The sequence below is a fragment of the Saccopteryx leptura genome, chromosome 2 (assembly GCF_036850995.1).
Source record: "Saccopteryx leptura isolate mSacLep1 chromosome 2, mSacLep1_pri_phased_curated, whole genome shotgun sequence".
Taxonomy (NCBI): Eukaryota; Metazoa; Chordata; class Mammalia; order Chiroptera; family Emballonuridae; genus Saccopteryx; species Saccopteryx leptura.
Window position 1 is genome coordinate 337,005,235 of NC_089504.1, and position 72,089 is coordinate 337,077,323.

Here is a 72,089-nt window from a genome sequence, read left to right on the forward strand (position 1 = left end):
CTCTGTCAGGGCACATACAGGAACAGATTTGTGTTTTGGTAGCTCTCTCTCTCCCTTCCTCTTTCTCTAAAATCAATTTAAAAAACAAACAAAAAACAAAACAAAAAAACCAACCCCTCAAAACAAAGAAGTCAGCACACTCTCCCACCTTTCTCTTCCCTCTCCTCCTCTGTCTCCCCTTCCCTTCCCCCTTTCTGCCCCACCCACCCCACACACAGGAGTACATCTCCTAAACTCCAAGGGTCCTCAGGAGACTGGCAACCAGGGCAGTGGCAGTTAGTCCGGGCTAACCCCCTGAACCTGTCCCCAAGGCCCCCTTTTCTCTACTCATTTTTTTTTTTTTTATTCATTTTAGAAAGGAGAGGGGGGGGGGGAGAAAGAGAGAGAAGGAGGGGAGGAGCAGGAAGCATCAACTCCCATATATGCCTTGACCAGGCAAGCCCAGGGTTTCGAACCAGCAACCTCAGCGTTTCCAGGTCGGTGTTTTATCCACTGCGCCACCACAGGTCAGGCTCTCTACTCATTTCTTTCCCGTAAGGTTTCCAGAGAGCCAAAGCAGCCCTGCCTAGGCCTGCCTATTGCTTCTTCTATCCTAGGCCCTCCCTTGTCTCACTGTCCCCAGCTCTAATAAATTTACTCTCCACATCACCTGGACTTGTGAAGTTTTTCCTGCATGAAGTCAAGAACCCACACAATGCTGACTGGCCCTAGGCAGACCAGAAGGGCCAAATCCCTTGTCTGGTAACAGTTCCACCAGGTGGTCCAAACTCTGACCCCCACCCCCACCCCAGCCCATTTCCTGCTCATATTGGCCTAGGACTGGTCTTTGCATCCCAGCTGATGATAGCCACCTGCCTGCCAAGCCTACCCAATCTTCTCTCCGCTTCTGACTTGGCCCTAGGATATCTAAACACCATTTTCTTTTTCTCTCCAAAATCATCACTTCTCGCTAATAAAAAGGACACTTTTGTCACCTGGTCCAAAGGTGTGAGCTGCTGGACTTCAGCGAAGCCAGAAGCAGCCTGCACAGATCTATACCGCTGACGCTGGACAGGAGGGCAGAAGATGGCTGGGGAGACCAGGAAAGAAGGGCCTTTCCAGAGAAGGAGGAGGAAGCACCAGGAAGGGAGGCCATGGGCCCAAGGGGCACGAAGACCTTGGCCAAGAGGGAGGTCAGCAAGAGTCAGCAGGAGGAGCCTGACCTGTGGTGGCGCAGTGGATAAAACGTCGACCTGGAAATGCTGAGGTTGCCGGTTCGAAACCCTGGGCTTGCCTGGTCAAGGCACATATGGGAGTTGATGCTTCCAGCTCCTCCCCCCTTCTCTCTCTCTCTCTCTGTCTCTCTCCCTCTCTCTCCTTTCTAAAAAATAAATAAATAAATAAATAAATAAAATATTTGATTACAATAAAGATTTCTTAAAAAAAAAAAAAAAGAACAGGAGGAGGGACTAAATCCAGAAGGAGCTGGCTCTTCCTCTCCTTCTCTGGCTCCTTCCTCCTCCCCTCCCCCACTCCTTGAGGTAGGATCTGACGCTGAACCCACGTGGTGGGGCCCTGGACTTGGACTGCTGCAGGGCCTCTCTTAGGCTGAGTTTTGCTAACACAGTGTCATTCGATCTACCCCGCCACTGGCCCGCCCTGCTTCACAGTGGCTCCTGGGCATCAGAGCTGCTCTGCCTGCCTTACAGGTGAACTCTCTGAGGCTCAGAGGGCTGAATGACTGTGGGAAACACGGCAGAGAAGCGGAGGGGGTCTACTCTGGCGGGGAGACGGCCGGAATGAATGGGAAAGCAGTGCACTGTGCCTTTGCTGATGACTTATTCCTAGATCTGAAGGTGTCAATGTAGCTTTAGCATTCTTTATTTATTCATTTTTTTTAGAGAGGAGAGGGAGAGAGAGAGAGAGACAGAGAGGAGAGACAGAGAAAGAGAAGGAGGGAGGAGCTGGAAGCATCAACTCCCATATGTGCCTTGACCAGGCAAGCCCAGGGTTTCAAACCGGCAACCTCAGCGTTTCCAGGTCAACACTTTATCCACTGCGCCACCACAGGTCAGGCTCTTTAGCATTCTTTAAAAAAAAAATTTTTTTTTCATGTTTGCTGCAGAATGTCCAAACAATGCAGACGTGTATAAAATAGAATCCAGCCTGACCAGGCAGTGGCGCAATGGATCGAGTGTTGGACTGGGATGCAGAGAACCCAGGTTCGAGACCCCAAGGTTGCCAGCTTGAGCGTGGGCTCATCTGGTTTCAGCAAAAGCTCACCAGCTTGGACCCAAGGTCACTGTCTTGAGCAAGAGGTTACTCGGTCTGCTGAAGGCCCGTGGTCAAGGCACATATGAGAAAGCAATCAATGAACAACTAAGGTGTCGCAACGAAAAACTGATGATTGATGCTTCTCATCTCTCTCCGTTCCTGTCTGTCTGTCTCTATCTATCCCTCTCTCTGACTGTCTCTGTAAAAAAAAAAAAAAAAAAAAAAAAAACCAAATGAAAATGCAATTCTCCCCACTTCACACCCTCACATGTCACTGTTAACAGATTGGTTTAAATCCTTGCAAGTTGTTTCAGCTCTCTCTATGTATTTGAGCATACCATTCTAGAACTTGCTCTGTTCTCTTCTGACAGTCTTATCCCCGTATACAGGCACCTAAAGTCCCACCATATGGTTTACCCGGCCCTCTCAGATTACACTGAGGGACTTTCCTAGTTTTACCTTTCCAGGTACCCTTCCTTGGTGCACTGTGGGAACAACTCTGGGAATAACTTTCTAAAAGGAATTGTTAGAGCAAAAGAAGTGCATGCTTCTGCTGGTCTCTTGTAAAGCTTGTCACTGCAGGGGCAGACAGGCGCAGGACAGGCTGCGTCGAGCCGTCACACAGAGCAGTTCCAAATGTCAGCCTCCGGTGATCCCTCCTGGCCCCCTGCTCCCGGCTCCCTGGCCGGCCCCTCACCCCCCAGCCTGAAGCTCCTGTCTTTGTGCACAGCCTCTGGGGTCCTCCTGGCACCACCGCCACCGCCACCACCACAACCACGGCCACCTCCTTATTTGCCATCAGACACCTCCACCACCTTCTGGCTATCACCATAGCAAACCACCCACTCAACCATGAACTTGCCAAATCTCCCCCTTGCATCCTAGCAGCTCTGCCCACTAGCTTTGATAACACACCCTCTTTTCCCTCCTTCTAAGGCAGCGACAAAGATAGAGACCCAGTTTGTCTCCAAATGCAGAATAGGCCACCTCCACTGCCCCAAAACCCGGCCTAGCTCTGCGTGGAGTGTGAGTGCTCACTGTTTAACGCAGGTTCTGGGGGCCGCTCCTGAGTGAGTGGTGCGGGCCAGGCAAGCGGCAGGCTTTCATGGAGCCTGGCTGCACGCAGCCCCGAGCCAGGCACTAGGGGTGAGAAAAGAGAAAAGGACACAAACCTTCACCCATCCTCCCCCACCCCCAGCATGGCCTTAAAGACTTTTGCCTCCCTCTTGCCCAACCCCACCTTCCAAAAAATGAGTCCATGTGATACTTCTTCCACGGAATTCCTCTGCAACATGAGTGTCGGTGACCGGCATCAGGTATTAGTGGGAGATATTCAGACAGGTTCAATGGGAATTCTCAGAGAACTTCTGTGGTCCATCGAGCCATGCGCTGTAGGTCACTGACTCCTCTGGGAAGCTACATGGGAAAATGACCCTACACTTAGTTCTAGCCTCCCAATCTGGTCACCAAGACAGATGAGGGAGCAGTGACAACATAATGAGACGTGTGCAGGAGGCAGGGTCGGTAGAGGGCGGGAGGGTTGGCAACACTAAGTGGTGATGCAGACTATTTATTATCTGTGAAGTGTTTGGGGGGATGTGACATCTGCCTAGGTCACCTTTTCTTTATCGCTTGTACATTTTTACTCATTTAACTCAAGGCTATATGTTTTCTGCCTGTACCTTTTGTTCTTGAAATCTCACTGACTCAGGAAACATTTTTACTTCTGTTAAAGAAAAGACAGTAGTAACCTTCCCAATCAAAATGCAAAAACGCCATGATTCTGGCCCCCTTCACAGGCCTGTAGGAGTCCTTTGTCCTCTCTGCAACCTAGTATTTCATTCACCTTTTGTTCCTTCATGGACTAGTTTGGGGTATGAACCCAAAGAAGGAAAAAGCCGCCTGTTGAACAACCGATATAGCAGACGTTTTGGGGGCAAGATAATAAATACCCAGTGCTGGTGAGATTGTAGCGAAATTGTCACACCCATGAATACTGCTGCTTATGATTTAAATGAAGTCCATACTTCCCTCCCCCAGGTGCTTTTTTTAAATTGATTGATTTTAGAGAGACAGACTAAGGAAGAGGGAGAGAGAGAGAAGCATTCATTTGTTGTTTCACTTAGTTGTGCATTCATTGGTTGGTTCTCCTGTGTGCCTTGCCCAGGAATTGAACCCCCAACATTCTCATTTCAGGACAACTCTCTAACTGACTGAGCTAACCAGCCAGGGCCCCTGCATTCTACACTGGCAACATGCACAAAAGTAGCAAAGTATAACTTCTGACCCACCTTCTTCTTTTTTTTTTTCTTTTTCTTTTTTTATATTAAGTGGGAGGCAGGAGGCAGAGACAGACTCCCACATGTGCCCTGACCCAGGATCCACCCAGCAAGCCCACTACCAGGCAATGCTTTGTCTGTCTGGGCAAATGCTCTGTTGCTCAGCAACTAAGCTATTTTAGCACCTGAGGTGAGGTCATGGAGCCATCCTCAGTGCTCGGGCCAACTTTGCTCAAACCATTCGAGCCATGGCTATGAGAGGGGGAGAGAGAGAAGGAGATAAAAAGAGAGGGAGGAGTGGAGAAGCATATGGTCGCTTCTCCTGTGTGCTCTGACTGCGGATTGAACCCGGGACTTCCACATGCCAGGCCAATGCTCTACCACTGATCCAACTGGCTTGGGCCTACATCTTCGGGATTATAAAAGCTTTGTTCCTCGGGGGGCTTTTCATAGTAGAGAAGAGGAGCAACCCTGAGTGACTAACCAGAGGGAAATTGTGCATTAGACTGAAAGCTCCTTTTTGATACAGGGACTTTTTCCTGTGTACAAAGCCTAGCAGAGGCTATGGCACATAGCAGGCCCTCAGTAAGTGCTGGAGAGCCGGCAGGGCCATGGGATGCAGTGTAGTCATTAGAGTACAGCTCCAAGAGCCAGCCTACCTGACTCAGGTCTCCGCTCTGCCACCAACCAGCCGTGGGGACTGGAGACAGTTCCATTGCCTCTCCGTGCCGCACTTTCCTCTTCTGTAAAATGAGGGTGATGATTCGAGTAGGACCAACTGCATGAGATTATTATGAGATGTAAGGAAGGTAAAATATTCATGCAGTATAAGTAACTCTTAACTCTTATTATGATCACTGAATGAACCAAAACCTTCTGACATGTCATGTGGTGATTATAAATGATCATATGTAGCAAAGCGGAAAAAATATTAATGATAATATGTAGCAAAGCGGAAAAAATGTTAATGATGTCATAGTCTCAGCCCATTCTTCCTGCCTCTCTGCCTCGCCGTCTCTGGAACATTCCTTCTCAGTTGTCACGTAGCTGACAAGCAAAACTTACCCTGTGACTACACTGCATGGCCTTCACTGCTTCAAGTCCCCTAAAATGCTTAGAAGCTGCTTCACACCTCTATACCTTTGCTGCCCCCCTCACCCAACTTGACAAACGACTCATCCTCCAGACCTAGCATTGCTTCTAGAACATTCCTTCCTGCACATGCTTGAGCACTGCTGCTCATTCTTTCTGAGTCATAAGTCCTGGACCAGGAGATGAACGAGCTCCTGGCCGTGCCTGCCTCCGGGGTCGGAGCCAGACAGCCATGCGTATGAATACTACCCACACCTTTCTGGTCCCTTGGCCTCTCCCTTTCATCTTTCAGCCATTGAAAGGCCTGTGCGGTAGCCCCCTTTTTCCTTACGGCCTTGCTTTGCCCACAGGGAAGGCCCCATTGCTATCTAAGGCAGGAGCCTCGAACTGCAAAAGAGGGCTGGCCATAAAGTGTGCCTTGTATCGCAAGAGAGCCAAGTAGGGAGGCCGTTAGGTAGGGAGGCCAGGTAGGAAGGCTAGCACCGCTGCCCCAGGTGGCATTTCCCTGCATCCTCCCTGATTTCCGGGGCTCGCCCCCCACGGCCTCCTTCTTCTGAGGGTCCCATGGGGTCTGTTGGGGCCGTGGTTTCAACAATAGGAGCAAAAGGAAACAGCACCTCAGTATCCCAGTCCAGGCTCCGCTACTAACTTCACCTTGTCTTGATCAAGTCGATTGACTTCAGTAAAATTAAGGGGTTTGAACGAGACCAATGGTTTCCAGTGTGGCGTGGGTTGTGGTTCAGACTTCGAATCTCCAGGAAAGGGGCCTGGTGGGTGTGTTTTCAGAAATTCCACAGGTAACTAATTGTTAACGCTGACCTTAGCTCATCTCCGAGGCCCTTTGTCGCCCCTCCATTCTCTGGGGAGGGCCATGGGGCACACTCGCGGTGGGCATGGGGCAGGGTGGATATAGAACCCCAGTGCTATACCAAGTGTTATACCAATGTTAACCAGGAACTTGCAGCATAGTAAAAAAACAAAACAGCTTAACTTTTATTGTGCTATATCCCAGGCTCTATTCCAATCTTGTAACTATTAAGTCCTTTAATCCTTCTGACAATTTTATAAGGACGTTAATTATATATTATTATCCTCATTTTACAGCCGAGGAAACAGACGCAGAGAAACTCAGTCCCTGATCAAGCGCTCGCAGCTAGGAAGGAGTTTGGCTGCAGACTCTGCTGTCAACCAACGCTGTTGCTATTGTACTGAGCTCAGCAAATAGGGCTGTGCCAGGGATCCTGCGTGTGGCTCAGTATAGCAGTATGAGGCTGTCTTTTCCTTAGGCATTTCATCGTTTGCCCCCTACAGTGGAACTCCTTGAGAGCAGGAACTATGTCTTGGTATCCCCAGCACCCAGCATTGTCTGGCATATAGCAAGTCCTCAAGTGCAGCTGGGTAAATGAATGAATGCATGAATGATGGGAGGAAAGGAAGAAGGCACACATGCATGAATGACAAGTGCTGGCATAGAGGGGGAGGCGCCGGTGCAGAGGAAGCAAGGGTAAGACAGCTACGGCCTGGGCACAGGAGCGAATCGGGTCTGAAGATTGGTTTTGTGCCCTGATAGGCCCATATCCGAGGAGCTGCTAAACAGTGTACTCTGGACAGTACGTGCACAGAATCTGCCTCAAGGAAGTGCTCAAGTACTTGTTCCAGGAAAAACCTCAGCTTGGAGAGGCTGCCTCCTTCCCTGGCCCTGCATGCTCTCTGCCTTCCCCTCCAGGGAGAAGAGGCTCCTCCCAGGCCTCCAGCGCTTGTGTCTTGGGGGCAGGACGCTAAGAAGCTGGTTTCCATCCACTTCTCCACCTCCCCTCCCAGCCCTCCCGGATCATCTGACTGCTCACTAGGCCCAGAGCGGAGTGTGGCTGCTTTTAAGGGCTTTGGCATTTATGTCAGGAAGAAAAGAAACTTAAACAAAACAACTGCTTAACACAGTTAAAAATATTCTACGGCTTGCATGAATTTTGTATGAGGGAAAGGGCCCTGTTGTAGTGGTGTTGCAACCTTTTAGGCATAATAGTAACAGCTCCCTACCTTAGGCTAGGCCCTATGCTAAGTGCTTTGGGACTTGATTTCACTTAAATCTGATAACCACAAGCCTAAAGCACTATGATGATGTACTATTTCACCTGGTGAGGAAAAGCTCCAGAGGTTAAGTTACCTGCCCAAGGTCACACAGCTACAAAGTAGTTAGAGCAGGGGTCGGGAACCTATGGCTCGTGAGCCAGATGTGGCTCTTTTGATGGCTGCACCTGGCTCGCAGACAAATCTTTAATAAAAAATAATAATAATGTTAAAAAGATAAAACTTGCCTGACCAGGCGGTGGCGCAGTGGATAGAGCGTTGGACTGGGATGTGGAGGACCCAGGTTCGAGACCCCGAGGTCGCCAGCTTGAACGCGGGCTTATCTGGTTTGAGCAAGGCTCACCAGCTTGAGCCCAAGGTCGCTGGCTCGAGCAAGGGGTCACTCGGTCTGCTGTAGCCCCCCATGGTCAAGGCACATATGAGAAATCAGTCAATGAACAACTAAGGAACCGCAACGAAGAATTGATGTTTCTCATCTCTCTCCCTTCCTGTCTGTCCCTATCCGTCTCTCTCTCTGTCTCTGCCAAAAATAAAAAATAAAATAAAAATTAAAAATAAATAAATAAATAAAACTTTCTCATGTATTACAATCCATTCATTTCCTACCGCTCATGTTCATGGTTGCGGGTGGCTGTAGCCAATCACAGCTGTTCTCCGGGACAACACCAAATTTTTATTGGATAATGCGTAAGGTACACGGGTCATTGTATGGCTTTCACAGAATTACATTTTAAAATATGTGGCATTCATGGCTCTCTCAGCCAAAAAGGTTCCCGACCCCTGAGTTAGAGTAAGATTTTTTTTTTTTTTTTAAATATGGAACGCTTCACGAATTTGCGTGTCATCCTTGCGCAGGGGCCATGCTAATCTTCTCTGTATCGTTCCAATTTTAGTATATGTGCTGCTGAAGCGAGCACTAGAGTAAGATTTTAAAGGAAGTAGTAATTGACTCTGAAGCTGATGGTCTTACAGGTATGTAAAACCAGAGTCTGTCTTGGCCTCATCCCAGAATGTGTCAATGGCCTTTCAGTATTTATTTTGTGCCTAGAAAACAGGCAAAAGTGACACCCACTATGGTATAATTTTATTAATCAATGTCACCCTAATAAATTCAATAAAATTTTTTTAAATTAAATTTTTTTTTAAAGTAACCCACCTGATGCAGTGGACAGAGCATCAGCCTGGGATGCTGAGGTCCCAGGTTCAAAACCCCGGGGTCACTGGCTTGAGCATGGGCTCACCAGCTTGAGCACGGCGTCGCTGGCTTGAGCATGGGATCATGGATGTGGTCCCGTGGTCGCTGGCTTGAGCACAAAGGTCGCTGGCTTGAAGCTCAAGGTTGCTGGCTTGGGCCTAAGGTTGCTGGCTTTGTGCAAGGGGTCACTGGCACGGCTGGCGCCCCTGGTCTAGGTATGTCTGGGAAGCAATCAGTGCACAACTAAAGTGACACAACTACAAGTTGATGCTTCTCATCTCTCTCCCTCTCTCTCTGCCTCTGTTTCTATCACTAAAAAAAAAAAGAAAAAAAAAGTGACCCACTTTGCACAGAAAAGCTACATATGGGCACTCTACCTGTTTCCTTCTCTCTCTTTCTTTCTCCTCTTTCCTTCCTTCTATCCCTCCCTCTCTACCTCTCTCTCTCTCTCTCTCTCATTTGCAAAGTGAGATACCAGGGATGGGATCTCCGGTGTTGTTTCTGGGAGAAGGATGAGTGTGGATTTTTTGGTTATCTTTGGACTTTTCCTTATGGCTTGACCTTACAAAACCATGAACAATGATCTTTAAAAACTATAATGTCATGAAAACATTACTTAAAAAATACATGGAACATTTATATTTATGAGAATGTATTTACTTTTAGACCCTAGTTTGCTCTGCCTGCCAGGAAGCTCAACGTTGAACTTGGTGCTCAGTTGCACATTGAGGGTTTTACTGTCTTTAGTCCAGAACCTGGAGTCAGAAGACCTGGGTGTGAATCCTGACTCCACATTTTACTATTGGGTGGCTTTTTGGCAAGTTGGTTAACCTCCCTATGCCTCAGCTTCCCTATTTATAAAATGGGATAACAGTGTGTGCTTCATGAGAGTTGTTATGAGGATTAAATTATACAGGTTAGCCTGACCAGACAGTGGCGCAATGGATAGAGCGTCGGACTGGGATGCGGAAGACCCAGGTTCGAGACCCCGAGGTTGCCAGCTTGAGCGCAGGCTCATCTGGTTTGAGCAAAAGTTCACCAGCTTGGACCCAAGGTCGCTGGCTCGAGCAAGGGATTACTTGGTCTGCTGAAGGCCCACGGTCAAGGCACATATGAGAAAGCAATCAATGAACAACTAAGGTGTCACAACAAAAAACTGATGATTGATGCTTCTCATCTCTCTCTGTTCCTGTCTGTCCCTGTCTATCCCTTTCTCTCTGTCTCTGTAAAAAAATTTAAATTAAAAAAAAATTATACAGGTTAAGTACTTAAACCTGTGCGTGGATCATAGCAAATGTTAGATATTTTATTTTAATAGATATACATTGGCTGGATTTCATCATCAAGCCATATTTCAGGGAGAGCTCACGGATATTATGTGCTTTTGCTTGCCTCATCTTACGTCATGCTTCACTTACTACCTGTTTCTGTTGTCTTACACTCCTGACATTATCTGTAACATCCCATGTACTTTTACTTATCAATTCCATTGGTTCTGTATTTCATCAAATCCTAGACGCCACTGCTTATATCCTGTACCATTATACTGTGAATCACTTAAGAAAAAAATATCAAGACACCATCAATTCTAAAATACATCCCAGTTCAGAAATGTTCAAAAGTGTAGGGATAAAAGTGTAACTTTTAATCCATGAATATGATAAGAACGATCTAATCTTTTATTCCTGGATTGGGCCCTTTGCAGCTAGGAGCTGTTCCTGCTCTTCTGATGCCTCGGTTGACCTGGAAAACTCTTCCTCCCAGTCCAGTCTGGCCTCCAGCACTCTGGCCCAGTGCCACTCTAGTGGCTGCTTTCCTGCTGGGTCAGCTCCAGACAAGTGAGTCTAACCTTGTCTGCACAGCTGGTGCAAGGGGCTCAGGTTTCCCCGGATCTGGCAGCTGGTAACCCAACTGAGTGTTGATCTTTAAAGCCAGCGTCCGCAGGCTCACCTGACTTGCTCACCTCCGGTGACTGTTTTGCTGTTTCCCATTTCAGCCTGTCTGAAGTGGGTTGTTCAGATGGGCAATGAAAGTGACTTGTCTGAGGTAAGTTCCTAGGGAGTGTAGTGTGGAAGAAAAACTAACCAATGTCCAGTGTTATTTCCCCACGCCGAGAGCAAAGGCCAGAGCTCAATAGTAATTTTCTTGTCTGCATGGGTTTTGATCACCAGATTATATTTGAAATTATTCCTTCTTTGTTTCCCCCCACACACACAATTTAGTGAAGGTGGGGTGCGTTGGGAAAGGTTAAGCCTGACATCATACATGGCCCCTGGGAATTAGCAAAGACACAGGCAGGGACAAATTTAGGAGTCTAATGTTGACTGGGCACCCTTCCTAAATTAAAGTGCCCATCTATGGCCCTTAAGGAGAAAAAGAGGGCTCTGGAGACAGAAAACCCAGAATTATATCCTGAATGTCATTTCTCAGTCAGATGACCTGGAGGAGTGAGTGGGTCGGTCTCTCTGAAACCCCACACTATAAAGCGCGGATGGGAATACCTCAGAGCTGCTGAGAAACACCAGGACACCAGGAATAGCGATGAGCACACGGCCAGTGCTCAACAAATGGTAGTAGTAACAAATGTCAAATGCCTACCAGGTACCAACACGATGCAAACATGAAGTAAAAGCTAAACGCTATTCATGCAGGGGAGGCATTATTACAGCATTTATTATAGCAAAGCTCCCAAAGTTACAAGCTGTTAGGCAGCCAAGCCAGCAATCACCCCAGTGTTTCTTGGGAGTGCAGCCTCAGCCAGCACTTCTGCAAAGTCCTCTGGGCGGCAGGCCCTGGGGTGGGAAACCAGGCCAACCTGCTATATGAACATCCGCCTGATCTGAGGCCAGATGGGGCCAAGCCTAGAAGGCTGGGTCTTTGCCAGCTGTTGAGCAGCATGACCCAGTCTGAGAGCTGCTTTCTCTGCCCAGCACAAGCTGGATGGGCTGGCATTGGGCCTCTCATCCAGACTCTCCAACCCAGGGATACTTCCACGCCTGCTGACCAGGGGCCGGTCTCTCATCTTTCCATGGCTCCAACTACCAGTCACTGTGACCCAAATGACAGCCAAGCCCCGAGAAAGAAGGCTGAGAGAAGCAACCCCTACTCGGGCATGACATATTTGTCTTCTAAATGAGGCATCAATCCTAAGGAGTCACTAGCAACAGAGCATATCTAAAAGGTCAGGTGGCGTGGAAATGAACTAAGACTGGTAGAATTTAAGAAAGGGGCAAGACCATTCAAGTTTTTTTTTTTCTTCTTGGTTCTTCAATTGTTAAAATAAACCTATATATAAATACCAAGTCACAATCACATAAAGCTACCCAACCACCTGTAAAAAAACAGGTCACTTTATACCAGATTCAGACCAAATGTTTTGCTTTTGGTTATAAAGGCAAATTTTACAAAGCAAAGGGCAGGTTGAGATCACCCACTAATCTTCATTCCTTCCAAACACCTTATCATAAACACAAGCCACAGTCACGATGACCGTTTCTACAGGCTGCACTTTGCTATCAAAAGTTCTTTCTTCTAAGGGAAAAGGATTTAAAATACCAGTATACTTCAACTGATGCTTTCTGTATGATTCTGAAACTGACATACAAGAGTAAACCCACATATAACTCTACAATTGACACGGTTTTTAAAATCTATAAATTCTGTAGTTGAAATGCACGGTCATAGGCCAAAACCTGGCCACAATTACTTGGACAAAATGTTTATCACCCATAAACTTTCATTCTGATTAATCTGGAGGTTGGATTTGCGGTCTTAATGGTTTCTGGCCTGTGAAACAATTTTGTGAAAGAACTGTATTTTCTTATCCCTGTGCTGGCTGGCTGACAGCCAGGTCCTCTGTCTCCATCAGCTGCTGCCTCAACTCACAGGCGTGCTCCAGCCTAGTCCAGCCTTTTTCCATCTTGTTGCCCTAGGGCAGTGCAGACCAGTTGAATCCAACTTCGCCTACATCACAAGCAGGCAGGATACTTCAGGGAGCATACAGTTAAGATTTGCCAACCTAACCTCTAGTTATAGGGCTTTGCTTGGCTGCTGAAGGAAATTAAATCTGGACAGAAATGATTATTTTGCCGGTTCTCCAAATGACATGTTTGTGGCAGCTAGGAGAGATAAAGAAGCAGGATCATTTTTTAAATCATGTAGCTGGACTCTGAACCACTTTAAGAATCCAACCACGTCTTCCCTGCTTTCCTTGCTTTGGCCAGTCTAATACGTGAATAAATACATTAAGGTATTACCATCCTGTTATTACCTTCCTCCCAACAGTTGGAAACATAAGCATGTTTCTACTTGATTCATGTTCTGCAATCGTCCATTCATCTTGGCACCATGGTTTTCATGGGAAAAGGAAGCAAGCAATTCCGGCCTTTTCAGAGAATGATTTACCTCAAAATGCTATTTTTAGTTGGTTGACTAAATTGGTTGGAGAGTAAATAATTTAATGGTGTGAAGAATAAGTAATGCATCTTATTTTTAAAAATTATGATGCATATATATTACAAAATAAAATGCAAAAAAAAATCACAACAGGTTTCAAGATAGATACTTTTGTGCTTTTTGTAAATATAAGTGATTCACAAGAAGTAACCTCAGCAAATTTGCCACTGGCTTTCAAATTGATAACCCACACCCATACCCTTAACAAAGCCAACTATAAGAACTTCCAAATGTTTTTTTCTTCTTTTCCAAGTGAGGGGAGATAGAGTCCTGCATGCACCCCGACTGGGATCCACCCTGACAATCCCCGTCTGGGGCCGATGCTCTGCCTATCTGGGGCCATGCTTGCAACTGAGCTATTATTAGCACCTGAGGTAGACTCCACTAAGCCACTCAGGGCCAATGTGCTTGAACCAATCAAGCCATGGCTGAGGGAGGGGAAGAGAGAAGGGTGAAGGAGTGGGGTGGAGAAGCAGATTGTCACTTCTCCTGTGTGTCCTGACCAAGAATTGAACCCAGGACATCCACACTCTGGGCCAACACTCTACCACTGAGCCAACTGGCCAGGGCCCCAAATGATTTCTTAGTGGAAACAATCAAGTCTTCAAGAGTACACATAGATAATAAAGTTTTGCTTTTTTTTTTTTGCCTCCTCAAAGGGCTAAAATCACTAGATTTTTCTTATGGCTATTTTTTTTTTTTTTTTTTTTTTTTTTTACAGAGACAGAGAGAAAGGTACAGACAGGAACGCAGAGAGATGAGAAGCATTAATCATCAGTTTTTCGTTGCGACACCTTAGTTGTTCATTGATTGCTTTCTCATATGTGCCTTGACCATGGCCTTCAGCAGACCGAGTAACCCTTTGCTCGAGCCAGTGACCTTGGGTCCAAGCTAGTGAGCTTTTTACTCAAGCCAGATGAGCCTGCACTCAAGCTGGCGACCTCAGGGTCTCGAACCTGGGTTCTCCGCATCCCAGTCCGACGCTCTATCCACTGTGCCACCACCTGGTCAGGCATGGCTATTTTTTTTTAAAGCTATTATTTATTAATTTTAGAGGGGGGGGGAGAAAGAATGAGAGAGAGAGAAGACAGGAGCAGGAAGCATCAACTTCCATGCTTGACCAGGTAAGCTCAGGGTTTTGAATCGGTGACCTCAGTTTTTCAGGTTGATGGTTTATGCACTGCACCACCACAGGTCAGGCTTCTTATGGCTATTTTAAAGAGATAGATTCACTATAAACCTGTTAGTTCCCCTAAAAGATCTTATTTCTTTGCTCAGTAGTTATTTTCCTTTGTTCTAGAGTTTGTGTTGTAAGCATTACTGCAATAGTCCTTCCAGCAGAAACCAATGTAGAAGTTGGATGCATTCATCAAGAGTTCTAGCCTGTGCTTGTGCTGTTTCTTCACCACCTTTCTTGCTTAATGTGCTAGTGGTGTTCCAAGTGTACAATGGAGACAGACAAACATATTTAAGAAACATTTGTAGAAGTTAGTGGCTTTTTATGTCTTTAATTAAAAAACTCAACAAAATATATAATCAAGCATTTTACATGATCCATCCATTCTTAGTGTCTGCAGGTATGATACATAATAGAAGGCAAAAGCAGGTACACTGTATTGTTTCTCTTTGGTAAGTCACCAATATTACCCCCTGCAGAAACAGGCTACATGTAAAAACAAACAAAACAACAAAAAGCATAAAACCATGGTCTTAAAATAATTGTCCCTTAATACAAACAACAAAATATTTAGCAATAAAATAATACAGTAGATGGATTTTCAAACTGACTGAAATTTATAATACTTTATATCACAGGGGTTAAAGTAACAAGCTGCTTTCCAAAATTAAGGCTCGCAGCAGTAGTTTGGGGAGGGGCACCCTTTTCTAGTTATATCCTGGCTGTTTTTAGTTGAATAACGTCACATTCGAACCCTGCCTCTCCCGTGCTGTTGTTAAGGAAAACAAAAATCCTTTCCCTAAGTCTCGTCTGCCCCCCCCCCCCACCAAATGCACCTTTAATATGAGGCAAATCAGTTTCCTTAAGTCAAAATTTACCATCTAAATTCAGTGTTCCAGAATAAAAAATATTCCTCCCACTTTATAGCAAAGAGACATACTGTGGGGTTCTGCTGAAGCAATATATACATGTTGGAACTAAAGATCAGAGAAGCAGAAGTCCATTCAACACATAGCAGCTTACATCTAAATATGTACAGGTATGTATGTTTTCACAGTTACATTTTAGAAAAAAAATTACATTTTACATGTTCAGAAATATTTCTCCTATAGTCTATATTTTAAAAACTCAACTCATGAAAATGCAGTACAAGAACATATGAAATTAAATAAATCTTCTAAACCTTGAAAAACAGATACTTGAACTCAGTAAAGCTTGAGGTTTGTGTAAAGTGAGCTCTGTCAGTTCCAACTACTAGGAAAGGCAGAGTTCCCTAAATGCGATAGGAGAGAAACTCCAACACTTTAGAAGGAATCGGCAGCTCCTGAACTTGTTGAGTGGGCATCACTCTCCGGATTGACATGCGACATAAATGTTGAAGGCTAGGGATCTGCCTTGGAGTAGCCCAAAAATACACACTTCCATCATGTGTCCTAAACAGAAACAAACAAAAAAAGCACAAGCTCAGTCTTCCAAATATATGTGTTTCAACATCCTACAGCTACAACTATCATTCAGGGCTGTGTATCGGAGTCTCAAACTGCACATTAAAACCTAATTCATTAGATCTATCCAATGATCATGATCTCCTCTATGCCAAAACAGTAATGTTATAAAGAGTCCCTTATGGAAGATTTACTGACAATATTGGCTGCTTTGACTAAAAACCACCTGAAATTGTCTCTTAAAAACAAACAAAGGCCTTGGCCAGTTGGCTCAGTGGTAGAGCGTCGGCCTGGCGTGCAGGAGTCCCGGGTTCGATTCCTGGCCAGGGCACACAGGAGAAGCGCCCATCTGCTTCTCCACCCTTCCCCCTCTCCTTCTTCTCTGTCTCTCTTTTCCCCTCCCACAGCCAAGGCTCCATTGGAGCTAAGTTGGCCCGGGTGCTGAGGATGGCCCCATGGCCTCTGCCTCAGGTGCTAGAATGGCTCTGGTTGCAACAGAGCGATGCCCCAGATGGGCAGAGCATCGCCCCCTGGTAGGCATGCCGGGTGGATCCCAGTCAGGTGCATGTGGGAGTCTGTCTTGACTGCCTCCCCGTTTCCAACTTCAGAAAAATACAAAAAAAAAAAAAAAACAAAAAAAAAAACCCATAAAAAACAAACAAAAATGATTTACCCAGCAGCTAAAACACTGCCATCAGTAGAAAAGGCACAGCAAAGACCATTGCTCAACGGTGCAACTTGTACTGGATAATCCTCATCAATTCTCCAGAACCTCACCATTCTGGAAGGGAAATAAATTGTGCAGTGAGTATACAGGAGGAAATTTAAGGTAAAAGCAACTTTCAACCTGACCAGATGGAGGCACAGTGGATAGAGCATAGGACTAGGATGCTGAGGACCCAGGTTTGAAACCCCGACGTTGCTGGCTTAATCATGGGCTCATCCAACTCGGGTGTGGGGTCGTTGGCTTGAACATGGGATCATAGACATAATGCCAAGGTTGCTGGCTTGAAGCGCAAGGTCACTGGCTTGAGTGAGGGGTCATTGGCTTGACTGTAGCCCCCTGGTCAAGGCACAATGAGAAAGCAATCAGTGAACAACTATGATGCCTCTCATCTTTCTAACTTCCTGATTATCTCTCTCTCTCTCACTTAAAAAAAAAAAAAAAAAAAGCAATATTTAAAACTGAGAAAGAAATGCCAGTGTCCTGAATCACGAAATAGTACAATCACACACAAATCACTGCAGCAATTACTGTGATTAGCTTTATAAAGTATTTTACAGTCTATACCAATTGACAATCTAGATCAACTCACATGTAAGAAACTATAATACATGTCTGTCTTCTATTCCCAGTTCAGATCCATGACGCTCACAGCCAAAAGCTTTCTTCTTTTCCTTACACTTAAAATCCAATATCTGATCTGGTTTACTCTCATTCCAAGAAATTTATAAAGCCTTTTCACCTAGGTCGAATATGGCTAGGAATGCCAGAGAACTGACATTCAGAATTTATCTGAGCAAACAGGAACACAATACTGGCAAATAATAAAGAACTCTGCCTGTACATTTGCTAACATTCTAGAAAGATGAGAATGAGTTGCTTTCTGAATTAATGTGACCAATTTTCTTAATGCTATATCCATGCACACTGTATGATAAAAGCTTGAGAAAATGGAATGGCTACATTAGTTTCTGCTTCTTACCAATAAGCAACACATTTCAGTCATGAGACATTTCATTTTGTAGTCTCAATTGCAGTGGATACAAATTACTCTTTTTTATCTTTTATTTTACTTTGACTATGTTCTTCTGCTTCAACCTTTGTAAGACTATTACTGAAAAGAATCTGTGGGCTAGGCTAAAAGGTAGTTAAAAATCTACCCAGTTTGCTTAACTAGCTAACAGGGAGCACAGGGAAAGGCATGCATTATCTTCCGTTTACACGGCTACTGTTCAGGTCAGCATTCTTTAAGATACACGACATCTCCCAAGATCTTGTCTAGAGAAAAGAGACACTAAATAACAAACTGCAGAAAGGCATTTTTTTTTTAAATATAGCCTTAAGAATGTTTTCATTAAGTAAAAGGATGAAAGGAAATCTTTAAAAGACAATAATAAATGGGTCAAGCTATAGTTCACACACTTACTTATCATCAGCAAGGCTTGCAATATGCAGTCCATCATGACTAAAAGATACAGATCGTACCCATCTGTCATTAGCTCCTCCAGCAAAAATTGGAGTAGGTGGGGGAAACAGGTGCCTGAGGTCAAAATACACGTGTTCAGTGGAAATGAGGGTCACAGTCACTTCAAGAAACATAACTACCCAAGTACAGAGTACATCTGTCTTTGAGTAATGGTTAAAGTGGCTTTAACGAACACAACTAAGAAGACTTGAGAAGAGCTGATATATCCAAATTAAATAAAAGGAACCTGAACAGAATTACTAATCTCCTTTTAAGAATGTGGTTTCAGGCATTTAGGATTAAGTCCAATTTTAGTTTTAACTATTTTTTCCAACATGAAACTCTAAATTAATTACTACTTGTACAAGTAATGTCCTATTAACAAGATTTGTATCAAGAGAGCCAAGTTTATTTTAGCGTTTATATTCAAAGCTTTGCGTTACTCAAGGGCTTAAATAATGAAATTATAAGTTACCATACACTGCAATTTTAGGTTTCACATGTTAGTGATTCTAATCATTCATGAATTTCTTAAAAGTTATACTGATGGCCAGAGATAAATTACAGACTAAAATAATTCATGCTACACTCACTCACTCACCCAAATTCCATCAGAATGTCTCCGGTATGTGGATCCCAGATATATACTCGAGTATCATAAGATGCAGTAGCCAGTAATGCTCCATCGGGAGAAAAGTCACAAGCTACAACATCGTGGTGATGTCCTTCTAGTTTCCGTATCATGGTATATTTATCCATATTCCAAAGAAAAACCTGCAATAAAAAGGCAAATGTTATAGCTTCATTCAGACGCACAAGGACAAAATGGCACATCTTAAACTAAAACTCCCATATTTAATTCAGATTATATTAAACATTATAAATTAAGGATAATTAAAAGAATATGCTCAGTGTCATAGATTTTTTAAAAATCAGTCTTTAAGTTAATTAAAGTAGACATGCACATTCTATTTCAAATGTTTCTGTTAAATGTTAATTTAAAAATAAGCCTAAACATAAAAATAGCAGTGCAATTTAACCACAAAGTTATACTGAAATTCATTTATTTCAAAAACTAATTAACTAAAATATATAGAAATAAATACATAGGGTTAAGTACTACAAACCCCCTTCTTTTTCTTCCAGAAACTACCAAATTTTAAAAAAATATACAGACAGAAAATGTAAGGTTAACAAATTGTTACTCCATTGGCATCTCCCTTTGAGATAATCACTTGTTTACAAAAGGCTTGGGTCACCAACGTGAGCCTAGGAAGAGAAACAGATACTGCAAGCAAAGAGAATTTTCACAGCCAAATGAAATTTCTTTGGCAAAAACAAGGATGTTAAACCACATTACAAAATGAAAATGCTAATTTATGAAAATAATACAATTAACAACATTTCTGTGAATCAAGATTTGCTAAACTTATTTTTACCAAACTGACCACACAATCATTAGTCATTTTAATTATAAAACATTTAAATTGCTTTAGTACAGATTAACATATAGTTTTACTGTAAAATCAGTAGCTGGACTGTGCAGAATAGCTCCAAGTAGGATTCTAACGATTACTGTAGTCTATTATACTGAACATGAGCTTGAAAGTTCAACAATCATAGTAAGACAATCTCTTCTCCTCTTGGGATAAAGCAATCCTTTTGGCTACATTTTTTCTGCACAGACACAATATATTACTTCCAAAGAAAAAACCACAAATTTTAAATGGATCAGACTTAAGGTTATCTCTACCATCTCAAAGAATTCCAAAAAACAGTACTGAGAAACCATCTGAAAGCCAGTTACATTACATTAAATTGGTTTCTCATGTCAGACTCCCAACTCCAACAGACTGGAAGATAAATTAACATGGAGGAGTCAGTGGGTTTTACTGGGGGAAAATTATTTTAAAAAAGAAAAAAAGAAAGAAAGAAAAGCAGAAAGTGGACATCGACCAGCACCTGCGTACGTACAGTACACCTTGCAGCCGAATGCAAGGTTACTTCATCCTATGGTAAAGGTCGCCCCCAGCCCGGCAGCCAGAGATGCCACTCTTTCTGCCCAGCTAACACCATTGTGCGCCTGTGTGCGAGTGGTGCCAGCATAACCTCAATCACACCAATATTGCTGCCACCACCTGTGACAGGGAAAGCAAGAAGCATATGGAAAACACACAGCCTAAAATAGCAATGTCAACATCTAGCTTTGTTGTTCTTATGATTTTTAAAGAACTAAACTAATAAACTAAATACGGTATATTGTTCTAAACCTCCAACATTTGCAACTATCATTTTAACAAACTAATTGGCTAAATAAAATACATTTTAACCAGCCCCCCCACCCCCATTATTTCAAAGTTTATTGTGATCATCAAATGTATTTGGACTTAAACTATTTTCATAAATATCTAAAGCTATAAAGATTTCTTTAACAATACTAACTCGGAGCTGGAAGACAACTACAGAGTTCATGAATAAGCACAACACTCTTAAGAGTCACTTTATACTTAATCTGTCTACAGGTACGCTATACCTGTTAGCATAAGACAGATCATATCAAATTTCTTCTATAATTCACTCTAGGACATACATGAGTGCTATTTTCATTTTTATTATATTTTTAAGTTACTTTTGTTCAGTTAAATGTCCAGGACCAGCTGGGACTCAAACTTTTTAAACAGCAAACTGGACAAAAAAATAGAACAACAGAGAAGAAAATTATTAGCAAGGGAATGTCTTAACATTTGGACTATATCTCTTCTATAGCACAGAAACCTTCCTACATCTTAGTAAAAATAAATTTGACAAACCCCTTAATTTTATGAATAATATATCTAACTAAAAGCAATCCAATTTCTCACTTAACAATCGATAACTGTATTTAATTTCCCTCATGCAAATTCTCCCCATCACGATATAAAACATTTAAGATATTCATGACACAGAGCACAGACTTAATAGGTTACTTAGATTTATAATGATTATGCCAATTATAATCCAATTAACAATAAATGTATAAGAACTTTGATACATACTGCTTTGCTGGCTCCCACTGAGCACAGCATGGAAGAGTCCGGAGAGAATGCACAGCTGTACACCCAGTTCTGATGGCCCCTCAATACTTTCATCATGTTTCCTGAAACAAAAGAAATACCTGCATTAACCCTAGAATCCACTTCAAACGAGTATCACTAAAAAATGGCAGGATCACAGAATCACGAACTTCTATAGTGGCAGTGATTTACCTAGGACGGGGGTGACAATATACACCAGTTACTCGTTTTTCTAACTCAAGTTTTACTGGAATATAATCATGCCAATTTGTTCATGTTGTGCTTCCACGGCAGAAAAGAATAACTATGGTAGAGGTGGCATGGCCCTTTATGAAAAAAGTCCACTGACCATTCATTTTTTACAGAAAATAGACTTTTGATCTAATCCCTTTATTCTACAAATGAAAGAAATGAAACACAACAAGGTTGAGACAATAAACATCTCCAAAATAACTTTATACCTATATTTCTTTCTGATAACCTCTATTCTATTCTAAATCCCCTGTATATTATACCCATGGCACACAATTTAGGCTAAGTATTCTTAACTCTTAGTTTTACAAATATTTACTGAATATCTACTACATACCAGGCAGTGAAAATACAGCTGTGAATAACACAAAGTCCTTACATTCTTGAAGCTTACATTTTACTAAGTATACATTCTTAAAACATGCACTCAACTGAAAATATGTTGAAAGCAAGCACTCTTTGATATGCAAAAGAATATAAAAATTTAATTATCAAACTCCTTTAACTGTTGGAATCTCTTAACCCTTCATCAGCTGAGCAATTAGAAAATTGATAAAATGCAGAGGAAATATCTCATGGTTTAGAAAGAGTAACATATTATTTTATTAGGCAGTGGTTACTACCCATCAGCTGGAACAAGTCTCCAAATCTGAGGATTTTGCTTCCTACTACATTCAATTTAGCTACTAAGCAAGCCCGTCAACTTCCAGCTTAAGGCTGTTAGAGGCTACGAAGAGGTAAGAGATCACCTCTGGGAATCTCAAACAAGGTAGAGTCTCCAAAACCTTATTAATAAGCATCATAATTATCAACATTGCAGAAAAATCTGAGTACTTGACACTGACATACCCTCAATTATATCAAAGGGCAAATCTACTTTTCATAAAGATAATTTCTTAAAGGTTTTATTTATTGAATTTTAGAGAGCGAGGAGAGAGAGAAAGAGGGTAGTAGAGTGGGAAGTCTCAACTCATAATAGTTGTTTCTCACACGTGCATTGACCGGGCAAGCCCAGGGTTTCAAACCCACAACCTCGGTGTTCCAGGTCGAGGCCCCTATCCACTGTGCCACCACAGGCCAGGGTAAAGATAATTTCTTACTTAACCCATCCAATGTAATATTATGCTTACTAGCCTTTACATGTTATAAATTCTGGTGTACAAATCATACTTCAATCTAAATTTTATTAGATCACTAAGCTGTACTTGTTTGTTATTCAAGGTCTACTTAAATTTTCACTACACAAGACGGAAGTTAATAACTCTCCCTAAGATAAGGAAATAAACTCAGACCAGTTCATATAAAACCCTAAAACTGAAGTAGATTTTACCCTCAAATAGTTGGTATGTGTGGTTAGTTTCTGAATAGTATTAGATTGTTTACTTAGAGTAACTGCTGGTTCCTATTCTGGGTCATACGTACGGTTTTGTTTGATCTACACAGGAAAAGAAACCAAAGAACTAAATAGAAAAAAGGAAACTGATCATGTGTACTTTTAAAGTCAAATGCCCCACATGAACCCAATACCTCTCAGTAGTAACATCAAGAAACTAATTCTTGCCTGACCTGTAGTAGCACAGGTGACAGGGTGTTGGCCTGGATTGCTGAGGTGGCCAGTTCAAAACCCAGACATGCTTAGTCAAGGCACATACGAGAAACGACTACTACAAGGTGAGGCTTCCCTTTCCTAGCCCCCCTTTCTCTCTCTCTCAAAGCCATAAACAAAACAAATAAAAGAAAATAAATAAATAAAAAAGAAAAGAAAGAAACTAATTCTTTTTCACAGCCTGGAAAAAAAAACATACCATCATCTTTTAGGTCCCAAACTCTCAGAGTTTTGTCTCTTGAAGCTGACACAAGAATCAAACTCCCATCTGGAGCAAAAGTTAAATCTCTGACCACTTCAGTATGATCTACCAAGTTAAGGAGGAGTTTTCCTAAATGCAATGAATGGGGAAATAAGACAATATTAGCAATTTTTATCAGTTTCTGTTTTATAAAATACTGTTTCTCACTATTTTAAAAATACTTGGATACCTCTTATTACTTAATGCTTTTACTATACCTTTAAAGATTCACTATTTACACAGTTTCAAAATGAATTATTTTCAGTATAGCAAAGCCTATATTTGTTAGAAAAAAAATAAAAGGAAATTCCTGAAATGTATGTACATAAACTCCTGGATCAAGTTAATTTAGTATCAAGAAAATCTATATTATCATTTAAATCTTTGTATAAGATTTCAAAAGACTTTTTTTTTTTTTTTAACAAAGACAGAGAGAGGGATAGATAGGGATAGACAGACGGAAACAGAGAGAGATGAGAAGCATTAATCATTAGTTTTTCATTGAGACACCTTAGTTGCTCAATGATTGCTTTTTCATATGTGCCTTGACGGGGGGTCTACAGCAGACCGAGTAACCCCCCGCTCGAGCCAGAGACCTTGGGTCCAAGCTGGTGAGCTTTTGCTCAAACCAGATGAGCCTGTGCTCAAGCTGGCGACCTCAGGGTCTCAAACCCGGGTCTTTCGCATCCCAGTCCGACGCTCTACCCACTGCGCCACCTCCTGGTCAGGCTCTTTGTATAGGATTTTAAAAAATGTAAATCAAATTTTCCTTTCCCTTTCCTTAGTAATGGACTGTCAAACTCCCCAAAAGATTCATGTTATCCCACAACAACCTAAATTTTCAAATATAATCGCAGTGGGAAAAAATGTACTTTATTCATCTACTACTACAAGAGTTTTCTATGAAAATCTATGTGCCTAACTTAAATGTTTTTCAAGAATCCAAATTTGGCCTGACCAGGCAGTGGCACAGTGGATAGAGCGTCGGACTGGGATGCCAAGGACCCAGGTTCGAGACCCCGAGGTCGCCAGCTTGAGTGCGGGCTCATCTGGTTTGAGCAAAAGCTCACCACCTTGGACCCAAGGTTGCTGGCTCGAGCAAGGGGTTACTCAGTCTGCTGAAGGCCCGCAGTCAAGGCATATATGAGAAAGCAATCAATGAACAACTAAGGTGTTGCAATGCACAATGAAAAACTAATGACTGATGCTTCTCATCTCTCCGTTCCTGTCTGTCTATCCCTGTCTATCCCTCTCTCTGACTCTCTGTCTCTTAAAAAAAAAAAAAGAATCGAAATTTAATGACTCATCCCCACTCATTCATATCACTTGCTGTGTTATAAATGTACACATAGTTTTAATGATCATTTTTAAAAACTTTCAAATATTTGAGTACATACTATCAACCAGAAACTGTTTTAGGCAGTGAACAGCATATTCACTTTTAATTTCCCAAAGAATGTAACTTCTAGTCCTCTCTAGTTAAACTGAAAATGTCACTAAAACCTTCCAAAGGGTTAGATGACTGTTAAATACCAGATTTGCCTTGAAACCTGTTATAGCTATCAATCACTGAAAATTATATAAGAAAAATACCTTGCTATTTGAGTCATAAACTAAGTTATATGTGATTTTTTAATTATAAGTGATCATTAACGAAACATCCCTTAGATATGCCCATTCCTGCTGTAATATTCTCCAAGGAATGATCAAGCAGTGTGAACTCTATTATCCTAAATCAAAACCACAGCTGAAAATGCTATTCAGGCCAATTATAAAGACACATTGCAACAAGAAACAATACAAAGAAAAAACAAAAAAGGAATAAAAACACATTGCACCAATTCTTGTTTTTCAGTAAGTTAAAATGCTCATATCATATATTCTACTGCCTATGAGCAACGCCCTATATATGAAATAATGAAATTTGCTTTTAAAACTATTGACTCCATACCTGTATATACATCCCATATTTTGATACGTCCATTGTTCAACCCTGTGGCAAGGAGTAGCTGATCTTGTCCAAATTTGAATCGATGCCATTCTATATTTACACAGCGACTCTGTTTTTCTGGAACTGAAGATCCAAAAGCAAGACTCCAGACGATATCACCACAGTCTATAATATGTTCACGAGGCTTATTTTTCTGAGCACCATCACTATTTTGTCTTGACAATCTCAAACTGTTTGAATTAGTGATATTCTTGGTGCCATGTAAGAGACTGGGTGGTAGGGGGGAAAAGGGTCAAATTAAAATCTAGTTATTATTTATTTTGGACTCTTGAGGAAATGAAATGATGTTTGTTAAAGTAACCTTGGCCCTGTCCAGATGGCTTAGTGAATAGAGCATCAGCCCAGCTTATGGATGTCCTGGGTTTGATCCCAGGTCAGGGCACACATGAGAAGCGACCACTGGCTTCTCTCCTCTGCCCTCTCCCCCTTCTCTCTATCTTCTCCCTCATAGCCAGTGGCTCAAATGGTTCAAGCATAGATCCCGGGAATTGAGGATAGCTCGGCTGGTCCAAGCATCAGCCTCAGGCACTAAAAATAGTTTAGCTGATTTGAGCATCATCCCCAGACAAGGGTTGCTGGGTGGATCCTGGTTGGGGTCTGTCTCTCTATTTCCTCTACTCTCAAAAAAAAAAAAAAGAAGTAAAGCAACCATAATATTATTATAGTGATACTAAATGACAACAGAATTCTATAAATGGGAAGGGGAAAAATTGATATTAGCTATGAGGGCGTGACCAAATAAATTCTCAGCGGCTGAAAAAGAGAGGAAGTTCAACAATAAAGTATAATTTATTTGTTTCAAAATTTAGGACTCCTTTAATTAACCTAAAGCAAGTATAAACAAACAAAAAATCAAAACAAAAAGCCTGAGAAGATATTGTGAAGCCAAACACCAGATAATGTCCTTTAAAAAAAAAAAGGCTGAGTAAAATTAAATTTAGTATATAAATTTTAGAAAAAATTTCAACAAATCTAAACTCAATTTAACCAAAGCAGAGGATAAGTACATTAAAAAAAATTACATAATCTATGCACCTGTTATCTAATAAAATGTTGTGAAATCAAAAAGCTTCAAATAACAAAGGTTCCCTGACCTGGCACAACACGATATATACACTACTCCAAGGTACAATTACTCTGCCTTTTAATACACAGCAACATTTATTAAAAACACAAACATATCTGAGAAAGTGTTCTGTAATTATAAGGCCAGATAATTCTTCCCACAAATTTTCTAATAAATATGATATATTCAGCTCATGATAAAACACATTTACAACAGTCTACAAAGGAAAAACTTAAATATCAAAATCTTATTACTCTACATAGAAAAATCAACAAACAGATACAAAATACAAAAAAAAAAGTGTCTTACAAGTTCTTCAGGCACTGGGACCACGGAACAAGCTTTACTGTACAATGTCCTTGGGACCAAGCGAAGTACGAACCATCTGGAGCAAAAGCAACAGTCCAATTTTCACAGCCACATTTCTTGTCAAAAGGAGCTGCAAGAGCTAAAAGTTCGCCTATCGTACGCGATCTCACTAAAAAGAAAAAGAAAAATACAGGATATCATATATAACCAACAATGAATTTGAGACTGTATATTTCTTTGGGACTCACTCAACTCCATTGAGTATTTTCTCCCTTTTCTATGAGGATAAGATATAATGAATTCTGCTTTCTATCCTTGGAGGGGACATATCTGCCTTAATGATATCTTCGGGTTTTAGAAAAGTGGTTTCCTAAAATTTTCCAAAGCAAAAGCTTTTTAGAAAGTTAAAAAAAATATTGGTCAAGTAATAATGCTATAATGATCAATCAGGGCTAGTGATTACTTATGTCCTGACTTTTGCATTGTCTTGTTTTCATCAAAATTACTAACATTTAAAATGTAAAAGACTAAAGTTACTTTGCAAGAAAAGTTATCTTCCAAAAAGTCTGTAGCTTTCAAAAACCATAAACCATTATAAAATACAGTATTAACATTACATCATTACTCTGACAGAAACCACCCACACAGGGCAGGGAGGGCGGGGGACATGGCGGGACACGAATATTCGTCTCTTTTAGGCCCAGATCACAAATACCACAAAACTCTCAGAACTAGAAGGAATTTAAAGATTACTTAGTCTAACCTCTCAACAAGTGCTTTAAATGCATTAATATTTTTTATTCTTCCACAGTGGTCCTCAAGCATCTGCCTAATGGGCTACAAACTGATCCCAACATGGAAATTATTTTAGTTTTTGAAGGACAAATAGGCAATCCCATACATTTCTAATATAGAGTAAATTTAGCATTCATAAAAGCTGGTCTATCAACAGTGTGTACAGAGAATTTTTAGTCTGTGTTTAACAAGCTCGCTCAACAAGCTCCTACGGCACATGTGCCCATGTGTACTCAACTGGAACACCCTCAATTTCAGGAAAGGATCTTCTGTGTCAGTTTATCATCGATGCTGTCTTGGGTTGGTCTTAGTTACAAGTTATTATCAGGTTTAGTTTCCCTAATATCTATTTTGTGGTCAATTGTCTGTTCATCTCTACGGTGTGTTTATGTTTTTGGTTTGAACCTTCCAACAACAAAACTTCCATACATAATATGTATTGCAGTTCAAATAAGAACCACCTATACTTCTAGTGCTATGGCAGATATTTAAATCCAAAAACTTTCAGTCTCAACGTGTGCTCCATCAGCAGCTAGTGTAGCACTTGTCATGAGTAAGTATTTATTAAATGAACATAAGAACACATGTATAAACACACATTCTTTAGTGTGTGTGTGTGTGTGTGTACCTTAGTTGTTCAATGATTGCTTTCTCATATGTGCCTTGACTGGGGGGGGGGGGGTGGCTACAGCAGAGTGAGTGACCCCTTGCTAAAGCCGGCAACCCTGTGCTCAAGCTGGTGAGCCCACACTAAAGCCAGCAAACTTGGAGTTTTGAACCTGGGTCCTCCGCATCTCAGTCCAACATTCTATCCACTGCGCCGCGACCTGGTCAGGCTAAAAACTCTCCTTCTTAAGTGTTTTGAATATTTCATTGCCCAATTCTTTGCTATATTAACAAATAAGCTCATTCTAATATGATATAGCTGAAATTATCAGAAAACTTCCTTCTGGTGACTCAAAATCTTCCTCCTTGCCATTCCACCCACTCAGTCCCAATTCTGACCCAAGAAGATAAGCCTAATTCTGCTCTTACATGACATTCATATGTTGAAGACAGTTAATGACATCAGAAACTAAATCTTTTCATCAGGCTAAAATCTCTAGTCCTTTCAATCATCCCTTAGATTACATGGTTTCAAGTTCATTCCCCATCTTTACCTTCATCACACTTTCATGAATAAACTTCAATTAGTAATGACTCATAAAAGTGGTACTCAGAACTAAACACAATACTTTGGGTGCGGCTTAATCAAAGCAGCAGAACCCCCACTTACCAGCCCCTCACTTGTATCAATACAGCTAAAGTGACACTAACTTCACTAGTAATAACATGACTTTCTTACTACAAAACTTACAAACTAGTGACCCTTATATGTCTGCAGTACAATTTTTTAAGTATACAAATGATTTTTGAAGGGCTTGCTGCTCCATGTGCTTTACATTCCTCCAAGCCCAGTCTTTTTTTTTTTTTTTTTTTTTTTTTTTACAGAGACAGAGTGAGTCAGAGACAGACAGACAGGAATGGAGAGAGATGAGAAGCATCAATCATTAGTTTTTCGGTGCGACACCTTAGTTGTTCATTGATTGCTTTCTCATATGTGCCTTGACCGCGGGCCTTCAGTAGACCGAGTGACCCCTTGCTTGAGCCAGCAACCCTGGGTCCAAGCTGGTGAGCTTTTGCGCAAATCAGATGAGCCTGCGCTCAAGCTGGCGACCTCGGGGTCTCGAACCTGGGTCCTCCACATCCCAGTCCAATGCTCTATCCACTGTGCCACCGCCTGGTCAGGCCAAGCCCATAGTCTTATACAGTCACTTCACTGGGGAACTTTATGTGCCTGGCCCCTGAATTTGCAACCCCTAACTCTTTTTTCTTCTTCTCCTTAAGTGAGAAGCAAGGAGGCAGAGAGACAGACTCCTGCATGGGCCTAAGCTGGATCCACCCAGCAAGCCCCCTACCTGGGGATGCTCTGCCCATCTAGGGCCATTGTTCCACTGCTCAGCAACTAAGCTATTTTAGCGCCTGAGGCGAGGCCATAGAGCTATCCTCAGTGTCCAGGGCCAACTTGCTAAACCAAACACAGGAGAAAAGAGAGAGAGAAAGAGAGAGAGAGAGAGAGAGGAAAGGGAGGGGGAGGGGAGAGGGGTGGAGAAGCAGATGGTGACTTCTGTGTACCCTGACCAGGAATCGAATCCAGGACACCCACACGCTAGGCCAACGCTCTACCATTGAGCCAAAAGCCAGAGCCTTTTTTTTTTACCTTTGGTTTTTGTTTAACCACATCTAGCTATGAGTTCATAAATTTTAGAAGAAAAAATAAAAGTTCACAAATAGATATTTTAAAATTCAACTGAAAAAGGCAAGCTTTATCTTAAAAAGGGAAAGTCCCTGTTTGAACTAGATGAGGATACTTATGTAATTTTTCTCAAAAAATAGACAACTGGCCCTTGTATTCAACTCAAAAACACTTGGTCACCTGACCAGGCAGTGGCGCAGTGGACAGAGCATCAGACTGGGATGTGGAGGACCCAGGTTCGAGACCCTGAGGTCGCCAGCTTGAACACAAGCTCACCTGGTTTGAGCAAGGCTCACCAGCTTAGACCCAAGGTCGCTGGCTCAAGCAAGGGGTCACTCAGTCTGCTGTAGCCCCCCAGTCAAGGCACATATGAGAAATCAATCAATGAACTAAGGAACCGCAATGAAGAATTAATGTTTCTCATCTCTCTCCCTTCCTGTCTGTCTGTTCCTATCTGTCGCTCTCTCTGTCTCTCCCACAAGAAAAAAGAAAAACAAAACACCTGGTAAATTAGACTAGCATTTACCTATTCTTTAGGAAGCTTCCTAAGAATAGGTAAATTCTTAGGAAGACAAGACTAAGTTTCCCACAAAAAATTTATTGTTTTGGTCTGCACTTTAGGACCACTCTGTATTTTCTTTCAGAATCCAAAATCTTTTTAACAAGGCAGGGTTTTTTCTCTTCCTCTTAACCCTGCCTACAATCACAAAATTCCTCTTACATAAAGGGTATGGTACAATATTGTATACTAGCATAAGATTTATAATAAAGTGCTTTGAAAAAAATTACTGAGTTAGCTCAGTTGGTTAGAGTATGATCTAGATACACTAAGATTGTGGTTTCCATCCCTGATCAGGGCACATAAAAAAGTAGAACAAATAGATGTTGCTTTCAAATCGATAATAATTAAAAAAAAAAAAAAAAAATCCTAGCCCTCTATTTTAAAACATTTTTAAAATAAGTTAAACCTTTATTACATTACTTGCAACTGTTTAATGTTGGTATCCTAAGAAATGCATGATTTAATACTTTGTATAAGGGAAAAGCCGCCTGCCATGGGAACTCGGCTATAAGATATAATTCTACATTAACAATATCTGTACATTAGTAACACATCTCCTGAGTCACTGCTGAACCAAGCAAACCAGATTTAGCTCCTTCTTCACATTCCTCCCTGCAATTTCATAACCAGAAGGGAGGATCTGTGATAATGACTTGTGAAAGAGGGCAGTAACTCCCTGAAAGGAGTTATAGACTTTTTTTGAGAGAAAGGACACAGGAAGGGAGAAAGATGAGAAGCATCAATTATTCATTGCAGCACCTTAGTTGTTCATTGATTGCTTTCTCATATGTGCCTTGACCAGGGGGGCTACAGCAGAGCCAGTGACCCCTTGCTCAACCCAGAGATCTTGGGCTCAAGCCAGTGACCTTAGGCTTCAAGCCAGAGATCTTGGAGTCATGTCTATGATCCCACACTCAAGCTGGTGACCCCACACTCAAACTGGTGAGTCCATGCTCAAGCCAGAGACCTTGGGGTTTCTAACCTGGGTCCTCTGCGTCCCAGGCTGACTCTCCATCCACTGCACCACCGCCTGGTCAGGCAAGAAGTCATAGACTTTTAAAATTACTCATGCAATCTTGTCTCTTTCAGTACTCCTAGAGAACCCAAATAGGTATAACCAATATCCAAGAAAGCAGGGAAAAAGCAAGTACTTCTTGATACAAAGCTACACAGATAGTGTTTAACTTTGTGTCCAAATGATACTTTATAACAAAGCCTGACAAGTATTATCCTGATACACCAAAGCCAACGTTGTGGGTTCCATCTGGGGTCAGGGCACATATAAGAGTCAACCAATGAACGCATAAACGGGTGGAAACATCTCTCTCTCAAACTTAAAAAAAAAAAAGGTTAGAAAGGCCAAAGTTCTTTTATATATTGGCACTCAGTAACTTTATATTATTATATCCAGGAAATAAGACCTGGATATGCAAAAAACAAATACATAAATATGCAAAAAATAAATTAAAAAGACTACTTAGTAGATGATTCTACCTTATGTACGTATGCTAAGATTAAAGAAAGGCAGATTGCTCATCTGGGAAAATTAAAACCCCACTGGACTGAGCATAAGGACTTTTGAGTTCTGTTCCACATCAGGACATACTCACTAGTCTTAAAGTACAGTTAAAATAAAAATTGGACATGAACTGTTTTCTCTGCATGCTTAAAATATTTATTAAGCCTGACCTGTGGTGGCACAGTGGATGAAAGGGTTGACCTGGAATGCTGAAGTCTCTGCTTTGAAACCCTGGGTTTGCCTGGTCAAGGCACAAATGGGAGTTGATGCTTCCTGCTCCCCCCCCTTCTCTCTCTCTTTCTCCCCTCTGCCTAAAAAATGAATAAAAATCTTAAAAATATGTATTTATTAAAACCAGGGTTAAAGTCTCCTTCTAACCTGCCATTCAACCTTATTCTTAGGAGAAAGAACTCGGGTCCAGAATTCTAAGTTGTCTCTAAATATAAAAAATTTACCCACATGCTACTTCAGCGTCTCCCTTTCTCTACAAGCACCTCCATGTATTTAGTAAAACTACACATTGAGTTGAAAAATAGGGAAATGCAAAGAATCTCTACTCAGTAGCCCCCTTCAATTTTCATGTAATTAACACAGCAAGTTCAGAGTTGGGGAGTTTTTATTGGGAGGGACATGCTAAATCTATTTTAATTTTTAAAATAAAAATTGTGTATATTTAAGGTATGTAACATGATGACTTGATAAGTTCAATTCTTACTGAAGTATATCTATCACCGCACTGCAGCCCCCCAAACTCCCCAAAAGTTGTTCATTTTACTTCGAGAGAGGATTTAAATCATGCGAGGTGCTTTTTTAAGTGAGCCACTGAGGTCTTTGGCGCACAACCTTCCCAATCTACTGCCCCGTCTGCGGCGTGGCAGAGCTGGCCACTAACCCAGTTTTTAGACAGCCTTTTCCGAGTTTGCTTTTTCTGGACGACAGCTTTTCTTCCGTCACTCCACCCAACCACTTGCTCCTCCCTGCTCCTATGCGTCTGAAAGATAACTGAGTCGTCCTCCCCTGACTCACTCCCTTTCTTAACGCCATACCATTTTCTTTTTAAATACCGCTTTTTTTTTCCAGTCTGATGGCACCTTTCGGTCGCCTCACTCCTCGAAGAGTGGTTGGTACAGACAAGGACCCCACCTTCCATTACAGCTCAGGACACACAAGTCTACCTCTTGCATCGTAAATTGAAGAGTCCCCTGAGACATGCCCAGCACTCCCCTGATCGATCGATCATTCGATGCGCCAGCCGCTAAACCATGAATCCCAGGATAGTGGCCCCTCTCGGATCGAAGAGGAAACTGGGACTCCCAGGGGTGTGTCTGCCCCGGGCCACCCAGTCAACGATCCATTCACCCCTCGCGACACCCACCCGCGGGGCCGCTTCCTCCCAGTTCGCTCCGGGCTCGGCCCCGGCTCACCCTACTTCCCTCCGACTCAGAGGTTTCCTCTCGAGCCTCCCGCGCGGAGTGCCTGCGGCTCCGGAGCCCCCGCGCGCTCACCAGCACCCCTCGCCCACCGTCCCGTCCTCACCGATCTCTTTCTCGTTGACCCTCGGGGGAAAGCTGGCCATCTATGGGGCACCGTCTGATTCCGGGGGCGCGAGGCGGCCGCAACGACGGAGAAGGGAGAGGCGAACGCTGAGGGGCGTGACGCGGGCTCGGTCCCTCCCGGTCCCCGGGAAGGAAGGGAGGGGCGGGGGCGGTCGCGGTCGCGGCGGCCTCTGCCAACTGCCCCGGGAAAGCTCCGGAAGGCCTGGGACCAAACTACGGAGTCAAACACAGACAATAGACCCTGGTCTCTGCCTCACGCTCAAAGACCAAGGCTCTATCTCCTACGATGCCGAAGGCAAACGAGACACTAGAGACAAAATGGCGGGCGATGCTGGTGATATCAGCGCTGTGGGGGCGCGGCATCTCCACGTCACAAACCTAGGCCCCGCCTTCCCACGCTCCGGACGTGATGGCCTCCGTGGGGCGCCCCACCCGCTCACACGGTGTGCGCGGGCGTTGCCTGGAGGGATCTGAGTTAACAGATTGTCCAGTTCTCCCCCTGTCAGACTCTCCAGATAACCTGTCACCGTGGAGTGTAAAATTGGGAAGACGTTTCATAAGCTTGGGTCTGGATTATGCATTCTTGCTGTAAACTGAAGTTGGTCAGGTTGTCTGGGTATAGCTGACCCTCTTCCAGTTGTTTGTCAGGCAATATAATTCGTAAATTAATACAAATGCTCTCCTGATATCTTTATACAAACACTAGGAAAATATCATTCAACAAATCTCACCGAAGGAATTATAAAATTTTATACTCAGGGGGAGATTATAAATTAAGGAAAGGCATAGGTTTAGAGGAAGAATAAAAGACCCTAAAAACAACAAAGGATCTTAAAAAAAACAAATACATTAGTGAATATCACAATATATTTATTTGTACATTTTAAAAAAGTGAGCCTGACCAGGCGATGGCTCAGTGGATAGAGCGTCAGCCTAGGACACAGAGGATCCAGGTTTGAAACCCCGAGGTCTCTGGCTTGAGTGTAGTTACATCCGGCTTGAATGCAGGCTCACCAGTTTGAGCGTGGGGTCGCTGGCTTGAGTGTGGGACCATAGACATGACCCCATGGTCACTGGGTTGAAGCCCAAAGTTGAAGCTTGAAAGAGGTGTCACTGTCTTAGCTGGAGCCCCCAGGTCAATGCACATATGAGAAAGCAATCAATGAACAACTAAGGTGCTGCAACAAAGAATTGATGCTTCTCATCTATCTCCTTTCTTGTCTCTGTCCCTGTCTCTCTCTTAAAAAAAAAAAAAAAGGTGAAAAACCTTTTGAAATAAAAGTAGCCCGTTTTATTTTTTATAAAAAATGCCATATTTATTATGAGACTTTGACATTTACCTTAAAGTCACTATTTGAAAAGGTGCTAATTCATCACTGATATTTAACATTGTACCACAGGATGAAGCAGTCATGATGTTTAAAAAAATGTAAAAAAAGAAAATTAAAAATTGAACAGGAAAGATAAAAAACATTTATATATACACAGTGTTGTTAATAGCACTGTTGACTGAAAACACTGGACAATGCTGCCCACAAGCTGTCCATGCACTGCCCATGTGCTGCCACATGCAGTTCATGTGATGCCCAGTTGCTGTCCACATGATAGCCACCTACTGTCCACTAGCTGTCCACGTGCTGTTCAGGACTGTCCACGTGATGCCTGTGTGCTATCTCACTACTACCCGTATAATGTCCACTTGACGCCCACATGATGTCCATGTGATATCTACTTGTTGCCCACGTGCTGCCCACAACTGTGCTAATTAGATGAAAATACTAAATGAAAAGAAAATATCTACGTGATATGATTAAGTTTTAAAATATAGGTTTTGAAATAGAGTTCAGTGTATGTACCATTCTTTAAAACATATGTATAATCAAAGATTTTATTTTTATTTATTTTAGAGAGGGATAGAGAGAAAGAGAGAGAGAGAAGGGGGAGAGGAGCAGGAAGCATCAACTCCCATATGTGCCTTGACCAGGCAAGCTCAGAGTTTCAAACCAGCAACCTTAGCATTCCAGGTCGACATTTTATCCCACTGTGCCACCACAGGTCAGGCCATATGTACAATTATATCTAAACAACTGACCACAAGATATAAACTAAAATGGTAATTGTCGTTACTTCTATTGAGGGTAATTATATGCATTTTCTTTTTAAAAATATTTTTCATAATGCTATAATAAACAAATTTGTTTCATAATAAAATTAGTATTTATAAAATAGTACATGAAGATACTTTCTATGGAAACTGTAATTGAAAAAATTTTAAATGTTTCATAGAATAATCATGAATGTTAAATATGTGCATACGTATGATACACAATCAGACCTATAAGAGCCTTAGAATGTAGTGTTAGCTGTTAACGTCCTCCTCCTTCTCCTCCTCCTCATTATGATCATGGGTCTTGTTACTACATTTCCCCATGTGTAAGACGCACTTCTTTCGAAAAATTTGGGGTCTTAAAACTGGGTGTGTCTTATACAGTGGTTGTGATGTTTCAAATGCCATAGATGGAACTGAGGACAGGCAATACATGAAGACAGTGATTTGTCATCAGAAACAGATGAGGACAAGCTAATGGATGGGAGGGTTTTTTTGTTTGTTTGTTTTATTTTGTTTTGTTTTGTATTTCTCCTAAGTTGGAAACGAGGAGGCAGTCAGACAGACTCCCGCATGCAGCCAACCGGGATCCACCCGGCATGCCCACCAGGGGGCGATGCTCCGCCCATCTGGGGTGCCCTAGCGCCTGAGGCAGAGGCCACAGAGCCATCCTCAGTGCCCGGGCCAACTCCACTCCAATGGAGCCTTGGCTGCGGGAGGGGAAGAGAGAGACAGAGAGGAAGGAGAGGGGGAGGGGTGGAGAAGCAGGCGCCTCCCCTGTGTGCCCTGGCCGGGAATTGAACCCTGGACCCCTGCACACCAGGCCGATGCTCCACCACTGAACCAACCGGCCAGGGCCTGGATGGGAGTTTTGACAGTGATGAGGAGTTGTATGAATTGTATGATGAATAAAACTTGAGTTCAATAACTTAATGTAATACATTTTTTTCAAATTTCAGGCCCCCAAATTAAGGTGCGTCTTATACATGGGAGCATCTTAGACATGGGGAAATATGTTATTTTCAGTTTATGATGCCCTGCAGTTGATAAAATGATAGTGGATTCACCAATGTGGAAGGTAATTTCTGGTTCACATAAAAATCCAACCTGGTAGACAGGAGATGAGTATCTCTGATCTCCTATCACCTAGGGCAAGGCTAAGTATATTTTCTTTGTAGAGGGCTAATGATAAATATCTTCATCTTTTCAAGTCATATGTTTTTTGTAATTAGTCAACTTTACTGTTGCCATGCTACATGAATGAAGAAGTATGGCTGTATTTCTAACCACTCTATCCCAGCATCATGCTCTGTCTTATAAGTCTCTGCCAAAACAGATTAACCATTTACTGATTACACTAGTTCTCCCTTATCTGTGGTTTTAGTTTTCCACAGTTTCAGTTACTAGTAGTCAAATGCAGTCTAAAAATATTAAATGGAAAAATCCAGAAATAAACAATTCACAAGTTTAAAATTGCACACCATTCTGAGTAGTGTAAAAAAATTCTCGCACCTTCCTGCTGCTTCTCACCGGGAACAGAGGTCATCCCTTTGCCCAGCACATCCGTGCTGTATATGCTGCCGCCTTCTTGAATATGAGATCGACTGTCTCGGTATCACAATGATTGTGCTCAAGTAACTGTAATTTTACTTAATGACGTCTCGCTCACCTGACGTTATCATATCACATAGGCGTTTTATCACCTCACATCATCACAAGAAGAAGGGTGAGTACAGTACAATAAGGTATTTTGACAGAGAAAGTGAGACCACATTCACATGATTTTTATTGCAGTATATTATTATAATTGTTCCATTTTATTATACTTGTTGTTTATCGGTTACTGTGGTTAATTTATAAATTACACTTTATTATAGGTACGTATGGTGTCCAGCGTCCATTGCCAGTCAGTCTTGGAATGTATTCCCCTTTGATAAGGGGGAACTCTTACTGTAATGTGAACATGGATGTGTGTTAAATACAACCAATAATATGCCTAATTTACTTTATATATTCAATATTGCTTTGAAGCTATGCTCCATGAATTTAAAAACCAAGGATGGACATGTTTGAGTCAAGGATACTATAGCAATATGTTCTTTTTTTTTTTTTTACAGAGACAGAGAGAGAGAGAGAGGGATCGATAGGGACAGACGGGAACGGAGAGAGTTGAGAAGCATCGATCATCAGTTTTTTGTTTTTTTGTTTTTGTTTTTGTTTTTTTTCATCAGTTTTTCATTTTGACACCTTAGTTCATTGATTGCTTTCTCATATGTGCCTTTGACTGTGGGCCTTCAGCAGACCGAGTAATCACTTGCTTGAGCCAGCGACCTCGGGTCCACGCTGGTGAGCTTTGCTCAAACCAGATGAGCCCGCGCTCAAGCTGCTGACTTCGGGGTCTCGAACCTGGGACCTTCCGCATCCCAGTCCGATGCTCTATCCACTGCGCCACCGCCTGGTCAGGCAGCAATATGTTTTTTTGTTTTTTTGTTTTTTTTTGTATTTTTCCGAAGTTGGAAACGGGGAGGCAGTCAGACAGACTCCGCATGCGCCCGACCGGGATCCACCCGGCATGCCCACCAGGGGGTGATGCTCTGCCCATCTGGGACATTGCTCTGCTGCAACCAGAGCCATTCTAGCGCCCGAGGCAGAGGCCACAGAGCCATCCTCAGTGCCCAGGCCAACTTTGCTCCAATGGAGCCTTGGCTGCGGGAGGGGAAGAGAGACAGAGAGGAAGGAGAGGGGGAGGGGTGGAGAAGCAGGTGGGTGCTTCTCCTGTGTGCTCTGGTTGGGAATCGAACCTGGGACTCCTGCATGCCAGGCCGATGCTCTACCACTGAGCCAACCGGCCAGGGCCAGCAACATGTTTTTTACATTACAAAATTTCATGTATTTCTTTTACGGGTACTCTCTTCAACTTTGGCCTATTTCTATCTGTTGATTAAATTAAGATCTAGCTAAATTAGAGGTTGATTAAATCAGGCGGTTGATTAGAACAAGCTGTTGATTAGATGAGGCAGATGATTAGATGCAGGATTAACAACATCGCCTGCTCTTGTCAAGTAACAGTATCTAAACAGTGATGCAGCAGGTTTGCTTGGTATTTTTCATGACACACATTAAGACAGCTACGTTTATCTCTGTGCCAGTGAAAATTGTCAAGATGCTTCCCGAAAGGCAGAAACCGTGGGACAAACCAAAAACATGAGGCTCGTGTGCTCCAAAAGGAAAATTTACTTTAAAAGCGCTTGAGTATAAGCAGGCTGAGACTAGCAAAAGATTGTCAGTCAAAATAGCTGTGGGAGGGAGCAGGTAGATATGGCGGATGCTGTTAGCATTTGCTGGTATGAGGTTGTTTGTACCTGGACATACTTAGATTAGCATATTGGGGTTGGTTGCCTTGGTTACAGATTGTGGGGCAGCTGTGTTAGGCTTGCTCTCTGGTTTACTAGCTGCAAGCCCTTTGCTTGATTAGTGTTGAGCACCTGCAGCGCCACTTGTGTATGGCCTATATAAGGCTATGGGTGCTTGCGCTCAGGGGCATCGTGAATGTACAGATTGCTTGGCTGTCACTGCGAGGGGCTATTTTGCTGTTTGTTTGCCTGAGAGGCGGTTTCCCCTGTCTGTGTGCTTGTCTGCCATTGTGAGACCTTATTAAATGGAATGGCCCAATACTTTTTGGCTCCACAGTTTTTCTACTGTCTGCCCAAATCGGATGTGAACCTGCCTGGCCTCAGCCGCCAGTATTACACCTGGTGTAGTGGGCAGGATTCGGAGCAGATTGGTATGGAGCTGCCGACACCCTCAAGGGGTGGAATAGAGGAGTGGCTGTTCTCGGTGGCTCTCCTGGTGGGGACCGTGGGCTGGGTGATTTTTACAATCCTGCAAGAAGAAACCAAGAGCTCTGTGTGAGAAGCTGAGTGAGGCCAAAAGCTCCAGGATGAGCTGCATACTGAGCACCAATGATGGTGTGAATTGGAGCAAGCACTGGAGTAGGAGGCCGACCAGTTGCCGTGTGAGGTACAGGCTGAGTGCCAACGGCATCTGGAACTGGAGCAGTCTCTGGACAAGAAGTTATGGGTTCACAAGTTGCAGTTTGCCCTGGAAGCTGAATGCTGGCAGCAACGGCTGTGGAGAAACAACTGTGGGTTCAGGAGCTCAAGAGTCAGCTTCAGGCTGAGAGCGGCAGACATAGGGGGAGTGAGAGATGAAGCTGCATTCGTGTGGGCGGAGTGGCTCTGAGTCAGCAGGAGCAGGTGTTTCTGACTCTTCTGAGGGGGAGGCCTGGGCTGCAACTGCCATCCCCAGACTCAGAGCCCAGCCAGTGGTCACCAAAAAGGTAAAGACTCGGCAGCCAAGAGTCCCTCAGGGGCAGCCACAGCCCCCTCCACAGGGAGTGGAGCCCTCTGTGGTCTGACGCTACACCCAGGCAGAGCTGATGGAGTTGGGGGTGAAATTCAGGCAGAAACCCACTAAGCCCCTGGCAGCCTGCTTGGTGGGGCTGCAGGACCTGGGGGTGGATGGCATCATGCCCTCCAGAACAGAGATGGACCGTAAGGCTGAGAGCTGCTGCCCGTGCTGCCCCCCGTCCCTGCCCAACTGACAAGAGAAACAGGCCTGTGAAAGTTACCTGAACACAGATGGGGGTAGATCTGATTGCAGCTGGGCCAATAGAGAGAGGTTAAATGGCAAACCTAATAAGGTCTTGGAGTTTTGGTGGCAGCTTGAGTCAGAACAGAGGTTTCAGCCACTGAAAAAGCAGGGGAAGCAGGTGGCCCTGGCATCTGCCAGGAAAATGGCTGATGTTCAGGTTACAGGATCCCCAAGACCTGTTGTCCCAGTTTGAATATGGGAAAGGGTGAGGGACCCATCCAACAGGGATGGGCAGGGGCCAGAGGCTCAATATGAAATTGGCAACCCACCGGTCCCCTCCTAATGTGCAGCAGGTATTGGCATTAGAAGATAATAGGTGCTTTTTTTTTTTTTTTTTTTTTTTTAACAGCAGCAGCAGCTAAGAGAACTATTAAGGCAACACAGGCCTTGAATGTGTTTGACCCCACCAGGCCCTGTGAGCTTGTTGAGGGGTTTGGATGGGGCTTGAGGCAGCAGACAGCACAGCACACTATGGAAAGGCGCTGAGGTCCATTAATAAAGAGCTATGTGGTGGCCCTGGCCAGTTGGCTCAGCGGTAGAGCATAGGCCTGGTGTGCAGAAGTCCCGGGTTCGATTCCCGGCCAGGGCACACAGGAGAAGCGCCCATCTGCTTCTCCACCCTTCCCCCTCTCCTTCCTCTCTGTCTCTCTCTTCCCCTCCCGCAGCCGAGGCTCCATTGGAGCAAAGTTTGCCCGAATGCTGGGGATGGCTCTGTGGCCTCTGCCTCAGGCACTAGAATGGCTCTGGTTGCAACAGAGCAATGCCCCAGATGGGCAGAGCATCGCCCCCTGGTGGGCGTGCCGGGTGGATCCCAGCCGGGCGCATGCTGGAGTCTATCTGACTGCCTCCCCGTTTTCAACTTTAGAAAAATACAAAAAAAAAAAAAAAAGCTATGTGGCTAGTTGCCTGTAACGGACCTTTACCTTGGTAATTTGCACAGACAGCTGGGCTATTGTGGACTGACTCTTGGACTGCGACCAGAGGGGGGCACCGGCTCCCTTGATGGATGGACATGTCGCTCGTGGACAGTAAGTACTATGAGAGATCCTGACGAGGGTGGTGCAGCACTGTGGAAGCCCTCCTGCACTGGTTCTTATCCAGTTGCAGAGGTGCTCCAAGGACACTACGGTTTCCATGGACACAGCCCTGGGTTATACAGGCCCTCCTACCTACCATGGGGTGGGAGTTAGAGATGGGCCTCCAGGTGACATCCTGGGCAAAGTGCTCAGGGAGACATTGTGAAGGGCACCTTTGTAATTATTGTGTAACTTTTCCTGTTGCTGTAGTCTCTATTTCCTGTCATGTAGATTTTGAAGTGAGCAACCCTAAAGGGGTGGAATGTTGGCCTGACCTGTGGTGGCGCAGTGGATAAAGCGTCGACCTGGAAATGCTGAGGTCGCCGGTTCGAAACCCTGGGCTTGCCTGGTTAAGGCACATATGGGAGTTGATGCTTCCAGCTCCTCCCCCCCTTCTCTCTCTCTCTCTCTCTCTCTCTGTCTCTCTCTCTCCTCTCTAAAAATGAATAAATAAATAAAATAAATAAAGGGGTGGAATGTGTGGCTGCTGTGTTAGGCTTGCTTGCTGGTTTATCAGCTGCAAGCCCTTTGCTTGATAAGTGCATGAGCACATGGCAGCGCCACGTGTGTATGACCTATATAAGACTATGGGTGCTTGTGCTCAGGGGCATCGGGGGTGTGCAGATTGCTTGCCCACCGCTGTGAGGGGCCATTTTGCTGTTTGTTTTCTTGAGAGGCGGTTTCCCCTGCCTGTGTGCTTGTTTGCCATTGTGAGGCTTTAGTAAACGGAATGGCCCAACCCTTTCTGGCTCCACAGTTTTTCTACTGTCTGCCTGAATCCAATGGGAACCTGCTGGCCTTGGCCACCGGCATGACACAGATTGTCTCCTTTTCCCCAACCCTCAGGCCCCTCATGATGGCCTTGTAGCAAGGATATTTTTCAGAACCTTCCCAGTGTGGGGGAGGGGGAATTTTTTAAAGGGAGGGGGAGGTTGGGCGAGGAAAATGTTTACTGAAGAAGTTGCCTCAGTGGAAGTTGTGTGAGGGGAATTTGAGTTTTTTTTTTTTTTTTTCTTTTTTTTTTCTTTTTCATTTTTCTGAAGCTGGAAACAGGGAGAGACAGTCAGACAGACTCCCGCATGCGCCCGACCGGGATCCACCCGGCACGCCCACCAGGGGCGACGCTCTGCCCACCAGGGGGCGATGCTCTGCCCATCCTGGGCGTCGCCATATTGCAGGAATTTGAGTTTTAAAGAAGTTAATTTAACTCTAACACTTCCACTTTGTGAAATTAGTCTGATTCATTTTAAAGCCATAATATTTGTTTATAAATGCTTAGCAAGTGATTCAAAAGTATGTCATCAAAATAAAAAATCGTGATCATCTTTAATGGGCATGAAGGAAACCGAATGGAAGAGGCATAGGAGGGGCTTCTGAGGTGCTAGCATATCACATGTGTTGACCCAGATGGTGGCTCCAGGGGTATGCGCCGAATACCAATAATTTATTAAAATGCACAATTATTTAATGGACTTTTCAGTATGTAGTTTTCATCCAACAATTAAAAGCCTTTTTAAAACATCACATGTCATAATTCTGTTGTGTTTCCTCTCAAGGAAGTCCCTGTGAGGAATTCCACACTTCCGTTTTTCACTTATTCTCTATTAACTTGTAATTGGGGCCACATCATTGAGAAGTCCTGTTGCATCTGGAAAATTAGACATGAGAAGACAGCAGGTAGATAGGATAACCCAAAAGAGACAAACTTGTAGATGGGAGTGTGTCCACATGCTGGAAACAGAAATATGTAAGTTCTCTATACTTTTAAAAAGTGTTGATTTTTGTTGCAACTTCTCCTCTGACAAAGAATCCTGCAGTTGTCTTGTAGCTAAAGCTTCAAAACCAACCAGGCAGACTCTTGCAACTAAGATCTACTTGTCAGCATCCCCAATTCACAGATGAGAAATGCTTATCTGTTTTATTTTTCTTAGTACAGTACTTCAATATGATTATTCCCATGGAGAAAAGCAATATTGTGGATATTTTTAGTGACAGATCACACATCCTCCCTAAGGACCAAAGAGACTTTTTCCAGGGAACAAACACATCTACCTTCTGCCCCAGGAAGGCTCAAGCCAGCAACCTTGGGCTTCAAGCCAGTGACCTTTGGGATCATGTCAATGATCCTACGTTCAAGCAGGCAACTGTGCACTCAAGCTGGATGAGTTCACACTAAAGCTGGGGACCTCAGGGTTTGAACCTGGGCGATGCTCTTATTCACTGCGCCACCACCAGTCAGGTGCTAGCTGTGTTCCTTAAGCAAATTATTTAGCTCCTTATACTTGTCTTCTCATCTATAAAATGGGGATAGTGATAATCTCTGCTTCATAGTTTTTAAGGATTGAGTTAACATAAAAAGCATTTAGAACAGGGTCTGACACAATGTCAGACACTGAGTGTCAAATATGTATTAGATATTATTTTTACATATAGTAATCACAGCTAACCACAAAATTGAAAGATCAAATTCTCCTAAAAAGTAAGGGATTGGAAAAGAGCCATAAAAATAGTATAAAATATATGTATAATCAAAATAATAAATAAAAGTTCTGGAAAGCATTCATTTTCTTTTTTTCAGTGAGAGGAGGGGAGGCAGAGACTGACTCCCGCATGTGCCCCGACTGGGATCCATCCACCCAGCTAGCCCACTAAGGGGTGACGGTCTGCCCATCTGGGACATTGCTCCATTGCTCAGCAACCAAGCTCTTCTTAGTGCCTGAGGCAGAGGCCATGGAGCCATCCTCAGTGCCCAGGGCCAACTTGCTCCAATCAAACCATGGCTGTAAGAGGGGAAGAGAGAGAAAGAAGTAAGAAAGGGAGAGGTGGAGAAGCAGATGGGTGCTGTTTCTGTGTGTCTTGACAGGAAACTGAACCTGGGACTTCCACATTCTGGGCCAATGCTCTACCACTGAGCTACCCAGCCAGAGCCAAGCATTCACTTTCAAAACAAAGCTGATACTCTGGTTTCTCTTCAGGTCACATAAATCTTTCACCTTTTCAAAACAAGGCTGACCCGATCACTAAAATAACCTATTGTTTTGAATCTCATTCTTGAGGTATTCAGAAAATATTGCTGCTGTATAGTTAGCTAAGGCTGATTTACTTATAGTTTTTTCTTTTCTATTATTGAGAGCAGGGTAGGCAGAGATACAGACTCCCACATATGCCCAGACCCATCTGGGGCTGTTGCTTTGTTGCTCAGCAACTGAGTTATTTTTAGCACCTAAGGCAGAGGCCACTGGAGCCATCCTGAGCACATAGGCCAACTTGCTTGAACCAATCAGGCCATGGCTGTGGGAAAAGAGAGAGAGAGAAAGAGAGAAAAGGAAGAGGGGAGGTGAAGAAGCAGATGGTTGCTTCTCCTGTGCGCCCTGACTGGAAATCGAACCCAGGACATCTACACTCCAGGCTGATGCTGTACCACTGAGCCAACCAGCCAGAGCTTATAATTTTCATGTACATATTATGTCTTTGAAAATTTTGAACCAAATATTTGCTATCTTGAAATAACAATTTTTAAAAAACTCGCATCCTGCCCTGGCTGGTTGGCTCAGTGGTAGAACGTCAGCCCAGTGTGTGAATGTCCCAGGTTTGATTCCCAGTTGGGGCACACAGGAGAGGTGCCCATCTGCTTCTCCACCCTTCCCCTTCTCCTTTCTATCTCTCTCTTCCCCTCCCTCAGCCTAAGCTCCATGAGAGCAAAGTTGGCCAGGGCACTGAGGATGGCTCCATGGCCTCCGCCTCAGGTGCTAAAATGGCTCTGATTGCAGAGGAGCAACAGCCCAGGTGGGCAGAGCATCGCCCTCTGATGGGCTTGCTGGGTGGATCCCGGTTGGGTGCATGCAGGAGTCTGTCTCTCTGCCTCCCCACTTCTCACTTCAGAAAAATACAAAAAAAAAAGAAAAAGAAAATTTGCTTCCTCCCTTATATTCCATTTTCTCATGTCTCAGCAAAATGTTGTATTAATAGTCTGGTCTTTTGTGTAGTTATACCTCTAAAGGGTGAGGTTTATTTTTCCTGTACTATATTCTTATACTGGCAAGGAGATACTTAAGCATTAGAGAGGGGAGCAATAATGATTATATTCTTTTGTTCAAAGAAACTATAACCATGCATATGTAAATAATTAGCATTGTGAGTAGATTATAATATAAAATTTTGTCTTTTTTATTTCCTATTATAAAATAATATTTTCCTATGCTGATTAAAAAACCCTTTCACCCACATGATTGTAGGTAACCTTAACTTCATTTGAAGGTAAACGTCTTCCTTTCTTCTCCCAGAATACTGAAACAACAATCAAATGTGACTATAATTTTTTTTAAAAGTTAATATATTTTGCAAGAGGTTTGAAGCCAGTACCACTACCACCACCATGAAAAAAAAAAGCCACAAAATTCAAAGTGGAAAATATTTTATTGTTCCCTAATGTGGTTAAATTTCAAAGATGAAAAAGATTGCCATATGCCCTGGCCGGATAGCTCTGTTGGTTAAAGCCATCGCCTCAGGCACAGAGGTTGCCTGTTCAATCAGTCAGGGCACATACAGGAACAGATGATGTTCCTGTCTCTTCTCTCTCTCTCTCTCTCTCTCTCAAGTCAGTAAATAAAAACAAAAATAAAGAAAAGGAAAAGATTGCCATGGTTTTTTGACTCTTGCATTGGATCAAGACCAAACAGCCAAACAAAAGTTAATTAACGGTCTGGAAAGTCCCTATGGCTTAAGCAATAGGAGAGTTGCTAGTTTGCTATTTGTTTTTGCTTTTGGGACCTCCCTGCTATTGTTATTGTTACTACAGCTCACCCCAAGCTAAGTCTTAGGCAAAGCCTAAGAATTCATCCAAAGTTATTCAGGGCTTGGATACCAGAAGCCCCAGGGTTTCTGATCATGGATTTGCAGAGTTAAGACTGGGATTCTAGATTAACAAGTGTGGAATTTGCTCAGGATTTAGCTGGACAGGCATAACTTAGACACATAAACATGTCCATTAATAAACAGTAGGAGATGTTTTTATAATTGTGAAAGACGCTGGAAAAAATATTAGGGCCAAGAGGAAAATTCTGGCGGCAATTCTGTCTGTGGTAGTTTTGTTGGGGATGAAATGTCTACTAATGACCCCACTTTTACCCTGCTATTTTATTTTTTACTTTCCATTCTGATTTTACGTATTTCGTAGGGTGGGCAGTGTGGTATGAGCAGAATGTTAGCATTGAGTTCTCAAAGATGTATAATTTGATCTTAGTGTATAACTACAGTATACCCGAAATGGCTCAAAAGTGTGAAAAATGGTGCAGCCAGTCTAGCTGTTTCTATATCTATGTCTGAGCTAGAATGCCCTTGGTGGCTCATAGGAAATGATCATATTATGTTTAAAAGAGTAAGCAGGAGGCCCCCATCTCCGGTGTTCTGTGGAATTGATTCTCTGTGCTTGTTGGCTGAGCTAACCCAGCTCCATCCCTTCCCTGTCCTTATCCCGAAACTTGGGGCACTCACATGCTGGCTGTGTCCTTTAGCTTAGTCCTTGACTTTTAGGAGAAATCTGTAAAAAATGGAATATTCCACACTATAATGGAGATTTTCCTCATATCAATCATTTTTTTTCTTCCTTGGATAGAGTGGTGCATTTTTATTTTTCTGAATGTTTTGGCCTGTGACCATAGAGATTATGAGGGAAAAGAAAATCATCCTTTATGTACCACACAAAACTGCAAAGATTTCTCTTACTTGGCCTTAACCTCTATTATTTTTTTTTCTTGTTTGGGAAATGCTTCCTGTCGCCTAGCTTTTGGTCAGCTGTTTCTCCTTTCTGGTGAAGACAACCCCATCGATTGGAATTGAGTCTTTTTTCAGAGTCCCCAGAAAGTCCTGGGGACAGCTCACAAGGCTACCGCCACTCACCACCAAGCTTCTGGTCCCCACTGGCCTGCCTGGTCCTTGTGTAATGGATTTGAATGCAAGCTCTTTGGAGTGATGTCTTTACTTGCTAGATTATAGGTCATCCTTTTTTTTTTTACGTTGAGGAATTTCTGACTGATTTTTTTTTTTTTTTTTTTTTTTTTTTACAGAGACAGGGATAGATAGGGACAGACAGACAGGAACAGGGATAGAGATGAGAAACATCAATCATCATTTTTTTCGTTGCGACACCTTAGTTATTCATTGATTGCTTTCTCATATGTGCCTTGACCGCAGGCCTTCAGCAAACCGAGTAACCCCTTGCTCAAGCCAGCAACCTTGGGTCCAAGCTGGTGAGCTTTGCTCCAACCAGAGGAGCCCGCACTCAAGCTGGTGACCTTGGGGTCTTGAACCTGGGTCCTCCGCATCCCAGTCTGATGCTCTATCCACTGCGCCACCGCCTGGTCAGGCTCTGACTGATTTCTAACACACTTCTCCACATTATTTATTTTCAAGTTCTTTTTTATCTTCCTTATAAGATTTTTTTCTGAATAATGTCTTTCTTCTCTATGACATGAATACCCTAGATATAATGAAAATATTTCCTTTTTTCTGCTTGTAGGTTCCTAAGGGCATAATCTTTCTTTATCTTGGAATCATTTTTAGAGCTTTACACATAATTGATGTTCAATAAATGTTTGTTGAATGGAATTGAAATTTGTCTTTCATTTAACTTCCTAATAGGATATTTAAGGTTAATTTATAAAGCAAATGTTCCTATCATTATCTTTACAAAAATAAAGAGAAATCAAATTTGGAAGTTTACTAATAGGAGAGTTCAGAGATTGAGGCACTCGTATATTGAAGCCAATAAAAAACATACCGGTGACTTGATTAGTTTTACACAGAAAAATAAGTGTATTGAAAAGATCACCTCCAATATAGTTTAAAGTCTTCATAGTACTTACTTGATATTTGTATTTATTAATTCATCTTTTAAAACTTAAAAGTTTCTGTATATAATGTATTTTAAAACTTTATTCTAAAGCCCTGGCAGGTTTGCTCAGTGGTAGAGCGTCGACCTGGCGTGCAGGAGTCCCGGGTTCGATTCCCGGCCAGGGCACACAGGAGAGGTGCCCATCTGTTTCTCCACCCCTCCCCCTCTCCTTCCTCTCTGTCTCTCTCTTCCCCTCCCGCAGCCGAGGCTCCATTGGAGCAAAAGATGGCCCGGGCGCTGGGGATGGCTAGGTGGCCTCTGCCTCAGGCGCTAGACTGGCTCTGGTCACAACAGAGCGATACCCCAGATGGGCAGAGCATCGCCCCCTGGTGGGCGTGCCGGGTGGATCCCAGTCGGGTGCATGAGGGAGTCTGTCTGACTGCTTCCCTGATTCCAGCTTCAGAAAAAAAAAAATACAAAAAAAAACACCAAACTTTATTCTAAGAAGAAAATTTTTTTTGCCATTATCAGAAATAATAAAACAGTATTGTCTGCTATACTAAGAAGATAAATGTAATGGGAAATATTTCTAAGTTCCACTTAATTATTATTATTATTATTTTTTGCTAAAGGCATGACCTGAGGCTTACTCTCTTTTTAATTTTTTTATTTATGTTTTTATTTTTTTTATTTATTTTAGAGAGGAGAGGGAGAGACAGAAAAAGAGAGAAAGGAAAGACAGAGAGAGAGAAGAGGAGGAGGAGCTGGAAGCATCAACTCCCATATGTGCCTTGACCAGGCAAGTCCAGGGTTTCGAACCGGCGACCTCAGCATTTCTAGGTCGACGCTTTATCCACTGTGCCACCACAGGTCAGGCCATTCTCTTTTTAGAAAGAGAAATAGGCCCTGGACAGTTGGCTCAGTAGTAGAGTGTCGGCCTGGCATGCAGGAGTCCCAGGTTCGATTCCCGGCCAGAGCACACAGGAGAGGCGCCCATCTGCTTCTCCACCCCTCCCCCTCTCCTTTCTCTCTGTTTCTCTCTTCCCCTCCCACAGCCAAGGCTCCATTGGAGCAAGGTTGGCCCGGGCACTGAGGATGGCTCCATGGCCTCTGCCTCAGGTGCTAGAATGGCTCTGGTTGCAGCAGAGTAACACCCCAGATGGGCAGAGCATCGTCCCCTGGTGGGCATGCCAGGTGGATCCTGGTCAGGCGCATGCGGGAGTCTGTCTGACTGCCTCCCCGATTCCAGCTTTGGAAAAATACCAAAAAAAAAAAAAAAAGAGAGAGAGAGAGAGAGAAATAAACAAGTGTCATTGACCCAAAATGAAAATAACTTCTTCATGTAATCAAAGACAATTTAAAGAGGAATAACTTTCTGTATATTTTATGTCATTTTATGCTGCAGCTGGTTTTCACCTAAAATCCTTTTGTGTGCCACCAGCAAGTCACACCCCACATTTTGGGAAACACTGCCCTATCCAAGAATGACATTTACTGGAAATGTGTTTTGACTCTACATTTTTCATCTTGGGTAACATTGTATTTTATAAATGTAAATTGCCTCTTAGCTAACCTGTATCTTTTTTTTTTTTTTTTTTTTTTTTTTTTTTTTTTTTTTTTTTTTTCATTTTTCTGAAGCTGGAAACAGGGAGAGACAGTCAGACAGACTCCCGCATGCGCCCGACCGGGATCCACCCGGCACGCCCACCAGGGGGCGACGCTCTGCCCTCCAGGGGGCGATGCTCTGCCCATCCTGGGCGTCGCCATGTTGCGACCAGAGCCACTCTAGCGCCTGGGGCAGAGGCCACAGAGCCATCCCCAGCGCCCGGGCCATCTTTGCTCCAATGGAGCCTTGGCTGCGGGAGGGGAAGAGAGAGACAGAGAGGGAAAGCGCGGCGGAGGGGTGGAGAAGCAAATGGGCGCTTCTCCTGTGTGCCCTGGCCGGGAATCGAACCCGGGTCCTCCGCACGCTAGGCCGACGCTCTACCGCTGAGCCAACCGGCCAGGGCCTAACCTGTATCTTTAAGAGCATAAATTGTTATTTCCTTATCCCGCTGAGGAATGAACTGAGTTCCAGAGAGGTTTTCGGAATTAGATCAGCAGTGAGTGATAAGATGACTGAGCCAAGGGGAGAATAAACTAGAAGTTTACATTTCTGATAAGATTTGGCCACTTTCCTCCTTTCTTTGATGTAATCTGAGAATCTAGGAGTTGTGCAATCCAGGTTTACTCCGACTGTCAACCAGAGAGTTAAAGAGGGTGGGGAGGAGGCTAACCTTAAATAAACTCTGTCTGTCCCTTGCCAGCTTAACTCATTTAATCCTCCCAGCAAAGATAGCGCCATTTTGCAGATAGATCAACAGTTTCAAAGAGGCTAAATAACTGGCAAATTCACACTTATAGTAAGAGGCAGCGTCAGGATTCAAACTCCTCTTCCTGATTTCTTAAGCTCATTAACAACATGAAGTTATTGATTTGGAGACCTGGGTGTTAGAGTGACTTTCCCACCAAATTGAAATGTATTATTGATCTAAAGATCAAAAGATCCTGAGCCATTATTTCTACCCCTCTTTGCCCAATCATATGTTTCCTTAATTTTCTTATCACCTCACTCAGGGTCCCAGTGGACTCATGTAGTAGGCCACTTATTTGATCTCTCCTCTCTGTACAAGCACTTGCATAAATAGCATTCGGCCTTTATTTTATATTGTATCAAACTGTTACATTATTATAGCACTGCAAACTTTGAGAAATTGGTTTTAAAAATTTAAATTTCTAGCCCTGGCTGGGTTGCTCAGTTGGTTGGAGCATCATTCTGATGCACCCGGGCTGTGGATTGGATTCCTGGTGGAGGCACACACAGGAATCAACCAATGAATGCATGGGGCGGGGGGTGGAGCAATGGATCAATGTTTCTCTCTCTCTCCCTTCCACTTTCTAAAATCAATAAATAGGCCCTGGCCGGCTGGCTCAGTGGTAGAGCGTCAGCCTGGCGTGCAGGGGTCCCGGGTTCGATTCCCGGCCAGGGCACACAGGAGAAGCGCCCATCTGCTTCTCCACCCCTCCCCCTCTCCTTCCTCTCTGTCTCTCTCTTTCCCTCCTGCAGCGAGGCTCCATTGGAGCAAAGATGGACCAGGCGCTGGGGATGGCTCTGGTCGCAGCAGAGCAACGCCCCGGAGGGGCAGAGCATTGCCCCCTGGTGGGCAGAGCGTGGCCTCCTAGTGGGCATGCTGGGTGGATCCCGGTTGGGCGCATGCGGGAGTCTGTCTGTCTCTCCCTGTTTCCAGCTTCAGAAAAATACAAAAAAAGAAAAAAATAAATAAATAAAATCAATAAATAAATTAAACAAAAAGAAAACTTCTGAAATTCCAAAGTTAATGCTGTTATAAGTCAACATAAACTAGACTAATTTTTTCATATATAAAAATAATCCATGCTGAGAGATAATTTGTAAATCATTTGACTTGACTGTCCTAAAATAAATCTTATTAGGAAAGCTTCTGGTGGGTGGGGGAGGATCACAAGGTGGAACTACTTGAAAGGAGATCAAAAGGGCCCAAACCTGGGGAGAGGGAAGAGATCTTAATACCCAGGAATTCCGAGGGACTTGGGGAGAAGGAGCAAAGTGTAGGAAGGTAGACAGAGATAAGGATGGTGGGGAGGGAGGGAACAAGAGATGACAAAGGAGGAAGAACAAAGACACTTTTCTCCTTTCTCAAGCTTTTCAGTTGGCACCAGTTCTTGCACATACATATCATAGGGCCTTTCCAGTGGTGGGATTCAGCCAGTTCGCACCGATTCAGCAGAACCATACCTAATTTTTTGTTGGGTTTGGCGAACCAGTTGTTAATATGACACTTGTAATCAGGGTTCTCTCTAAGGTGGGTGCCTGGGCAGCCGTCCAATGTGGAAATCACAAATTTACATTCTTTACTCCTTTTTAACATTCATCTGCACAACAGCGTATTCTAAGTGCCCACAGTAATGTTTATTCTGTCCATAGGTGAAAAAAATTGCATGAGGACGCCAATCAAAAAGCAATATGGAAATATCTTAACAGCTTTATTTTTTTTTGGTCAGGTATTATTTAATATTTTTTCATTAATATAAGGTCTACTGGAAAGTTCTGTCCATTTTTGGAATATACAAATTTTTCTTACTGTCAATAAACTTTATTAAATAATATAATTGCCATTATTATTAATGATTTCTTGCCAGCATGAGGGCAATTTGTATATCACATTTTTGAAAAATGTTTTATCTTTTGATGCGAAAAATTGAACCAGTGCTTGTTTAATATCTTCTTCATTTTTGAATTTTTTGCCCTTCAAAAAATTTTGTAAAGACAAAAACAAGTGATAGTCGGTATTATTCCTTCACCAAACACTTTCAATAAACTTCTACATGCTTCTGTAGCATTTCTTCCTTGTTGAAATTCATAAAAATTACAGTGGTGTAAATGAACTTTATCAGTAGCCATGGGTACACTATCGCTTTACACATAAGACTAACATGAATCAACTTTGTTTTAGTTAATTTGCTACATCAGTATGTATACATTAAGTGATAAAAATAGAGAGGCACACATGCGCCAAATAAACATGTGCTTACGTGTCAAAACTTGTTGTGATAGAAACGGACAGAACTTTCCGGTAGACCTTATATTTTAAAACTCAATCTAGTTTTGTGTGCCTCTTTTATTGTTCTTATTTAAGTATTAAATGCATGAAATAATAAACTACACACCTTTCAGTATGTCATTTTTTTTTTTTTTTTGTATTTTTCCAAAGCTGAAAATGGGGAGGCAGTCAGACAGACTCCTGCATGCACCCGACCGGGATCCACACGGCATGCTCACCAGGGGGCGATGCTCTGCCCATCTGGGGCGTCACTCTGCTGCAACCAGAGCCATTCTAGCACCCGAGGCAGAGGCCACGAAGCCATCCTCAGCGCTCGGGCCAACTTTGCTCCAATGGAGCCTTGGCTGTGGGAGGGGAAGAGAGAGACAGGGAGGAAGGAGAGAGGGAGGGGTGGAGAAGCAGATGGGCACCTCTCTTGTGTGCCCTGGCCGGGAATCGAACCCAGGACTCCTGCATGCCAGGCCGACGCTCTACCACTGAGCCAACCGAGTATGTCATTCTTTTATACTTAAAACAGTCATTAGGGCAGAGAACCAGTTGTTAAATTATTTGAAGCCCACCACTGGCCTTTTCACACCCCCTGATGATAATAGTGCCCTCAACCAGGTAGAAAATAGAATTGCTTCTTTTTGCTCCCTTTGGACAACAGCTCCTCCAGCAGCCTGATGTCTTGAAGACATCACCATCTTCTCACATTTCAACAGGTCATTCATAGACACTGGCTCATGCAACCTCCATGGATGCCCCTGTGCCATGGTTCTCATGTTGCTAAAGCCATGGCACCCTGTCTTCATGGCTCACTGTACCATATAGTTTAATGCATAAGTTTTGTACAACATCTGGAGAATACCTGTGAATGTGGAAATAAAGGTTATGTCTTATTATTATTTTTTTTTCCTGAAGCTGGAAATGGGGAGAGAAAGTCAGACAGACTCCCACATGCGCCCAACTGGGATCCACCCAGCACGCCCACCAGGGGGCGATGCTCTGCCCCTCAGGGGGGGGGTGTCGCTCTGCCGTGACCAGAGCCACTCTAGCGCCTGGGGCAAAGGCCAAGGAGCCATCCCCAGCACCCGGGCCATCTTTGCTCCAATGGAGCCTTGGCTGCGGGAGGGGAAGAGAGAGACAGAGAGGAAGGGGTGGGTGGAGAAGCAAATGGGCGCTTCTCCTATGTGCCCTGGCCAGGAATCAAACCCGGGTCCCCCGCATGCCAGGCCGACGCTCTACTGCTGAGCCAACCGGCCAGGGCCTTATTATTATTATTATTATTATTATTATTATTATTATTATTGAGAGAGAAAGGGAGAGAGAGAGGAAGGGAGAGAAAGAAGGAGGAGAGAGATGAGAAGCATCAACTCATTGTTGCTTCACTTTAGCTGTTCTTTCGTTGTTTCTCATACCTGCATAGATTGGAGGTCTCAAGCCGAGCCAGTGACGCTTGCTCAAGCTGGTTACCTTGGGCTCAAGCCAGCGACCTTTGGGTTCAAGCCAATGCCATTGGGATTATGTTGATGATCCTGTGCTCAAGCTGGCAATCTCGGGGTGAACTGGGGGACCTCATTCAATGCTCTATCCACTGTGGCACCACTGGTCAGGCTGTGTTTCATTTTTTACAAGTTTTATTTATTGATTGTTTTTAGAGAGAGAGAAAGGGGGAGAGAGAGGCAGAGAGAGAGAGAAAGAGAGAGAAACATCGATTTGTTGTTCTACCTATCTATGGCTTCCTTGGCTGACTCTTGTATGTGCCCTGACTGGGGATTGGACCCACAATCACGGTGTTATCAGGACAATGCTCCAACCAACTGAGCTCCCTAGCCAGAGCCCTGTGTTTCCTTTCATTTACTGGAATATAGCAAAAAGTTAATGGATGCATATCACACGAGGAACCAGCTAATGACATATCCTTTTATTTCTCAACGTCTGATGCAACCACTGGTTTTTTGTTTTGTTTTTTTTTCTGAGGCTGGAAACGGGGAGAGACAGTCAGACAGACTCCTGCATGCGCCCGACCGGGATCCACCCGGCACGCCCACCAGGGGCGACGCTCTGCCCACCAGGGGGCGATGCTCTGCCCCTCCGGGGCGTTGCTCTGCCGCGACCAGAGCCACTCTAGCGCTTGGGGCAGAGGCCAAGGAGCCATCCCCAGTGCCCGGGCCATCTTTGCTCCAGTGGAGCCTTGGCTGCGGGAGAGGAAGAGAGAGACAGAGAGGAAGGAGGGGGTGGGGGTGGGGGTGGAGAAGCAAATGGGCGCTTCTCCTATGTGCCCTGGCCGGAAATCGAACCCGGGTCCCCCGCACGCCAGGCGGACGCTCTACCGCTGAGCCAACCGGCCAGGGCCCAACCACTGATTTTGGATAACCTATCTACCATTCATTTCACCCTCAACAAAGCCTAGTTCACACACATGCACACAAATTCCAAAAAACTGGGACCTGCTCTCATATCAATGTTCTATAATATTTTAAAACCAGAAATTATTCTGCCATTGAAGATATTCCAATTTTATTGATATGTAATTTGAAAGCACAAAGAAATTATTTCAGAGTCACAGAGCAAGGCAAAGTGGTATCCTTCAGTGAGCTACAAAGACAACAGTCAAAATCTTTCATTGTTTGCCAATTTCTTGAAGTGCCATCTTTTAAACCAAAAGTGATTTTTTTCATTTTTTTTTCCAAATGAGACCAGGAGAGATAGAGAGACAGACTACCACATGCACTCCCACCGGGATCCACCCAGCAGCCCCTCTCTGGGACAAATGCTCTGGCTATCTGGGGCCATGCTTGCAACCAAACTATTTTTTAGCTCCTGAGGTGGAGGCTCCACAGAGCCATCCTCAGCGCCCATGGCCGATTCTCTTGAACCAACTGAGCCATGGCTGCAGGAGGGGAAGAGAGAGAATGGAAGAGGGAGGGGTGGAGAAGCAGATGTTTGCTTCTTCTGTGTGCCCTGACTGGGAATCAAACCCAGGACAACCACATGATGGGCTGACACTCTACCACTGAGCCAGCTGGCCAGGGCCCAAAGGTGATTTTAAACAAATACTTCTAGAAGGGAATTAAAGCACAAGGTAGGTGAGAAGGCATTAAGACAGTATGTAGGCCCATAAACAAGCTTGTCTTCAGGCCCAGACATTTTCCATTTCAGGGTTCTAAAAGAATCTACAAATATGATCATGAAACCACGGTAGCAAGTCTTTGATAAGTCAGGGAGAAAAATGTGAACTGGATTTGTAACTTGTTGAGGAGTTGTACCTAAAGGGGTTGATGAACAGAATGAAATCAACCTAAAGGAAGCTCGCCAAGAGAGAGTTTTTGGGAAATTGGGAATCAGGAAGAACAATCATCAGTCAGAAGGAAGCACCGTCAGTTAACAATCATCAGTCCGAGGAAGCACTGTCCATCACCGGGTCCAGAGAGGAAAGGCGGCCGAGTTCAGTGGGAAAAGGCCGGAACTCGAAGTCTGGAATTTGGGTCTCTCTTCCTGACAATTCCCATGACTTAAGGCACACAGCCTTCTGTTGCAGTCATAGAAATCCTTGGGAAATAAAAGAGAAAGAATCTATGAAGTCCTTTTTGTTTCTAGAAGGAAAATCTAGGTATGAAGACTTCTCATTTAGCATTCAGACTTCATTAGAAATTTGTGTAGCTGGAATCACCAAATGACAAGAGGAATAACCTGCAAATTATGGAGAATCAGGCCGTTCTAAAATGGATAGATATAAGTGAGTTAGTAAGATAATACGTTTTATTGCTTTGAAATAGGACTAGCAAAATTGGTGAATATACTAGTAGTTTTTCTTCTGCCAAAGTAGAACCATTTCCCTAGAACTTATCCTTACATCTTTCTTGTTGTTTTCCTCTCAACTGTATCTTTTTTTTTTTTTTTTTTCCTTTTTAAAAGCTTCCCATCCATCTACTTTGGGGTGAGGAGTGGGCATTGCTAAAGGATTAACTAACCTCTCTCACTATTGCCTTGACTTAAATTAGTCTTGATATTCTCAAACATGTTTCTGTATATGGATTTGGGTGGAAAATATTGTGCTGAGAGGAAGGTCAAATTGGGGATATAGAAGAACTGGCAAGGAACTGAAATCCAAATGCTTGAGTCATGAAAAGGAAATGAGTAAGGCTAAATGTCATCAAGCCATGTGCAAAATCAAAGCTTTTTCTTTAAGTGAAAATTATTGTTTTTGACGTTTGCTATACCAGTCCCAGAACTGAAGACTCATCAAGGCTCGCTCTCGCTCTCTCTCTCTTCTTTCTCTCTAAAAATGAATAAATAAAAGCTAAAACAAAATTGAAAAAAAAAAAAGGATAACTTCTTTAAAAATAGCAAGAAACTTAGCTCTGAAAGGAGGTGCTTCGATGTGTTAGCTTGTTGCAATACATTCTTTGGCTTGGATTCATTTAGTAGCTAGATGTCGCCAAAGGAAGGCAGAGAGGTGGTGAGGAAAGAGAAGCCTGAGACTATGTTGCCAAGATTTTCTTTTTGTAACAAATGACTATTAAGAGGAAGAGCTCATTTTTGTATCCCTTTAAATCTTACTGTTTCATATTCTTCCCCCAAACTTGACCTTCCTTTCAACTTGTATTGGAATCTCTCCAGAACTGAATTCTATTGTCTAACTCAAATAATAACATTTCCTATTTCCTTCCTTCTTGCCTGCCCTATTAGAAATAGGTGGCATGGACTTGTTTTTTTTTTGTTGTTGTTTTGTGTTTTTTTTTAGAGAGAGAGAGAAAGAAAGAGAGGGACAGAGAGACAGGAAGGGAGAGAGAAGATGAGAAGCACCAGCTCATAGTTGCAGATCTTAGTAGTTTATTGATTGCTTTCTCATACATACTTTGACCGGGGGACTTCAACTGAGCCAGTGACCCCTTGCTCAAACCAGCAACCTTGGACTTAAGCCAGCGACCATGGGGTCATGTCTATGATCCCATGCTCAAGTCAGCGACCCTACGCTCAAGCTGGTGAGCCTACACTCAAGCTGGCGACCTTAGGGTCCTCAACATCCCAGGCCTACACTCTATCCACTGCTCTACCATATGGTCTGTCTGGACTTGCTTTTTATTAAACCTTTCTTGTAACCAATGCGTATTTTTTATCAAAATATGCCATACAACCAGGCTAGGGAGTCAAATAAAGCTTTTTAAAAAGACATACGAAGGCCCTGGCTGGTTGGCTCAGTGGTAGAGCGTCAGCCTGGTGTGCAGAAGTCCTGGGTTCGATTTCCGGCCAGGGCACACAGGAGAAGTGCCCATCTGCTTCTCCACCCCTCCCCCTCTCCTTCTTCTCTATCTCTCTCTTCCCCTCCTGCAGCCAAGGCTCCATTAGAGCAAAGTTGGCCCGGGCCGTGAGGATGGCTCTGTGGCCTCTGCCTCAGGCTCTAGAATGGCTCTGATTGCGGCAGAGCGACGCCCCAAGATGGGCAGAGCATCGCCCCCTGGTGGGCATGCCGGGTGGATCCCGGTTGGGCGCATGCGAGAGTCTGTCTGACTGCCTCCTCGTTTCCAACTTCGGAAAAATACACACACAAAAAAGACATACCCAAAGTAAAGTCTCCTGATGCCCTCAATTCCCATTTCATCATTATTTCCTGCCACTCAAACTGATCTCTTCTGACCTTTACCTCTGTATTTCTAAGAAGGATGTATATATTACGTCCTTTTGCTTTGTCACATAGCAATTTTACAAGTGAGGCCAGCAATTCTCAACCGGTGTGCCATACAAAATTTAAAAACATGTAATACCTGACTATTTGGTCAAGGGCACTGACCTCTTTTCCCTTAGATTGTCAAACTAAAACAAAAATAAAAAAATTACAACAGCCAACCCAATAGCCATTCGGTGTGAATGCCCTGTTTTGCATCAAAAATATATAGGTCATATAATAATAGAGTTGCATTTTATTGGTCACATCACATAATAAGGCTGGGTCTGATTGGTTCATTCTTGGGACCAGAAATCCTTATATACAAGTCTAGGCACTTGATTATTTTTTCACTTTAGATTTTTATTTATTGATTTCTTAGAGAGAGAAAGTTGGGAGAAGCAGAAAACATCAACTCATAGGAGTTGCTTCCTATATGTGCCTTGGCCAGGCAAGTCCAGGGTTTTGAACCCACAACCTCAGTGTTCCAGGTCAACACTTTATCCACAGCATGACCACAGGTCAGGCAGCACTTGATTTTTAAAATTTTTAAATAAAATGTATTGGGGTGATATTGGTTAATAAAGCCACATAGGTTTCCAGTGTACATTCCTATGATACATGATTTGTATGTATATTCCGTGTGTGTCTACCACCCTGCACCTCATTTTTTAAAAAAGTCACTTTGAAACAAAATGGGTAAGTAATTGCTATTATTATTTTTTTTGAAAAGCAATCAAAATTATGCTTATTATTTTGTCAGATCTGAAAAAATATATTTTTTGGTGTGCCTCAGAATTTTAGTAATTTGTTTATGAGATGAAAAAGATTGAAAATCGCTGGGTTAGGCAATTGTGGAAAACTTAAAGATATGCACCAGCTCGTCACTTGATCAAGTTTATTGTATTTCAAAATTCAGACATTGAGTTTAATTCAATTAGCCTTTAAAGTACAAAATTTACATTATCAACCTACTATATACCATTCTGAATGAGAAAGTTTTTATAAGCGCAAACCTAGAGAAGATTATACATTTACTCAACTATAAAATCAATATAATAAAATTACTCAGACTGGGAGAGAGAATCCACGAAGGCGAACTCTCTCGTCGTTAGACCCTGCAGACGCCGGCAGGACTTGACTACCAACAAGACTAAAGCCAATTGTGTGACATTGCCATAGAACCCCATCAACTGCAAGTCCCTGCCTGGGTGTGGCGCAGGGGCAGGGCCTGGGGTGCAGAGTCGCCGACCGGGAAGAGGGAGAGAGGAGAAGGAGGAAGAGGTTGACATCTCAAAATCAGGAAAAATCCACAGACTTTGCAGCTTGTTCCACTGTTTGTTGGTTTTTTTTTTTGTTTTTTTTTTGTTGTTGTTTGTTCCTTCTATCTTATTGCCTTTATTTCCTCCACCTCAGTCCTTCTATTCTCTGCCCATCTTATGCTTCCCTTTTCTTGAACTACACTACCCATAAGTGTTACATTTTATTTCTCTTCTTCATCCTCACCCTCCTTTGGGGTTATACTCCAGGACACTTAATTCTCACTCTCTCCTCTTTTGTTTTTTTTTGCCTTATTTTGTCTTTTTCTCTTCCTTTTTTATTTCTTCCTTCGTTTTTCTCTTTTTCTTATTTTTTCCTTTCTATTCGTTTTTTCTTTTCTCGTTTTACTTTCCTCCCATTTAATCCTCAATCACGAACAAATTAGTTAATTTGGGACTCAAGGTTTTTTTTGGCTTTGTTTTACTTTTTCGGTTTTGTTTTTGTTTTTTTTCTGGTTGGTTTGTTTTTGTGGCATTTTGGGTCCTCCCAACCCAAGGTCTCCATTGTATTTGGTCTTTGCTCCACTTAATACAACGTATTTTTACTTATTATTTTTATTTTTTCTTCTTGATTATTCCTTTTTTTGTCCTTTTTTCTGGTTCCCTCTTGTCCCTCTCATTATATCTCTTGGTTGACCGTCACCCGCAGGCAGATCAACTTATGCTTGTCTAAGATTTTCTTCCTTTTTTTTTTTTTTTTTATGTTTTTTTTTTTTTTTTTTTTTTTTTTTTTATTTTTTGCCCCCTTGAACTCTTCACTGCAAACCAGGCCCTCCATTATAGGCACGATATTTCCCTGAGGAGGGGAGAGGAGGGAAGGAGAACAAAGAAAAAAAAAAAGGGGGAAATAATAAATTATTACTGCTTTTTTTTGTGGGGTGTTTTACCCTTTGTTTTTTTTGTTGTTGTTGTTGTTGCTGCTGGGTTTTTTTGTTTTTTTTTTTGGTTTTTTTTTTTTTTTTTTTTTTTTTTTTTTTACTTTTTACTCTTTATTAATTCTAATTAGTGCTATCAACAAGACCACCCTCAGATGCCAATAAGAAAGAGGAAATCAAATATTATGGATACAAAAGAAAGAGAGGTAACACAAATAGATGTGGAAAAATCTATGGAGAAAAGACTTAACATATTGGAAGCCTTGGAGCTAAATGACAGAGAATTTAAAATAGAAATATTAAAAACACTCAGAGATATACAAGAAAACACGGAAAGGCAATATAGGGAGATCAGAAAACAACTCAATGAACACAAAGAATATATTACCAAGGAAATTGAAACTATAAAAACAAATCAAACAGAAATGAAAAACTCAATTCACGAACTGAAAAACGAGGTAACAAGCTTAGCTAGCAGAACAACCCAGATTGAAGATAGGATTAGTGAAATAGAAGACAAACAACTTGAGGCACAACAGAGAGAAGAAGAAAGAGACTCAAAAATAATAAAAAACGAGAAAGCCCTACAGGAATTATCTGACTCCATCAGAAAGAATAACATAAGAATAATAGGTATATCAGAGGGAGAAGAGAAAGAAAATGGAATGGAGAATATACTCAAACAAATAATAGACGAGAACTTCCCAAGCCTGTGGAAAGAACTAAAGCCTCAAATTCAAGAAGCAAACAGAACACCGAGTTTTCTTAACCCCAACAAACCCACTCCAAGGCACATCATAATAAAGATGACACAAACCAATGACAAAGAAAAAATTCTCAAGGCAGCCAGGGAAAAGAAGAGTACAACATATAAAGGAAGGCCTATTAGATTATCATCAGATTTCTCAGCAGAAACTCTACAAGCTAGAAGAGAGTGGACCCCAATATTTAAAGCCCTGAAAGAGAGGAACTTTCAGCCAAGAATACTATACCCATCAAAGCTATCCTTCAAGTATGAAGGAGATATAAAAACATTCACAAATACAGAAAAGATGAGAGAATTTATCACGAGAAAGCCCCCACTCCAGGAAATACTAAAGGGGGTTTTCCAATCAGATTCAAAGAACAAAAGAAAACAACACCACAAGTAACAGCTCCACCAAGAACACAATAAAACCAAACTTAAACTGTGACAACAAAGGAAAAAAAAAAGGGGGGGGAGAGAATGGAGATTAACAGTAGCAAAGGACGATGAAGTGCAGAAATACTTATAAGATAGGGTACTACAATGAATATGGTAGGTACCCTTTTCATTACTTAATGGTAACCACCCTAGAAAAAACCACCACAAAAACACATGACTTAAAAAAGGTAGCAACAGAGGAAAGAAGTATGGAACACAAACAAACAGAAACAAATGATAGAAAAACAAAAGAGAAGAATCAAACTAGATACAAAACTAACAGAAAGCAATTTATAAAATGGCAGTAGGGAACCCACAAGTGTCAATAATTACACTAAATGTAAATGGATTAAACTTACCAATAAAAAGACACAGAGTAGCAGAATGGATTAAAAAAGAAAATCCAACTATATGCTGCCTACAAGAAACACATCTAAGCAACAAGGATAAAAACAAATTCAAAGTGAAAGGCTGGAAAACAATACTCCAAGCAAACAACACCCAAAAAAAAGCAGGTGTAGCAATACTCATATCTGATAATGCTGACTACAAGACAGAAAAAGTACTCAGAGACAAAAATGGTCACTTCATAATGATTAAGGGGACACTGAATCAAGAAGACATAACAATCCTTAATATATATGCACCAAACCAAGGAGCACCAAAATATATAAGACAGCTACTTATTGACCTTAAAACAAAAACTGACAAAAATACAATCATACTTGGAGACCTCAATACTCCGCTGACGGCTCTAGATCGGTCATCCAAACAGAGAATCAATAAAGATATAGTGGACTTGAACGAAATACTAGAACACCTGGATATGATAGACATCTACAGGACACTTCATCCCAAAGCGACAGAGTATACATTTTTCTCTAGTGTACATGGAACATTCTCAAGAATTGACCATATGTTGGGCCACAAAGACAATATCAGCAAATTTAGAAAAATTGAAATTGTACCAAGCATATTTTCTGATCATAAAGCCTTGAAACTAGAATTCAACTGCAAAAAAGAGGGGGGAAAACCCACAAAAATGTGGAAACTAAACAACATACTTCTAAAAAATGAATGGGTCAAAGAAGAAATAAGCGCAGAGATCAAAAGATACATACAGACAAATGAAAATGAAAATACGACATATCAGAATCTCTGGGATGCAGCAAAAGCAGTAATAAGAGGAAAGTTCATATCACTTCAGGCCTATATGAACAAACAAGAGAGAGCCGAAGTAAACCACTTAACTTCACACCTTAAGGAACTAGAAAAAGAAGAACAAAGACAACCCAAAACCAGCCGAAGAAAGGAGATAATAAAAATCAGAGCAGAAATAAATGAAATAGAGAACAGAAAAACTATAGAAAAAATCAATAAAACAAGGAGCTGGTTCTTTGAAAAGGTCAACAAAATTGACAAACCCTTGGCAAGACTCACCAAGGAAAAAAGGCACAGGACTCAAATAGATAAAATCCAAAATGAAAGAGGAGAGATCACCACAGACATCATAGATATACAAAGAATTATTGTAGAATACTATGAAAAATTATATGCCACCAAATACAACAATCTAGAAGAAATGGATAAATTCCTAGAACAATACAACCTTCCTAGACTGAGTCATGAAGAAGCAGAAAGCCTAAACAGACCAATCAGCAGGGAGGAAATAGAAAAAACTATTAAAAACCTCCCCAAAAATAAAAGTCCAGGCCCAGACGGTTATACTAGTGAATTCTATCAAACATTCAAAGAAGACTTGGTTCCTATTCTACTCAAAGTCTTCCAAAAAATTGAAGAAGAAGCAATACTTCCGAACACATTTTATGAGGCCAACATAACCCTCATACCAAAACCTGGCAAGGATGGCACAAAGAAAGAAAACTACAGACCAATATCTCTAATGAATACAGATGCTAAAATTCTAAACAAAATACTGGCAAACCGAATACAACAACATATTAAAAAAATAATACATCATGATCAAGTGGGATTCATCCCAGAATCTCAAGGATGGTTCAACATACGCAAAACGGTTAACGTAATACACCATATCAACAAAACAAAGAACAAAAACCACATGATCTTATCAATAGATGCAGAAAAGGCTTTTGATAAAATACAACACAATTTTATGTTTAAGACTCTCAACAAAATGGGTATAGAAGGAAAATATCTCAACATGATAAAGGCCATATATGATAAACCATCAGCCAACATCATATTAAATGGCACTAAACTGAAGGCTTTCCCCCTTAAATCAGGAACAAGACAGGGTTGTCCACTCTCTCCACTCTTATTTAACGTGGTGCTAGAAGTTCTGGCCAGAGCAATCAGACAAGACAAAGAAATAAAAGGCATCCATATTGGAAAAGAAGAAGTAAAGGTATCACTTTTTGCTGATGATATGATCCTATACATCGAAAACCCGAAGGACTCCACAAAAAGATTATTAGAAACAATAAACCAATACAGTAAGGTCGCAGGATACAAAATTAACATACAGAAGTCCATAGCCTTTCTCTATGCCAACAATGAAATATTAGAAAACGAACTCAAAAAAATAATCCCCTTCACGATTGCAACAAAAAAAATAAAATACCTAGGAATAAACATAACAAAGAATGTAAAGGACCTATATAATGAAAATTACAAAGCATTGTTAAGGGAAATCGAAAAAGATACAATGAGATGGAAAAATATTCCTTGTTCTTGGATAGGAAGAATAAATATAATCAAAATGGCCATATTACCCAAAGCAATATACAAATTTAATGCAATTCCCATCAAAATTCCTATGAGATTTTTTAAAGAAATGGAACAAAAAATCATCAGATTTATATGGAACTATAAAAAACCCCGAATAGCCAAAACAATCCTAAAGAAAAAGAATGAAGCTGGGGGCATTACAATACCTGACTTTAAACTATATTATAGGGCCACAATAATCAAAACAGCATGGTATTGGCAGAAAAATAGACACTCAGACCAATGGAACAGAATAGAAAGCCCAGAAATAAAACCACATATATATGGTCAAATAATCTTTGATAAAGGGGCCAACAACACACAATGGAGAAAAGAAAGCCTCTTCAACAAATGGTGTTGGGAAAACTGGAAAGCCACATGCAAAAGAATGAAACTCGACTACAGCCTGTCCCCGTGTACTAAAATTAATTCAAAATGGATCAAAGACCTAAATATAAGACCTGAAACAATAAAGTACATAGAAGAAGACATAGGTACTAAACTCATGGACCTGGGTTTTAAAGAACATTTTATGAACTTGACTCCAATGGCAAGAGAAGTGAAGGCAAAGATAAATGAATGGGACTACATCAGAATAAAAAGTTTTTGCTCAGCAAGAGAAACAGATATAAAAATAAACAGACAGCCAACTAAATGGGAAATGATATTTTCAAACAACAGCTCAGATAAGGGCCTAATTTCCAAAATTTACAAAGAACTCATAAAACTCAACAACAAACAAACAAACAATCCAATAAAAAAATGGGAAGAAGACATGAATAGACACTTCTCCCAGGAAGAGATACAAATGGCCAACAGATATATGAAAAAATGCTCTGCTTCATTAGTTATTAGGGAAATGCAAATCAAAACTACAATGAGATACCACCTCACCCCTGTTAGATTAGCTATGATCAACAAGACGGGTAATAGCAAATGTTGGAGAGGCTGTGGAGAAAAAGGAACCCTCATTCACTGTTGGTGGGACTGTAAAGTAGTACAACCATTATGGAGGAAAGTATGGTGGTTCCTCAAAAAACTGCAAATAGAACTACCTTATGACCCAGCAATCCCTCTACTGGGTATATACCCCAAAACCTCAGAAACATTGATACGTGAAGACACATGTAGCCCCATGTTCATTACAGCACTGTTCACAGTGGCCAAGACATGGAAACAACCAAAAAGCCCTTCAATAGAAGACTGGATAAAGAAGATGTGGCACATATACACTATGGAATACTACTCAGCCATAAGAAACGATGACATCAGATCATTTACAGCAAAATGGTGGGATCTTGATAACATTATAAGGAGTGAAATAAGTAAATCAGAAAAAAACAAGAACTACATGATTCCATACATTGGTGGAACATAAAAATGAGACTAAGAGACATGGACAAGAGTGTGGTGGTTACCAGGGGTGGGGGGAGGGAGGACAGGGGGAGAGTTAGGGGGAGGGGGAGGGGCACAGAGAACTAGATAGAGGGTGGCGAAGGACAATCTGACTTTGGGCGAGGGGTATGCAACATAATTTAATGACAAAATAACCTAGACATGTTTTCTTTGAATATATGTACCCTGATTTATTAATGTCATCCCATTACCATTAATAAAAATTTATTTAAAAAAAAAAAAAAAAGAAAAAAAAAAAAATTACTCAGGATTAAATCACAGAAGCAGAACCCACTAGAAACAATGTATATATGAGTGTGTTTTGTATATCATATTCATCACATCTAATCTTACACAATTGTGGGAATTGTTTAAGCCAAGGGTCTCAAACTCAACTCAGCATGTGGGCCGCAGAGCAAGATCACAGCCGTTAGGCGGGCCGCACTAGGTCTACAAAAGGCAACTGTTACGCAACACTTTTCTCACTGCAGTTGAAAACAAAAAAAAATCAGTACAACAAGCACAATCGTACATGCAGTTTACTCAGTGTCACAAAACGACCAGAAACTGAAGTTCGCATCACAACTGCTGTTAACTAAGCTAATATCTAGCTAGGATGCTAGAGAAATGAAAAATACAAGTAGGCCCCTAGGCTTACTTAATTTTATCCAAAATATTTTGAACTTCGTGGATTAGTCTGTGGGCCGCACAAAATTGTTCGGCGGGCCGCATACGGCCCACGGGCCGCAAGTTTGAGACCCCTGGTTTAAGCAGTCTCTATAAAGCTGTTGTCTCACACCTGATCCTGGAGCTCGAAGACTTCAGAGAACACAGCCTGGAAGGGAAGATAGATGTAAAGTGGGGGAAAGTGAGTATCAGCTGGAACCTCCAAGTATGAGTTAGAACCCACATGGACAAACTGAAATCATGTCAGTCCTCACTGCCTGTGACTTGATGGTATAGTTATCCTGCAGGAGAAACTGTCCCCTTTTTTTTTTTTTTTTTGTATTTTTCTGAAGCTGGAAACGGGGAGAGACAGTCAGACAGACTCCCGCATGCGCCCGACCGGGATCCACCCGGCACGCCCACCAGGGGCGATGCTCTGCCCACCAGGGGGCGATGCTCTGCCCCTCCGGGGCGTCGCTCTGCAGAGACCAGAGCCACTCTAGCGCCTGGGGCAGAGGCCAAGGAGCCATCCCCAGCGCCCGGGCCATCTTTGCTCCAATGGAGCCTTGGCTGCGGGAGGGGAAGAGAGAGACAGAGAGGAAGGAGAGGGTGGGGGTGGAGAAGCAAATGGGCGCTTCTCCTATGTGCCCTGGCCGGGAATCGAACCCGGGTCCTCCGCGCGCCAGGCCGATGCTCTACCGCTGAGCCAACCGGCCAGGGCCGAAACTGTCCCCTTTTATCATCTGTCTAGGCCAGGAGTTGGAAAGCTGGAGGAGGATTCTTGGAAAAGTGGAGCAGTTGTAGGTCCAGCCGCTGTCTTCTGCCAATGGGGTAAGCACTGATAAGATTTACAAAATGGCTGCAGCTTCACTTCTGAGACCCAAGCTATATAAGAACGTCTCTTGTGGTCCACCCTAGCTAGAAACATATAGGAAGGGAATTCTGGGAAATGCAGTTCAGCCCAGCCAAGTTAATGTGTTACAAAGCCACCACAGTCTACCCCTTTTCAATTTGGTACTTATATATATTTATTATTATTATTATTATTATTATTATTATTATTATTATTATTTTGTGTGAGACAAAGAGAGGGGCAGATAGGGACAGACAGGAAAGGAGAAAGATGAGAAGCATCAATTCTTTGTTGTGGCATCTTAGCTGTTCATTGATTGCTCTCTTTTATGTGCCTTGATGGGGGCGAGGCACAGCCCAATGAGTGACCCCTTGCTCAAGCCAATGACCTTGAGCTCAAGTCAGTGACCTTTGGACTTAAGCCGGCAACCATGGGTCATGTCTATGATCCCACATTCAAACCAGTGACCCTGCGCTCAAGCTGGATGAGCTTGTGTTCAAGCCAGGGACCTCAGGGTTTTGAACCTAGGTCTTCTCCGTCCCAGTCCAATGCTCTATCCACTGTGCCACTGCCTGGTCAGGCTTTATTATTATTATAAATAGCTACAGATTCGAGCATCTATCATGCCTCTTTACCAAGAGAACAATGGAAAAGAGAAGCATTTGAGATCTTGCTTTCTGGCATGTCATCAGTTTGGCTCAAATAAACTCTTATTTAAAAAGAGAGAGAGAGAGCCTGATCAGTGGTGGTGCTGTGAATAGAGCATCAGCCTGAAAAGCTGAGGTCCCAGGTTCAAAACCCGCAGGTTGCTGGCTTGAGGTTGGGCTCACCAGCTTGAGTGCAGGGTTGCTGGCTTGAGCAAGAGGTCACTGGCTGGAGTCCCTCCCCTCCCCACGGTAAAGGCAAATAGGAGAAGCAATCAATGAACAACTAAAGTACTGCAGCTAGAAGTTGATACTTCTCATCTCTCTCGCTTCCTGGCTGTCTCTCTCCTTCCCCCACCCCCTCTCTAATAATAAATAAATAAAAAGAGAGAGAGAGAGAGAAAGAGAAAGAGAGAAAACGATGGAAAAGTCATCTATCATTTCTAGACCCATGTGGAAAAAGTTGCTTGTAAGAGAAAAAAGAAACAATGGTGGTATTTAATCTCTGAAAAGTACCTAGAAGTTCATGATATTTGCGAGCTCCTTTTTCTTTATTCAAGTTAAGGTAACTGCTGGATAAGCCAAAGTTTCTGAAATTGTATTATCTAGTCCTAGACCCGTGATGGCGAACCTTTTTATAAAAACCGCCCACTTGACCAGCACTGCAGAAGTGGGCGGTTTTTATAAAAAGGTTCGCCATCACGGTCCTAGACCATAAAGCAGTAAAATGTAGCAGGGCTAGGCTACTAATTCAGAACCCTTTCATGTCCAATCAGCACCTTATTTAAAAGAAAACAAACAAAATGCTTCCAAATGCATCACCTCTGTAGCAGTCTACATTTATTTTCTTACCTCTTGGTATTTAAGTATAAATTTTTTTAAGTAGGTAGGCTTATGTTTCTCTCTCATCATCACAGTGGAATCTAAAAATTGCTGTTTATATTGTTTAACAAAAACAATGCAAGCTATTCAGTAGATCGTAGGTAAAACGGGACACATATTAAATTTTGCATATTAAAAAAAATGCTCAGTGCCCTGGCCAGGTAGCTCAGTTGGTTAGAGCATCATCCTGACACAGCAAGGTTGCAGGTTTGATTCCCCATCAGGACACACGAAAGAATCAACTAATGTATGCATAAATAAGTGAAACAACAAATTGATGTTTTTCTCTCTCTTCCTCTCTCTCTAAAATCAAAATAAATTTTAAAAATTAAAAAAAAGTGCTTGGTGGAGTCAAGTAATTTAATATTTTTAGATGAACAGACTGTTTCTACTTAGTATAGCTCTCTTTTTTTCAGGGAAAGTTATATAAAAAGAAGTTCTATAACTAAATTTTTATTATAAATTACATTTAGGTCTCTCTTTTTTGTCCTAAGCTATTTATAAATGAAATATATTATTCTTTCCACTGTATGACATGGCATCTAAGCAACAGACCTAAGTTTTTTTTTAAGTGCTATACCTCTGTTTCCTCCCAGCCTTCTTCTCCATGTGATAGTTATAAAAATCTCCATTAAAGGAAAACTCTCCAAAGATAACGATGTCTTTAAAAATTAAACCTAGCAAAAGTTGTTATCATATTAAACACAAGAAGCAAGCAAAGCCATAAACCGTATACACTGTAAAAGAAATCAATCTAACTTATTACATATTCTTTTCCCAATCCACTACTTTGTATAAAAATTGGATAATAAAGAATTACAAGCGAGGTCAGATAGTTCAGTTGCTTAGAGTGTCATTCCAAAACGCAGAGGTTGCCAGTTCCATTCTAGTCAGGACACATACAAAAACAGATCGATGTTTCTCTCTCTCTCCCTTCCTCTCTCTTTAAAATAATAAATAATAATAATAATAAATAATTACTATAATTGTGTTACTAAGAGATAAGATGTTTAGATTACAAGAAGTTTTAAAAATAGTTTTTAATGTTTCTACTGCTGAAAACCAGAAACTATCAAAGTCCTTTCACAGGCCTTTTCTTTGGATTCTAAGATATGCCTCATTGTCCTTGTCTTCTGGGTATTTTGGGGGGCAGGGGGAGAAGGGCAGTTCTGGCAGGGCTCGCCGCATGGCTCGGGTTCTCAGTGAGTGCATCTTTCTTGTTCTGGGTTTTGCCTCATTCATTCTGTGTGATTGCCTGTTTCAGCAGATCCCACGTTTTTGAGAGTGTTTCTACCTTTTACAATTAATACCATACAGGATTCCCCTGTGTTTGGTTGGGGTTAGTTGGTGGGGATTCCGTCCACCGTATCTGTACTGTACAGGTCTTCTAGATTCAGCAAGATCTTCCATAAGAACCATTGTCTTTGTTTATCCATATACTGTACAATATAGGAGTACGAGGAATGTTAACTGTGAAGATTCTGCTAGACTAACAGATGTAACGAGCTTAGTTTCCAAAGGCATTGAATTGGCCCTTATTTATGTTAAAAGCGGTTGAAAATTGGAAGTCTTTTTTTTTTTTTTTTTTTTTTTACAGAGGCAGAGATAGACAGAGACAGACAGACAGAAATGGAGAGAGATGAGAAGCATCAATCATTAGTTTTTCATTGCGTGTTGCGACTTCTTAGTTGTTCATTGATTGCTTTCTCACATGTGCCTTGACCGCGGGCCTTCAGCAGACTGAGTAACCCCTCGCTGGAGCCAGCAACCTTGGGTCCAAGCTGGTGAGCTTTTTGCTCAAGCCAGATGAGCCCGCGCTCAAGCTGGCAACCTCGGGGTCTCGAACCTGGGTCCTTCCGCATCCCAGTCCGACGCTCTATCCCCTGCGCCACCACCTGGTCAGGCTGGAAGTCTTTTAATAATATTTTTTTCAATTTTCAGTGCCTGTAAGAGTGCATATGAATAAAAAGGGTCAAATTTGATAGGCAAATTAATTTTATTATGACATAACTAAGATAGAGATAATTTTACTGTGAACTAGAAAACATATTACCAATACAATTTCTGAATATCTACAAATATGGATTATAATCTTTAAAATAGTCTACAGAATATTAACATGTCTACGGAAGTTCACATGTTTCTCTGTGACATTCACGCTTTCAAAGGTCAGAACAGTTGCAGAAAGGGTCTCGTTTGGAAGAAGCCAAGGTCACCTTTGGGATTAACACCAGAGCTGATCTGCTAGTCTGGCTGGCCTGCTCAGCCTTCTTCAGGCACAAAGAGCCAAAATGATAGTCTTTTTCAGTTGGGGGCGGCGAGAGGAAGAACAGGCAAGTGCTCAGGGGAAACCTACAAACTTTTCCACGGCCATAATTTCTATTTATCCCCACTTGGAAAAAATAAATAAAGGACAAGAGTAGCAAACACTTTCTCCATTGTTTCCCCAATTGTTTTATTGTGCTCACTAAAACCAACTCTCTTTAAAATTCCTATCCAGGCAAGGATATGATGAATCAGCAAATTGTTTTCTGTTTAATTTGCGGTACTCAGTTGCTTTTGCATTAAGCAACGTCTTATGCCTGCTCTGTTTCACCACAATATATGCAACATCTTTCTTTGCGCTGAAGCTTGAGATTTACTAAGCTAACTTTTCAAAGGCAAGCTGTGCTTCGGAAGGAGAGCGTGCTGTGTGATTATGTTTAAATATTTACACGGGTGCATTTTAAAACGTGGTGCTGTCATTAGGAGCTTTGTTGATGGAGGCTTGGAAAACCAAGGCAACATCACCCTTGTTCTCACTCACTATCGTTCCCTTGTTGTGATGAACAAAAGTTTCAATGGATAGGGCAAGGAGTAAGCACATAAGTGAGTAAATCTGGATGTCAATTTTAGGTCAATGATTTGGTTTCAGGTAGTTGTAACAGAAGCTTCTTTTCTCCCTCCGTTATTGCTTAATTTTCCAAGCAGCTGAGAGTCCCCAAGCCCAGAAATCACTTACTGGAGAGTGCCTCTGTCACCACAGTCTTCCCAGCAGACGCTGTTAGGAGCTAGAAATGAAGCTTAGTAGGAGCTTTTTGGTATGTTCTCTGCTGTCCTGGCCTGGCCTTCAAGGGGTATGGATGGT

At 42.3% G+C, this 72,089-nt stretch overlaps 1 protein-coding gene and 1 non-coding gene across 2 annotated transcripts; both read right to left on the minus strand.

The window, feature by feature from the left end:
* Positions 1–8,522: 8,522 nt before the first annotated feature.
* On the minus strand, positions 8,523–8,629 carry LOC136396419 (U6 spliceosomal RNA). The gene has a single exon (XR_010749706.1). It is a non-coding gene; the product is annotated as a U6 spliceosomal RNA (small nuclear RNA).
* Positions 8,630–14,854: 6,225 nt separating this feature from the next.
* Positions 14,855–33,760, minus strand: WSB1 (WD repeat and SOCS box containing 1). The gene is made up of 9 exons (XM_066363756.1): positions 33,420–33,760; positions 26,712–26,880; positions 25,277–25,545; positions 23,284–23,415; positions 21,209–21,309; positions 18,775–18,947; positions 18,135–18,248; positions 16,658–16,765; positions 14,855–15,972 (listed from the first exon to the last, which is right to left on the minus strand). The coding sequence occupies exons 1-9, from the start codon at positions 33,457–33,459 to the stop codon at positions 15,813–15,815; spliced, it is 1,266 nt and encodes a 421-aa protein (XP_066219853.1). The 5' UTR covers positions 33,460–33,760; the 3' UTR covers positions 14,855–15,812.
* Positions 33,761–72,089: the final 38,329 nt, after the last annotated feature.

Bases quoted from the DNA above. Each gene is read 5' to 3' on its own strand.
- WSB1 (XM_066363756.1), bottom strand. From the start codon at position 33,459: ATGGCCAGCTTTCCCCCGAGGGTCAACGAGAAAGAGATCG. The intron at 21,310-23,283 runs GTATGTTTTTTT...CTTTTGTTTCAG, and splicing joins TTGGGACCTAAAAGATGATG to GAAACATGATGAAAGTATTG. The intron at 15,973-16,657 runs GTAAATCATTTT...GTTTCTGTTTAG, and splicing joins GGCAGTGTTTTAGCTGCTGG to GACACATGATGGAAGTGTGT.